Source organism: Mya arenaria, chromosome 2, assembly GCF_026914265.1.
Source record: "Mya arenaria isolate MELC-2E11 chromosome 2, ASM2691426v1".
NCBI classification, from domain to species: domain Eukaryota; kingdom Metazoa; phylum Mollusca; class Bivalvia; order Myida; family Myidae; genus Mya; species Mya arenaria.
The window spans coordinates 11,340,696-11,412,784 of record NC_069123.1 but is presented as its reverse complement, the minus strand read 5'-3'; the positions used below and the strand labels follow the sequence as shown (position 1 = coordinate 11,412,784).

Sequence of the window (72,089 nt, the reverse complement as noted above, 5' to 3'; positions counted from 1 at the left end):
CAATGATGGGCTTTACTTCTACTACCACACTGATAACAACTTCTACAACACCAGTTTTACTACTGTGACAGTGTTCAGTACTACTCCTATAACTACTATAACACTGGCACTACTTCCTCTACTATTGCAGGGTCACCACTTTTACTACTGTGACAGTGATCAGCACTACTCCTATAACTACTATAACACTGGCACTACTTCCTCTACTATTGCAGGGTCACCACTTTTACTACTGTGACAGTGATCAGCACTACTCCTATAACTACTATAACACTGGCACTACTTCCTCTACTATTGCAGGGTCACCACTTTTACTACTGTGACAGTGATCAGTACTACTCCTATAACTACTATAACACTGGCACTACTTCCTCTACTATTGCAGGGTCACCACTTTTACTACTGTGACAGTGATCAGTACTACTCCTATAACTACTATAACACTGGCACCACTTCCTCTACTATTGCAGGGTCACCACTTTTACTACTGTGACAGTGATCAGCACTACCACTTAAAATACAACAATGATTTGCACTTCTACTGCAGCATTGATCTGAGACAGCAATAAGCACTACCCCTTTAAGTAACATGAAATTGGTACTACTACTTCTACTATTGCCGCACTGATCAGCACTTCCTTTCCTGTGAAAGTGTTCAGCCATATCCACCTAAGCTACAACAACAATGATTTGCACTACTACTGCAGCACTGATAACCACTACTATTTCTGAGACAGCAATCAGCACTCATTTTACCTTTTAACTTCTATGAAATAGATTCGCTCTACTTCTACTACTGCGGTGTTTATCACCTGACTTCTCCTAATGAGACAGTATTTTTATTTTCGGTAATTCAGACATAATAAGTAACATTATTTAAGGCAGTAAAGCATTTTATTTGAAAATAATACAAATTTTGAAGATTAACTTCAAATATTCCAATAAGTCATGTTTTGAAGTGACAGATTATACAGAGCCCATGATCATATTTGTGACCCCAAAATAAAACATGGGAAAAACATTAACAAATGGATCAAATTGTTACCCCAGCATATCATTTTAAAGAAAAAGTAACTTAACAACCAGATTCAATATGCTGGCATAGCACATTTTTTAAATCAGAAGTGCTTAAATGAAAATATTTGTTTAGCCTTTTATATTGATATCAAAGGTCACACCCAGCAATGGATAAAATCTGGATAACCACATTTGTTAGGCCGGCATAACATTTCATCAGAAGCAACCAAACAACCAGATTTATGAGTTATGCTGGCAATTACCATCAGAGAGGGGAGTGTAACCAAACAACCAGATTTATGAGTTATGCTGGCATACCATCAGAGAGGGGAGTGTAACCAAACAACCAGATTTATGAGTTATGCTGGCAATTACCATCAGAGAGGGGAGTGTAACCAAACAACCAGATTTATGAGTTATGCTGGCATACCATCAGAGAGAGGAGTGTAACCAAACAACCAGATTTATTAGTTATGCTGGCATACCATCAGAGACGGGAGTGTAAACGAATAACCAGATTTATGAGTTATGCTGGCATACCATCAGAGACGGGAGTGTAACCAAACAACCAGATTTATGAGTTATGCTGGCATACCATCAGAGAGGGGAGTGTAATCAAACAACCAGAATTATGAGTTATGCTGGCATACCATCAGAGACGGGAGTGTAACCAAACAACCAGATTTATGAGTTATGCTGGCATACCATCAGAGAGGGGAGTGTAACCAAACAACCAGATTTATGAGTTATGCTGGCAATTACCATCAGAGAGGGGAGTGTAACCAAACAACCAGATTAATTAGTTATGCTGGCAATTACCATCAGAGAGGGGAGTGTAACCAAACAACCAGATTAATTAGTTATGCTGGCAATTACCATCAGAGAGGGGAGTGTAAACTAATAACTAGATTAGTTATGCTGGCATACCATCAGAGAGGGGAGTGTAACCAAACAACCAGATTTATGAGTTATGCTGGCAATTACCATCAGAGAGGGGAGTGTAACCAAACAACCAGATTAATTAGTTATGCTGGCAATTACCATCAGAGAGGGGAGTGTAAACTAATAACTAGATTAGTTATGCTGGCATACCATCAGAGAGGGGAGTGTAAACTAATCACCAGATAAGTTATGCTGGCATACCATCAGAGAAGGGAGTGTAAACTAATCACCAGATAAGTTATGCTGGCATACCATCAGAGAAGGGAGTGTAAACTAATCACCAGATAAGTTATGCTGGCATACCATCAGAGAAGGGAGTGTAAACTAATCACCAGATAAGTTATGCTGGCATACCATCAGAGAAGGGAGTGTAAACTAATCACCAGATAAGTTATGCTGGCATACCATCAGAAAAGGGAGTGTAAACGAATGACCGAATTAGTTATGATGGCATACCATTAGAGAACAGAGTGTTAACAAATGACCAGATTAGTTATGATGGCATTCCATCAGAGAAGGGAGTGTAAATGAATAATCATACCATCAGAGAAATTGCCCTTCTTGCTCTATGTAAAATCATTCCAGTTCACCACTTTATTATGTTACTAATTCGAAGAATAGATTTCAGCTATGACATTATTCTTGCACAAACTGTAAACAGTTTGTCTGTTTATTTAACACCAGAAAACCATATCAAAATAGTTTTGTTTTTCTGCTATCATAATTTCTTTAACGTCACTATCTATAAAGTCCATGTGCCACAGTAATGGCCGCATCTCTGGTCATCTCTGAATCCATCCATCCAAGAAAGAGGTCCTAAAATATATCATTCAAAATCACATAATTATTTTCATATATGATATAAATCATGTGTAAACTTGAAATACATACAAAAATACAATGTCAAACCATCAAATACCACCTGAATGGGAAGAAACATTTTTTCTAAGAACTATTTAAAGGGATACCACGGCCCGGAAGCATTTCATTGTGGGCCGACACCTTTACGCAAAGTTTTATTTCTTTATAAATTGAAAACCATTACATTTCCTAACTCTCCAAGTGTGTATCTAACAACAAACTACTCTTTTTTCATTTGCTATGAGAAATTGTACCACAACAGCAATTTAAAGACAGTGATACTCATTGGTGGAATAGGTCCTCAGACTCTTGAGCTGCATTTTCTGAGAAATGGAGATCCGACTAAATCTGATGTTTCTCCAGATATGAAAAATATATTTACATGAAATAAATAGTATTTTTACATGAAATAAAAACATTTTATAATCTATGTGTTATTCTTGTTCCTTATCCCTGATTTAGTCCCTTCACTCCAATAAAAGATTTTGGAGCCTAATAATAAAAATCTTTGAATTTTCAATAAAAATCAGGCACTTCCCTATTAGAATAATGATAAAAAAAAATGAAACAGTTATCCAATTTGATTTATTTTTAGCATATATTTTTGATTTATAATCATAAACTTAAAAATTGTGACATAAGAAAAGGAAAAAATCCTAAAACCATATTTACCTGCTCATCTCTAAATCCCTCTGACACATTGAATCTGACCTAATACCCCCAGTGAAGAATGAGATTCACAAGACCTCTCAATAAGAATCATGACTTATCTCATAATAAAGCATTAAAATGACTTTCTATACATAATGGGACAACAATTAGTACCTGGTCTCCAATGCTGTCACAGTGGTATTTTATGCAAAATTCTGGCCGGACTTCTGGAAGTGTTAACTAGCCTGGAAATAAATAGTCAGAAGCTCACTGCACTGTTCAGGTGTCTAATAATATGAACTAAGGCGCTGCCTCTACAGGTTTGAAGTGCTATTGCCGGGCACTTTAAGTTTACTTAATGACTAAGTGAAACATACTAGGAGTAAAAGGGAAAAAAAAAATTGTATATGTTAATAAAACTTTTTAAATAACAAGCAGTTCTGTTGCTGTTAGCAATTTATTTAGTGTATACGCAACAATCCTCAATAATAGTGTATACATTATATATAATGCATTACTTTATATTTTATATGAAGTTTAGAGTAATTCTTCTTAATTAATTAAATAAAGCTACTATGCATTTGAGATCAAGTACACAAACGCATTTGAGGAATATGTTACAAACAGAAAATAAATAAAAACAAGAGCTTTCACAGAGACAGCGCGCTCGACTATTCTGCAGCTTTTCGGTGTATGGACTGAAAAGTTTTGGCGAAACATGCATGGATCACTGTTAGATTAGATTTCAATGCAATACATGATGTGCTGAGATATTTACATAAATTGAATTGGAAAATATTTGAGGTGGTAAGCAAACTTTAACATAAATTGCAAGTTGAAAAAGGGGCATAATTTAATCAGAGTTACCTCCACCTGTGTACAGGTTGGGGGCATGATGGTGAACAAAGTTTCAAAGCCAGATGTCAATGGACTTTAAAAATATTTGAGGAGGTACGCAAACTTACATGTAAATTCTAAGTAAAAAAGGGCCATAATTCTGTCAAAATGTTCGATACAGTGACCTCCTTCTGTGTACAGGTTGGGGGCATGATGGTGAACAAGTTTCAAAACAGTATGTCAATGGACTTTGAAAATATTTGAGGTGGTACGCAAACTTTAACATAAGTGGTAATGCTCAGATGCTGACACTCGGGTGACTAGGATAGCTCTCCTTATTCTTCGAATAGTCAAGCTAAAAATGATCACATATCAATACAAGCAGGGGTAATTATAATTTTAACTAGAATTGAATGGGCAAAAATTTATTTAAATATGATGGTAAAACATGGCAAAACATTTAATCAATTACTAATAATTATGATTGTATATGAACAGTATGTAGCAAAGCAGCTCCGGCAAATTGTCTGCAAAATATCTCAGTGAGAATACAGAATATATTCTTATTTGTTTGTTACAAAAACGTACACTCCATCCCTGCCAAAAAAGTTGCAAAATGTTAATTATGAACAAAAAATTGTTTGTGTCGTTTAGATTTTAAGGGCAAACACAATTCTGCTTTAATTACAGAATTATCAAAATGATGCTTTCAATACACTTTAAAATAATTTGTGTTTCCAATGACAAATCTGACAAACATATTCGTCATATATTAAACATCATGTCCAATGATCAAAATTATTTAAATTTCAATTAATGAATATTGTAAACAGCTTTGCTAAAATCAGGTATAAACCAAAAGACCCGTGACAGTTAAATATGCAGCAACACATGTATTTTTTACAGATCACCAACAGTGACCTATTGGTCTTGCTTTTTGATAAAAAGATTGTTGTTTTTTACATCTGATGGGAAATAAAATTGTATGAATAAATTAATGTTAAAATTTTCTAACTTTTAAAGGCCCAATATGTTATGACCTCTTATGAGGTTTATTCTAAATGATGCATGAATATAGTCAAAACCAATTGCTCATATCATGGGACTTTCAAGACCCAGTATATTAAAGTTTAAACTTATCAAGGTGTAATTACAAACAAATGACTTCTAACCCTCACATAATGTTTAACCCACAGGGTGATCTAAAAGAAATGATAAATTGCAATTACAATCAACATTCAACAGAGCTGAAAATATATTCTAAATTTAGCACCTATATAAAATATACAATGAAAGTAATCAAGTCAGTGATATTGTTGGAACACACCCAAATAAGAACCCAGTGAAAAACTGTCAGCTGAACTCACTAAGCACTATTTCATATATTTGTTATATTTGTTGAGTGTACCTGAGCCAATAGAGCAAGACCAAATTTCAGTTCTAAAACCATTTATATATGAAAACAATTGAAACAATTAAAATGATTATATTATATAATTTATACAGAATGACATCATGGGGCTATTAAACTATTCACTTATGTTAATATGCACAAATTAAGGCTACAGTTATCTACTATTAATTTATATAGATTTATCTGAAAAAAATGCTTGCAATATGTAGTGTCAAATTATGTTGATAAAATTCGGTGTTCTCAAAAGCACAATCAATGTTTTCTGTACTGACAGCTGGATCTTCAATGTTTAACATATACATGTATATCAGTTCAACAACATACAGTGATCTTGGATTCATTGACAGTTAAAACACCATAACTACTATACACCGAACTGATTTCTTCTTGAAAAAATCATGAAAAAAAGAAACCGAACAAACCAGCAAAAACTAAAAGTATCTGGTTTTAAATGCTAAATATGGCACATAAATTAACAGAACAGAGTTTTGCAATTGTCTATATGTTGCTCAATTATTACATATTTGCTGTAAATGTCACATTTTGTATTATTTACACACAAACAAGTTTGACAGGGGTGACTAACATCTGCATTCTCTTGAAATATGGGATTCTGTGCTGCATCCAGTTTCAAATTGTTTGACCACTTCAGGCGGCTGGCACATCAGAATCTGCAAATAACATAAATGCAATGTTTTCAACAGAATAAAAGTACTAACTACTACTGTGAAGGTAAACCAGTTAACAATCATTTGAGGCATACACAATTCTTTATCTAGTCATAAATTTGATATAGTCACATATGGTGATAATTAAAGAATTCCAACTTTAACACAAATTATTTATTTATGAAACAACTTTTCGGCCATTCAGCCTTCATCAGGTTGTATGTATATAATAAACAGGAAATGACGTCAACATCAAATGACGTCAACGTTGATAACGTTGATATAGTCACATAATGATAGTCATAGTGTAATTTGACAGATTCAAAGATCAAGACAAAATAGATGAAATATATTATGTTTGAATATTTTGCAATGAGTATTAAACAACTCCACGGTAATTGACTACAAAGAAGCATTTTGGAGGAGTCAGAAATGCACATGCTTAGAATTTCTTCTTACTTGAAGACATTTTCCATTCTCTGGAGGTGGTATGGAATTCCAGACAGAACTATCCTAGACTAGGTCCTCTCGAGCTTCAGCAACCAGGTGGCTATAAAAAAGAACCAATATATTTGTGCTTTTACAGAATGTTGATATGTATTAAGAAGTATTGAGGGATAAGTCAAAAACCTGAAATTTATAAAAAAGCAAACAAAATACTTTCACAAAATTGACAAACACGCACAGGTTGTTGTTTCATTAGAAAATGATATAATCTCATGGCCGTGACTGGAAATAATTTACAACCAGCATGAAACAATGTTATTTAGGAATGAAACAAACAGAAAAGATAAACTTAAAAGATTCAAACCCGATACTGTTTGGATACATTTTCATAAAGTGATTGTGAAATACTAATAAATTACCACATGATGTCTACTCCAATTTAAGTTCGGCTGGCTGGTCTGTCATCATCCCCATCTCCAACCTGTTGCAAACAATAACAAATTAATAATAAGTTATTAAGGAATTGGATTACTAAAAAATGTCCACTATACCTGGTTGATGTAATTACTAAAAATCATATTTTCATAAGGACATTCACTAAAGGCTTCGAGTTGGGTTGGTGAAGCTGGCATTTTTTGCACCAGTCAATTGTAACTACGCCCACCGCTGCCCCCCAGGTCCGGGGAATAGCAGGGACTTGTGACTTCCGGTCAAGCAAACCCTGGCTAAAATCTCCGCCCTGCGGGGACGAACAAATGGTAAAATCCCTGCCAAATGCCCCCGCACCCCAGGGACTCTTGGTAGGCCCATTCCCAGCTATATTTTGCGCAAAGACAAAACCACCACATTCATCCGGCACTGTGCAGTCAACTATTTGGGAAAGCAAACCTATAAATGACAACTTTATTTTATGGACTATTGTCATTGTAATTTGCTAAAATAGTGTAATGATTCATGTACACTGAACTCCTTCTCATTGTGCTGTACCATATACAGTTTTATTACATTCCATCCAGTATATTTCAAGTTATGCTCCGGACAAGAAAAAAGTAACAAAGGGCAATAACTCTGTAATTGGCTGGAATAGAATTGCGATTCCTACACACTGCACTTCCTCTCATTGTGATCTATCACTGTATGAAGTTTTATTAAATTCCATCCAATAGTTTTCAAGTTATGCTCCGGACAAGAAAAAGTAACAAAGGGCAGTAACTCTGTAATTAGCTGAAATAGAATTGAGGTTTCTGTACACTGCACTTCCTCTCATTATGATCTATCAGTGTATGAAGCTTTATTAAATTCCATCCAATAGTTTTCAAGATATGCTCGGGACAAGAAAAAAGTATTAAAGGCCATAACTCTGTAATTAGCTAAAATAGAGTTATGGTTCCTCTCATTGTGCTTTCCCATTGTATGAAGTTTTAATAAATTCCATATAGTAGTTTGCAAGTTAATGTCTGGAAAAAAATTGACAGCAAAAAAACAAACAAATAAAGGGCAATAACTCAGTAATTAGCAAAAGTAGAGTTATGGTTCTTGAACACTGCACTTCCTCTCATTGTGCTTCACCACTGTATGAAGTTCCAATGAATTCCATCCAGTACTTTTCAAGTTATACTCCAGACAAAAAATAAACAAAGGGCAATTACCATCATATATATATTATCATTTTGCATCATGTATAGTAAGTTCTCTGTTATTGCTTATAGAATTTGCTTTTTCTGTAATGTTTACTTAAAAGAGCAAACATAATTTGCAAATAGACCCACAAACAGACCATTGACCCAGACAAATCATCAGTTTCATTAGTAAATAATAAAATCTCAAAGCCTCGGCCAGAAACGATTGTCAAACAGCATGAGAGAAATTCCTTCAGGAATTGAACAAACAGTATAAATGAGCTAATATAACCAAGCTTACTAATATTATGCTTCAGTTTGGATATGATTTCCCAAATCATAAACACAATCATGAAATACTAACAAATTACCCGATGTTGGCATTCACATATTACCCATATTACCGGTCAGGCATCATTTGGCTGGTTCTGTATCATTTCGTCCTGGGAGCATTTTGTTGTGTGCCGACACCTTTATGCAAAACTTTACTTTTCTTTATATATTAAAAACTTTTACTTTTCCTAACTCTTTAGTGTGTATCTCAGAAATAAATACACTTTTTTCCTTTTGCTATTTAAAACTGTACCCCAACAGCATTTTAAAGACAGTGATACTCATTGGTAGAATAGGCCCTCGGACAGCTACATTTTCTGAGAAATGGAGATCAGACTAAATTTGATGTTTCACCATAGATAATTTATAGATTTACATGAAATAAAGAACATGTAACAGTGCTTGTGTCATACTTGTTCCTAATCCCTGACTTAGTCCCTTCACACCATTTAAAATGTGATTTTAAGAGCTTTATTATAGAAAAACTTGGAATTTTCATTAAAAAAAGTAATGCATTTCTAAATTGGAATCATGAAAAAAAACGCAAAAGTTATGAAAGTTGAACTATTTTTAGCATAAATTGTAAAAATACAATAATTTCCTTTAAAATGGTGATCAAATAAAAACAAATATACCTAATGAAACACTCTTTACTCTCTCATCTGTATCCCCCCCCCCTTCTTACATTCTTAATCTGCTCTTAGTAAAGAATGTAAAGTCCACAAGGCCTCTTATAAACCATGAGAATCCTTTTTACTAATCTGATTTTAAGGCACCCAAAAGGCTTACTACACATTATGGTTCCTTGATTTATATCTAGTCTCCAAAGGTGTCACAGTTGTGATTTCATTGAAAGACTTGAGGTACTTTTTTAAAAAAATGAGGAAAGGAAAGATTAAAGGAATGAAGTCTGGTTGAGAATACCAGCCTGGAAATAAATACTCAAAATCTCACATGCTGCTAGGGAGTCTGATATTAGTCCCGATCCCAGTTCAGCTGGAGATGTAGATTCCACACGGCTGGAAAATTGGCCCAGTGCACCAGAGCTACGCCCTCGGCAGAATCTGCAAGAAGAGGTTGTAAATCTGGGATAACGCATCCATGATCAAATTGTGAAAATTCTTATCTGTCAATGGTAGTGAACACGTTTGTAGCTTAAAGAACATCTTAACCTAAGTATATTGAAGGTGACAAGGCTCAGATTGGGATCTTAACCTGGATTTTGATGCTGAAATTGTGAGTTTCGCTCAAACTAAGTATGAACTTATACTGAAGAGCATAGATATCTTAAAGCCCAAATTTATTGCTTATCTGAAGTTTGTAGGGCTACAATTGAAAGCTTTGCTGTAAACTGCAGGGACCTATCCCATGAGCCTTTTGTCTGTGAGGGGAATGGTGGCTTAGGTGACTGGTAGTACCACTCTGCATTTCTGCCCGATACACAAGACAGTATATCTGAAAATGCTGGTTCTGTGGCGTCAACACCACTGCAACTGGGCAATTCACTAGAAATATCTCTCCAGAAAAAAGAAAAACATTTTACTGGGCAGCCTTTGTCACCCAGTGCATACCCTGAGAATCTTGTTACTTGAAAGTGGCCTCATAAAGATCTCAAATTAACAAAAAGTATCAGAAAGCTGTTAAAAAATTAACAAAGTGTAGACTTGAGATGGGCATATTTTTTAAGGGAGGAAATCTCGCAGAAATTTGTATAAGAATATGCCAAGCTCTAGCTTTATGATTGAGGCCCAGATTCAAAGAGTTACTCAGTAACATGGGAGTGTAAATTTAATCAAACACCAATAAATCAACACAGGAAGTAAGAAATGACTTTAAATACCCCCACATTCATGGCAGAATGTCTGAAGACGGGCCTGTATGCTGACTGAGACGGAAAATGTGAAAGTGCATGAACACACTCACACACCTTTACAGCCCAACAGTCTTCGAGTTATGGCCTCACACTTAATCACTTACACAACCCCCTTAATCAATTAATCAATCAATCCCAAGGATATCTTGGTACAACTTACCATAGCCATCTTGTGGTTTTGTTCACAAAGCCGGCCCACACAATATATTCTTAATTTGCATATTGTGTCCTGAAAAGTTTCAGTTGTCCATGACACTCTCCAATGAACATATGCATGACATAAAGCAAATTAGCAAATATCTATCAGGTCATAAATGGAAATGATGTCATTTTTTACCTGAATTATTGATAAATACAACGTAAATTGCAGTTAAACTGGCTAAAATATAAGAAAAATATGTCCTATTCCCTAATGTCAGGTTTTGAAGATGCAAACAACAGTCCAAAGACCAAGAAATTAAGCATTTAGTCAGGGGCAGACAATCTTAACAAAAATTAAATGTCAAAATCATACATGCATTATTTTCTGGAGACCATTCAGGGGGATTTGTTCAAAAGTCTGAAAATTCAGGGGGATTTTGGTAGTATTCAGGGGGATTTTTTAGCAGATCTACTTTGGCAAAATTTCAAAGTATTTTAAGACGCAAGTACGAAAAAAAACAAATTGCCATAATTTTGGAAGGCTCCCGAGGGGATCATGTCCAGAATTTAAGGGGATTTGGGTCACATACCAAGGGATTTTCATCATCGCCATGTAGCATTACGGGCATGACACACGTGCCAATTCACCTTGTTTACCCCTTTTTCCAGCACTTCATCTCTATTTTTATGAGAAACAGCCATATTGCATAATAAAAGGACACTTTAAAAAATAGAATACTTCACAGAACAATAATTATCTTTCAGAGACAATTTAATGGGCTTACCTTCCTCTAAAATTGGATTCAAAATCTGCTGCCTATGATCATAAATGATGACTTTCAGACTAATACTGAGTAGAGATAATGGAATGAATTACCAATATTTTTCATTTCAATTCCCAAAGTCAGATTTGTTTGCTTCTAATAAAAAGCAAATGCATAATTTATTGTTTAAGTTCATAAACATATCTTCTTTTGGCATTCATCAAAAAATTAAAAAAAGCATCACCACCCTTATAAATAAATAAAAGTCATTTCATCGGAATTGTCTACTTTCAGTTTCTCTTCTGTAGCCTGTGTGTTTCATCTATCGGTGTACTAAGACTTCCTTTGCTTATTGTAAAATCGAAGTTGATATAAATGTATAATTTTTAATACATATATGTTGAGGATTTAATTACCTTTAAAATTATGTGGCCATAAAAGTATTTCTATAGCATATGTCCGACACCTGACCTATTTGTTGACATAGGGGTCGGCCATTGTTGTTGTTGTTGTTATTGTAGATTCCTCCGCTAGTTGATCGGAGCACCCTATCGGAATAGGTAATGTTGGTTGCTGCTGTTGAAGTTTTCGTTAAGGTCTGGTTGTGTGATGTAACTACTGCATCACGAGTATGATAAGATCCGTTACAGTACTAGTCACACTACACTAGCTACGTAAAACTAAAAAACATTGCTTAAAACTGATTAACAGATATGTACACACACGTAGTAACGTTTGACGATATATTTATCGACGCATAAGTCTAGAGCCACTACACAGTAACCATATAAGTCTATCCCTCTTGTGGGCATGGTATGGTATAATACTATGGCTAAGTATACGGTAATAAGCCTGATAATACCAGCTGGCAGTAAATAATAATGTTCAGACTAGCAGTTGAGAAATTGAGTGATGAATATAGCAGTTTTCCTGGCGCGAGACAGTTCAACTACGGGGGCTGGCACTGCTGTTTCTTCAGTATAAAGTTCCTAGCAGAATGCAGGTCATACACTAGCTGTCTGCTAATTCTCTCTACTTGCAATAGAGTTTCACTGTTGGTGCCAATAATGTCTATAATGGTTGGGGCGGAGCAGTCAAGAATACACTGAGTAAGGAGTGTTGGGTTATTTGTAATGGTATCACTAACCTTAATGTTAAGTTCATTTGTCAGGGTATGGGCAAGACGTATAATGTGTTTTTGCCGGGCATGTTGCAGTGATAAGCACTGTGTGAGAAAATGTTCCCTATCTTCAGGGCCAAGGTTGCATAGGGTACAGGTTGGGTTAACCAAGTGTTGATTAAATTTGTGTTTGTTTGCTTGCAAAGTGTACGTGCCAGTGAGTACCCGTACCTTGACCACAGCCTCTTTGACTTGCCGAGGGTTCGTCTCGATCGAGGACCACAATTGGTGTGGGTTTGAAATTGGGTCTTTTTGTATTGAGTAAAATTTCAGTGAAGATTTGCTTTGTTTATCTTCTTCCCATTGTTCTGCCCAGTAGTTGTTGACTGCTAGATTGATTTTCTCCTTCCATTCATCACGGGTGGGAGGTCTGTCTAGAAGATCATAGGCAGAAGGTAAGTTGTATTTGCTCAGTATGCGACGTATATTCATGAACCAGCTGTGACTATCGGCCTGTTTGATGGCTAATTGTCTCCTGGCAATCTCGTACTCGGCTGTATCTGGGTTTCTTAGGATGTTGCCGAATAGTGTCAGGGCGTTGATGTCTATCTGTGTTGAAATAGGTGTCGCACCAATTAATGAATATACGGCAGCGGATGAGCAACGGTCCGGCAGGTATTGGATTTGCCTCAATAGCTTCGCCTCATAGCTTGCTAGTTGATTGAGGTCTTTCTGTGTTAAGTGGATTGTCTCTAAGCCATAGATGATTCTGAGTCTGGCAAAAGTGACGTACATGTGTAGGGATATTGTGGGGTTTATGCCATTTCTTCCATGCAGGCCTGCCCCCATCAGCGAATACATTGCTCTCTTTCCAGTGCCAATTCTGCATGTGATATTCTGTTGTTGTTTATGGTGTCGCAGGATACCAAGGTGGGTGGTACTTTCGGTTTCGTGAATAGTACTGTTACCGATGTCCCAATGTTGTGGTTCCCTTTTTTTGTCGGAGTTGTATATGACAATTTCGCTTTTCGTTGTGTTTATGTTGGCCCTATCTTTGCTATTAAACTTGTGGACCAGCTGGAGTGCTGCTGTGAGGTCTGCCGGATTTGTAGAGAGTAGAGCAATGTCGTCTGCAACTGTTGGGGCGCCTGCATATGTAGTGCCAATTTTTGCGCCTATTCTGTTGTGGTCCAGCGACTCTAATAATCCATTGTTGAAGGTTTTGTACAGGATAGGTGATAATTTTGCGCCTTGTCTAATACCTTGTTGTACAGAGAAGGGATCACTTATGTTACCCTGCCATTTCACTTTTGTAGGAGCATTGGTTTGTAGGTCTCTTATGATCATCCATATATCGAGGGGAAGGTTATTGTGGTATAGTTTTCTGAAAAGCCCATCATGCCAAACAACGTCGAAGGCCTTTTCTGCATCCAGCGTAGCGAGGGCCAAGGGGGTTTTGTTGTCCATAGCCTCGTTTATGCATTCGGTGACAATCAATGCGGCGTTGTTTGGCGATGTGTTTTCGGTGAAGCCTCTTTGCAGTCTATTTATGGTCGGGTTGATGCATTGCTTGATCTCAGGTTCTAAGGTGTTTTCTAATATTTTACTTAATACGGTCGTGACAGTAATGCATTTTGCTTTGTGACGTATGTACAATCAACCGGTGTATATGACATTTTCAGTAAATAACAATACCAAACATGGAGGTAACGTGACCGCGAATATGCACATTGTTAAGAAGCACCTGTCAGTGACGAAGTGCAGGTACCCGTTCACGTGATCGATATTCGGCATGTTTCGGATTACATCGATAGACGGTATACACCGATAGATGAAACATTGAGTATACTAGTGGTACCTAGCTCTGTTATTTTCCGATGAAGGTCATTGTCATGTATGTAAACATATTAGTGAGGAATAACAAAGACCAGCATTGTTATTTTAATCCTTTTCTTTACTGAATAATTTACTGTCACCTTTAAATAAATAATTCTTTTGATGACAATGACACATATGTTTTGAAGAACGCTTTAAAGTTGTTACATCCTCTCTGATTGGATAAAAATTGTAGTTTTAACCAATGAAAATCGACCTTTTATCTGACCAATCTACGCAGTCTTACGCAAATTCTGACAGTTTCAATCAAAACAATGCATGAAATGTGCCCTGCTGATTTATTAAGTGTCACCCAATAGGTGTTGTTAAAACACACCATCAGTTGATAATCCAATTAAGCTTCAGGACAGGAAGGGCATTGTAACTGTCAACAGGCATATATAATTAAACCATGTGATAAATGTGCGTAATTTTAAATACACTTTTTTTTATTCCGGGGGATTTTCATCCCCCTCCGGGAGACCGGGGGATGGGTTGAAATTTCGGGGGATTTTTTCCCCTCCGAGGGATATGGCATGTATGCAATATTTTAAAATTTAAATAAATTTCAAATTACACAAACCTTGATAAAATCCTGTTAGATACTAAGTGCCTATACCCCAAGGAACTTTTGTGTGACATTTCATCACTGTAGACTGCATATAAGCTGAGCTATTCCAAAATCTGTTTTTCGCTTTTAGGTGTCGGATCACAACGAAAATGCCCTTCTTGTTCTATGTAAAATCACTCAAGTCTACCACTTTATTATGATTTTGCAGAATAGATTTGAGCTATGACATTATTTTTCCACAAATAATGAACACCTTGTCTGTTGATTTAACACCAGAAAGCCATGTCAAGATGGTTTTGTTTTTCTGCTATCTTCATTTCTTTACAGTCACTATCTATAAATTCCATGTGCCAGTCATGGCCGCATCTCTGGGGTCATCTCTGAATCCATCCACCCAAGAAAGAGATCCTGCAAGACATCATTAAAAACCACATAATTATCTTCAAATATGATATGAATTATGTGTAAACTTGAAAATACATACAAGGCCACAACAAATTGATCATAATTATGTTCTACGGATTTTGCCAAAAAAAGTAGGAGCGAGCGAGCGAAAAAAAAACACTTTTTTTTTAATTTAAGACAATTCAGAGGCGAGCGCAGAGCGAAAAATTTAAAAAAAAATAAACATTTTATATCTTACCAAATTTATCATACAACTATCATGAATTATGTCAAGAAATGCTTTTTAATTGCAAACGTATGTTCTCAGTTATAAATGAAAAGGTTCTGATGGTAACACATGAACATCTGTCTCAATATTTAACAAATGGCAATAAGATCCAGTGCTTTACTATTAACTTCAATTTAAACGTGGATATATTGTAAAAACAACATTTCTCATAGTAACGTGCAATTATTTGAAGACCAAAAAGAAAACTATTGTATTCATTCCATAACTTACTATCACAAAAAACATTTTAGACTAGTATAAGAGTAATTCATCATTTGAGCATTTCCAAATATTGGGTCAGGTCTAAATTTGAACCTCTTGAAGCACATGATAAAATTGTAGTGACTTTGACATTGCAGAAGATCGGAAATGTAAATAATACAGAGAACATTTCTAAAAAAAGACACTGTGGATTAAATCCTCCGTCTATAATTATTCCATTACCGAAGCGGCTGTGTCTATTCCGAAAACGTACATACAATACATCAGCATTTCCTTGGTATTCAAGTATAAATCCTGACAAATGGACTTCAGTTAAACTGCATGTTTACTAATGACCAACGAACTTAGAAGTCATGAAGTTTTAATAAATTTCTATCAGTGGAATTTTGATATGCTGGCAAAAATGTTGGTAAGAATGTTGGACTTTTGACATTGAAACATGGTGAGGATGGAAATAATGCATTCGTCATTAACAGTCTTTTTCTACCAAATCATGAACTTCGCCTGATTAAAAGTTTTTGTTTTAAGAGTTCACATATTTCGCCATAATTTATACCATTACAAAGGAAAAAGACAGTGTGGTTTAATGTGACCGCCGGTCACCTAATTGGTAATAGAACATTTTGTGATAGACTATTAAAATGGACATCAGTACAGACTTTTTCGGAGTGTCCTTATTTTAGATTTCGTCAGGAATTAGTCTCGGCATAATTATAAATACAGCCATGCCCAGCAAAAAAACTTTCAAAGTCACTACATGTCTATGGTTGTGTGGTATACGTCTACAGAGTAATAGTTGGAGTTTTCAAATACACACTGCCCAGGTTTATAGTTCTCTTTCGATAAAAACATGATTGTTTAAAGGTCTGTTATCAATAACAACTCATTTTAATATGATGGAACGTGGTAAGCATGTTTTTACTAATAGCATAAAATAGAGGGAAAATCCGAATTAATCTGGTCAAGATGTGGGACAAATGACTTTACCCTAAAACATTGAATTATGTTCCGAACAAGGGCAATCAAATATCACTCAGAACTTTGTCTCTTCCTTCATAATGGTTACATCATTTGTAGATCTTTGTAAATACTGCCTTTATTCTAAGATGCGGCAAAGCTTCCTTCGGGCTTTTTGAGTATTTTTACTGTCAAGAAAACTGAAGCAGGATGACATTAACGGAACGGTTTTTTCTGTTTTTTATTTACAGTCCAGAATTTTTCCTCGTCGCATTGTGTTCATGTACGAAATTGTTGCGTGAGGACAACTTGACAACACATTCCAAGTCAACAACGTTATGGAAAGGTGACATGTGCTTGCGTGCGTGTAACAGTTATTAAGCTGCACCGAAGATTTGTCTGTCAGAACCTTTCATTACAGTCAGTCTTGTGCGTTCTGATATAAGGAAAACAAACGTTACTCATATTGATAAATAAGCGTCAATGCCATCATAAAAAACGCGTTAATTGAAATTTGGCTTACGGCATGTTTCCGTTTCACTGAACTAACAACACGATACCAACGATGGTTAATACATATATTCTGATGCATGTTTGGTCTGTCTGTTTGTCTGAGTTAATCTGTATGTGACCCCTCTGTGTTGATCTGTATATAGAGATTAACATAAAAATAGAATATACAAATTAAAGAAATATTAGTTATTTTCAAAAAATGCATGTATATTTGTGAAATAGTTTAATTTATGATGTTATGATGTCCATTCAACATTGTACATTGATTGTCTTGCTCATATGATATATGCACGGAATCAACTGTAAACACTTTCTTTTTGATATTATGCCAAGGAAGCTTGAACTATGTCTCTCGTTAAGTGTCTGTTCGGCGTTGTACTTAGCCTTCAAACTGGATCATCATCATCTTTTGTCTACTGGTCTTGTTGTTGGCCTGTAGTTTTCATTGTTTAAAAATGCTATCAATCCAAACAAAATTATGTCAAACCGCGCTGTAAATCGATGTTTTTCATGTCGTTTATACTGCATATAAAAGTTTCTTAGTTATCAGGCTAAATTACTTGATGAGTGCGGAGTCAAAACGTGTCTCAATGCCATTTCTATTAAGGTACATACACAATATGATACAAAAACGTCTACGTTTGATTGAGACTTTCAGCTGGTAACTGATAGCACATGTTGGTGCCTGAAGTGTCAACATCACTAGCCTGAGAGGCTTTTGAAGTCAATGTCCTAGTGCCATAAAGGCTTAACAAATCAAGTCGATAGAGGAACAGGAACTACTGACACTTACTTTTATGAAAATAAACAGTTTACGATGGCTGCTCGAGTTTTGTCTATCGAACAAGGGTGCTGTGTCTTCTAAATAAGACATTGAGAAGCTTCTTGCAAAGACCGTGACCTCCTAGCTCTGAAGTTAGTTTGTGCGATAACAAATCTCTTAAACTTCTGTGATAAATGTATTAGTATAAATGCGAAGCCTTGTGTTAGGTTTAGTCTGATATTGCTGTTTGCAAAATTATGTAAGGAGACTTTTGGTACTTATATACGCGTTGTTTAAGTGACTTTGTCCTGTGAATGAAGTATGATTAATACATTTCATAGAGAAATAGACTTACTTAAAATAAATTTATCTGAAACCCGGAATTAAACACTGGAAGCTCATTGACACCAAATTTCTTTAAATAAGCGATAAACGAGGTATGTTTCTGTTGCCACCATTAGTGTTGAGAACTTTATATTTTAACCTAAATAGGTTAAGTGCCATATTGTACAGAGAAAAGCAACAGCATTAAAGCGTTCTTTAAGGGGTATTTATCAGCTAAATTTGGCTAATAATGCGCACTTGTTTTCGAGTTCACTGCTTATCGCATATCTCTTCTGGAAAGTTTCCATTAAAATATTTTGTTCGCATTCAGTAACAAAATGCCATAAACCTTTTAATCTCTTTTACTCATGTTCATGGATGACCCCTTGCTCATTTTAACAATGGCATTTGCCATAAAAGGTGCTTAAACATAGATTCAAAGACATCATAAATTTCTATCAGTGGAATTTTGATATACTGGCAAAAATGTTGGTATGAATGTTGGACTTTTGGCATTGAAACATGGTGAGGATGGAAATAATGCAGTCGTCATTAACAATCTTTTTCTACCAAATCATGTACTTTACCTGATTAAAAGTTTTTGTTTTAAGAGTTCACATATTTCGCCATAATTTATACCATTACAAAGGAAAAAAGACAGTGTGGTTTAATGTGACCGCCGGTCACCTAATTGGTAATAGAACATTTTGTGATAGTCTATTAAAATGGACATCAGTACAGACTTTTTCCGAGTGTCCTTATTTTAGATTTCGTCAGGAATTAGTCTCGGCATAATTATAAATACAGCCATGCCCAGCAAAAAAACTTTCAAAGTCACTACATGTCTATGGTTGTGTGGTATACGTCTACAGAGTAATAGTTGGAGTTTTCAAATACACACTGCCCTGGTTTATAGTTCTCTTTCGATAAAAACATGATTGTTTAAAGGTCTGTTATCAATAACAACTCATTTTAATATGATGGAACGTGGTAAGCATGTTTTTACTAGTAGCATAAAATAGAGGGAAAATCCGAATTAATCTGGTCAAGATGTGGGACAAATGACTTTACCCTAAAACATTGAATTATGTTCCGAACAAGGGCAATCAAATATCACTCAGAACTTTTTATCTTCCTTCATAATGGTTACATCATTTGTAGATCTTTGTAAATACTGCCTTTATTCTAAGATGCTGCAAAGCTTCCTTCGGGCTTTTTGAGTATTTTTACTGTCAAGAAAACTGAAGCAGGATGACATTAACGGAACGGTTTTTTTTTATTTACAGTCCAGAATTTTTCCTCGTCGCATTGTGTTCATGTACAAAATTGTTGCGTGAGGACAACTTGACAACACATTCCAAGTCAACAACATTATGGAAAGGTGACATGTGCTTGCGTGTAACAGTTATTAAGCTGCACCGAAGATTTGTCTGTCAGAACCTTTCATTACAGTCAGTCTTATGCGTTCTGATATAAGGAAAACATACGTTACTCATATTGATAAATAAGCGTCAATGCCATCATAAAAAACGCGTTAACTAAAATTTGGCTTACGGCATGTTTCTGTTTCACTGAACTAACAACACGATACCAACGATGGTTAATACATATATTCTAATGCATGTTTGGTCTGTCTGTTTGTCTGTGTTAATCTTTATGTGACTCCTCTGTGTTGATCTGTATATAGAGATTAACATAAAAATAGAATATAGAAATTAAAGAAATATTAGTTATTTTCAAAAAAAAATGCTTGTATATTTATGAAATAGTTTAATTTATGATGTTATGATGTTCATTCAACATTGTACATTGATTGTCTTGCTCATATGATATATGCACTGAATCAACCGTAAACACTTTCTTTTTGATATTATGCCAAGGAAGCTTGAACTATGTCTCTTGTTAAGTGTCTGTTCGGCGTTGTACTTAGCCAACTGGATCATCATCATCTTTTGTCTACTGGTCTTGTTGTTGGCCTGTAGTTTTCATTGTTTAAAAATGCTATCAATCCAAACAAAATTATGTTAAACCGCGCTGTAAATCGATGTTTTTCATGTCGCTTATACTGAACATAAAATTTTTTTACTTATCAGGCTAAATTACTTGATGAGAGCGGAGTCAAAACGTGTCTCAATGCCATTTCTATTAAGGTACATACACAATATGATACAAAAACGTCTACGTTTGATTGAGACTTTCAGCTGGTAACTGATAGCACATGTTGGTGCCTGAAGTGTCAACATCACTAGCCTGAGAGGCTTTTGAAGTCAATGTCCTAGTGCCATAAAGGTTTAACAAATCAAGTCGATAGAGGAACAGGAACTACTGACACTTACTTTTACGAAAATTAAACAGTTTACGATGGCTGCTCGAGTTTTGTCTATCGAACAAGGGTGCTGTGTCTTCTAAATAAGACATTGAGAAGCTTCTTGCAAAGACCGTGACCTCCTAGCTCTGAAGTTAGTTTGTGCGATAACAAATCTCTTAAACTTCTGTGATAAATGTATTAGTATAAATGCGAAGCCTTGTGTTAGGTTTAGTCTGATATTGCTGTTTGCAAAATTATTTAAGGAGACTTTTGGTACTTATATACGCGTTGTTTAAGTGACTTTGTCCTGTGAATGAAGTATGATTAATACATTTCATAGAGAAATAGACTTACTTAAAATAAATTTATCTGAAACCCGGAATTAAACACTGGAAGCTCATTGACACCAAATTTCTTTAAATAAGCGATAAACGAGGTATGTTTCTGTTGCCACCATTAGTGTTGAGAACTTTATATTTTAACCTAAATAGGTTAAGTGCCATATTGTACAGAGAAAAGCAACAGCATTAAAGCGTTCTTTAAGGGGTATTTATCAGCTAAATTTGGCTTCTAATGCGCACTTGTTTTCGAGTTCACTGCTTATCGCATATCTCTTCTGGAAAGTTTCCATTAAAATATTTTGTTCGCATTCAGTAACAAAATGCCATAAACCTTTGAAAGCGCCAACAAGAGTTGCTTTTGTATCAGACATGGAAGTAATATTTTCGAAAAAGATGCAGCATAAGGCGAATATAAGAACAAAACAATAAAACACATTGTTTTCAACTTATGACAATAATATATTCAATTAAATGACACTACCGCTTTTTAAATTTTATGAAGTATTTGTTTCCTCGTTTAAAGACAAATTGATTAATGGCAAAGTGTACATTCAACCCATTAATGAATTCAGGCAAACCACCAGGGAACTGCGTAATAAGAAAAGGTAACGTTTTTTATGGATTTTTAGAGATCTGATAAATTGTGTTGCGCTATCAAGGGAACCGGAATATGCATTGGAATGAAATTCATTGTGTATCTTTTAAATAGATCTAGCAAAATAATTACTAGAACAATCAGCTGTTTGTTGTAGTCAGAAAAAATTGCGAGAGCTCTAAGTACTCGATTTGATTTTATACACATTTTTGTAAACACGTATAGTCCGGCTAAAGCAGATATAGTGTGTAATTTAGTGGTAGTATCACTGCTCTAAGACTCAGCATTTGATTCACACATTGCATAATAAAAGAAGCGTCGCGTTCACTCTACTGGGTTGACACGTAATTATTTTTATCATGCGAATTCCAAATAACGCGAAATGAAATAATTGATATTTATTCTTAAATGTTAGCAGATTAAAAACAGAAATTGTATTGATTTGGTGGGAAATATAAACTCATTACATTTGTGAAAGCAGATGGTTATGTGTGATCACTCGAAAAAGTAATTTTCGAAACCATCGGAATTGAAACATTTCCTCTATATATTCTTCAGATATGAAGATAAAGAAATATATCAATTGAAATTGACTTAACATTTTTCTTGATTACCTTTGGCAGGTTGCATTGACGGTGGCGGGAGCTATTTAATGTATATCCATTTCATATACTAGCAAATGTTTACCAACTCTTGTTTAATAACAGACGGTAAATATGTTTATTTTACGAAATGCGGTTCAGAATGAACACTTTATATTAAATATTTAATCGTTTTTCTGTATATGCCATTATTCCATTACAAAAAAAGTTTTATCTAGTCCAAACATGTACATACTATTTACCAGTATTTACTTCTATTTCCGACAAATGGACTTGCATCGCAATTGAAGCAATACTGTATGTTATAACTTGCCGACCAATACAGCACGACCTTTTCGCAGTTCTTAATTTTGAATGAAAATCGCATTTATCACATTCGTGCTTTTTGGTACTATTACTAGGCGTTAATTTGCACACATTTGTACCTTAACACATCTAACAGTGGACTTCAGATCTGTCGGTAGAAATAAACGTCTCGTTCTTGACATAACAGTGACGATTAAATTAACCCTATTCATTTGTACAATTCAGTTAATTAAACACGTTTGTTGACGAGACGTGATATTTTGTACAAATGAACAATGGAAACAAAATGCTAAACTCGTTCTATTTTTGCATCGCTGTTAAAAGAAACGTTCTTAGGAGAGTACAATTACAAATGATTTACAAGTGTTTCTGATGATTTTGATTTTCTGATGACGTTATCGGTCGTACAAATAAAACAATTGAATGTATTCTAAGACCGTTAATTGATGATCATCCTATGTTTGCTTTCCTTATATGAGTTCTATTAATATAAAGGCTACTGGTTATTGGGGCCATTTTGTATTACGACACATTTTTGTATACATTATTGAATTATCATGTTAAATGTTACCAGTAAAGGTATGGGCTCAAATCCAATGGGCATCAATTTATTGATTCCTGATTCCGTCCAATGGTCCTGTAACGTGCAAGTCCATACGGATACACTCGGTTTGTTCAATGTAAGATATATTTGCAATTCACGTTTAAACTTTTGTTAGGTGTAGCCCGATCATGTTGACGGATGGACATGGCTATGGAACCAGATTAGATAAAAGCATTTCGCCATTAAAAGCGAGTGGTGTATAAACATAGTCTAACATTACGTAATAATTAATTGCCACGGGTTATTTTTTTCAAGGACATAATAGTAATTCAACAGAAAAACAAAGCCTTGGCATGAAGGATGGCAAACATATAGAGATATTTAGTGCGGCTTCGTCGTCTGCGTCATTTTTGGCGTTAATTCTGATGTTAATAGGTCAAAGCAATTCTGCGGTTAATAGGTCAAGAGAAAAATATTGACCCTTTGATCTGGTCAGAAAATATTTATTATATTAAATATTAAACAATTTGATGAAGTCTTCAATTTAGGTTTGCCCATTTGCAATGGTCAGTAGATATCTTCTTTTAGTTTTGGAGGAAGTAGGTCGAAGGTCAAGGTTATTATGAAGTTCAAAATAACAAAAATGCCGCTCCCGACAGGCGAAAAATCTTTTTTCGGGTTCAATGTTTGATGGGTTGTTGTTTTCTATTCTAAATGCCTCATTATACCAGATCGATATATGTTTAGTTTCAATGCTAGTGCGCATTTTTATATTGTAGCACACGAGATTCTAAAACTGGTTATTATTGTGACAAAAGCAATAGTATGAATCATTCCAAACGTTTATTCATACTTAACTTCCCATTCCTTTGTCTGAAAATTAAATCTTAACGGTCATTATTTTGATCATTGTGAATATCTGCGGTCATAAAAGCACGCTTAGTTGCATTGTCTTCTTCAAATGCAGACACTGAATCTTTAAAACTTGGCCATGTGTCCATGCGGAATTAATTTGAAGAAAAATGCTTCGTTATTTGGAATGATGCCTCTCTTGAAGCAAATAAAAAAGCTGATATTGCATACCATTGCCATTTCCATTTTCCACGAACTTTAATAAATTAATTTATAAACAAGCCGTTTAGATAAAACGTGTTACTATTGATATAACTTAGATATTATTTTGTACTTGTCCGTTTATGAAAATATTTATATATCGAGAATGAACAAGTCCTGTGCATTTCATAAACAAATCATTGTTTTGGATTTCCAGCGCTTACATCGCCTAATACTATAAAAGGAAATGTGTTTCATTGAAGTTAGTGGCAATATCTGTATAGAAACAAAGTGTAATGAAAGCTACAGGGCACAAGTCATGTTGCCACAAAATTTGACGAAGATCCTGTTTAGATAAACAATGAAAAGGCCTAGCAGAACTCACAATTTCTCGAAGAGGTACATTTATAACCCTCCTAAGTGTAGCTACTAACAACAAATTAACAAAACATAGTTGAAGTGTTGTACCTAAAATTACTGGAATTAAAAACAAAGTACAAACACAACACTTATATCCCTTAACTCTAATTAACCGAGTTAAATGTGAATACGACCTGAAGCGAATCAAATAAACGGAAACCTAGAACTCAACAGAGTAGGCTCTCTGACACCAAATATCTACACATCAGCGACAAACGACGGCTGTTCTTGTAGGCTCCATTAGTGTTGAGTAATTTATCTTTTAACGTAAACATGTAACGAGTGTTCTTGTGAATAAAAAAACACAGCATTGATGGGTATTTTCTAGAGGGAATTGACCTGCTTTAAGTTCTTTCATTTATTTGTATGTTTTCAAGTGCAGTATGATTCGGTACACTGTTCTCCTAGAAAGTTTCTATTAAAATAGTTGTTATTCTGAGCTCATTTATTACAACGTCCCTTGGTTTGACACCATTAAGCTTCTGCGTTCACATTTGTGAAAATTGAAGTTTAGGTAAATGTGGAATGCAGACGTTGATGCTCATTGTAATATGAGTCAACAACTGCGTCACAGCTAAATAAGAAACACGAGTTTACTTATTCGAACTGTCGTATTTGAGTTAATTCCTGAAATATCTCTTGGTAAACGTCTGGCGTGTTCTTACTCTTCCTCAGTAGTTGTTATTCTGTATATAATATGTCCTTAAATGTCGAGATGTACTGCTAACAAACGAATCGTATTGGTACATGTGTATTGCTTGTGTCCGTGTGCGTGCGTGCGTGCGTGCGTGCGTGCGTGCGTGCGTGCGTGCGTGCGTGCGTGAGGGCGGGGGGGGGGCTAATAGGAAGACATAGTAGGGGCTTGTAGTAAATATGATATGAAGCTCCTCGGAAATCCAATATCACATATTCCTAGGCTGAATTACAACATAAAAATAGTTTAACAGCGTTCAAATAAAAAAAGTTAATAAAGATGCATTTCGACAATGTTCTTGGATGAAAGTTGTACAGCAGTCGACGGGAGAAACATTCATTGTGTTAGAATACCCATAACATTTCAACTTGTCAAGAAAGTGTGACTTCCCTTATGCGTACATCAGTCTTGTCATGTAATGAAAAAATATGTTTTCAATGTCAAAATGATTTTAAACAAGAAACGTAGTTCATTAAGTCGTAATGTGACGAAATTGCAACATAAAATTATGCAATTTATATTTGTATTATATACATAATAATAAGCGTTCTTGAAATAGATATTCGTTTTAGGGTATAGATAATAGATTGCTTTAACCCAAAACACCTTCAAAACTGAGCTTCCGCTAGAGTCATTGTGATACTTATTATAGATATGTTTCACAAGTACGTGTGCTGTGTCTAATTCGAGACATTGAACAGTAAAAAATGAATGGCATTAAAAATGAGGCTGTAAATGTGAGTCTGAAGCAAGTACCGTTAGTTGAAGCCAGTAGAGAGAAATTGTACAACATTGTGAACGCTCTGGTGTATATTTGCAAATAAATGAAGCGGATCAGGTTTCGGATTTGTATTCACATAGTTGAAATACGCGAGTAATTTGGAATATTGAGAGTCCCTGTCCCCAAGCACGTAATTCCGATTCATCAATTGAAATCGAGAATTGAGCACTTGACTGCCAAAAAGAGGCTTTTCGATAAAACATGTTGAATTTTTATTGTAATATGTAATCAGTTTGTGTTGCTTCCTAAATGCTTTACAATGCCATACGTATATAAACAAGTTATGTAAAAATGAATTTCTAATGTCCAATTTAGAAGTGAGATATACTGGGACGAATTCAGAATACGCCGTAAGAGGGGTGCACCTTTTAACATACGCATCCATATCTGAGAACTAAACTATAACTGGGTTAAATTTTGTAGGAGTGTTGAGGGACCTCCCCTGAAATCATTTTAGCATGTATTAGTTCCAAAATGGTGCAATTTGGTTCATTTTTCCTTGTCCGATATTTTTATGAAAAAAAATATTATTGCTAACTTGGTCACTTTTAAAGGAGAATTGTGCCGCGAAAGTACAAATGGCACTCGCCAAATTATGCCAGTGAAAATAAGGTTAAATAATTCGTTTTATTGCGGAAATTTGCAGCAATTTCATTATGTTCATTTAGATTGGTATAAGATTTATCTGAGACAACAACGAACCCATGATCTATATTAAGTTATAGTTTCTATTCTCCAGTTAGGAATATACTTAAGTGTTCGCTCTAGACTTTTGACCGAAAGAAAATCTCTGTGAAAATTAGTATTATCTGTTTAACCAACTAATTTAAATGGTATTAACTACTGATATCACTGGACTATCCAGTATATATAACCATGCATGCTATAGATGTAATTTAGAGTTGTTTTGGTAATCCAGAGTAAAGCAACAGCCTAAACCCATCTTATTGTTGCATAAAACATAGGGGAAAAATGCGGATATCCTTTACGAACCACTCTGTCCCTCTGTATATCCATAACAATGTCCTCTTTAATGATTAGTTATTCATTTGCGACACTAGTTTTGTTATAGCCCTTTCATAGACAAACTACATTTTGTTCATGATTTTTCATTCATTAACATTACATTGAGGACATTAACATCAAACTTCATACACTAACTCATAGTTACAATGTGCTCTTTCATGACAGTTTGTATAACTCCAGCCTATTCATTGTTACAGTAATAACCATTTGCAATCGTTTTAATATTACAAATCGTTGCAAGTGCTTTATAAATAACTTTGAAACTTTTGAAGATATTAATACATTTACAAACAGTATGCTATTTCTAAATTATATAAGTCTAAATTAATCTAGTTCATCTAATTAAATAATAGAGAAGTTTTGTTGTTGTTGTTCTTTGCTTTTTTTATGTGTTCTATATCTTTGGCGTATACCCAATGCCATTAAACCGGGTGTATGATAAAACCTTTTGAGCTTGTTTCCGTAGTTTTCCACATATGTATTGAATTAAGTTGGTTTAAGTCTGATTCAATTTCTGCAATTTTATCCTATAAATCACCAAAAGTACTGTCGGTTCGTTTAAAGTCAAGTCATTTGTTTTATTCACATTAAAGTCATCGGATGCATTTAACGAGATTTCATTCCATAACTTTTTGTTTGCATACAAGTATTCACATACGATTATCCGAATATCTTTAAACAGTTCACATTTCGACATGAAACGTTTAGTTAAGTTGATAAATACCGTAAATATCGTTCAGCGGTAACTATTCAAACACACAATACTTATGTGAAAAACTACAGAAACAAATTCAGTTTAAAGTTTAAACATTAACCCGGTTAAATGGCACTTGGTAACGTCAAACCTTGGTGACTGGGAAAAATCTATTCTCTGATGGAACTGAAATCACTGAATTGATGTTGTTAACATCAAACGTACCCTTTCTGATGCAATTTTGTTCCAGGGAAAACATATGTATACAATGACCACTTTTCCCTTCAAATGCAAAGAGAAGTGAGACAAAACATTGGCTAAGATACAAAGCCACAATTATTAACTCTTGTCAATAAAAACAAGCTGTTTCAGAGAGAGAAAAAACTGGATAACTCATATTCATATGGAAGGTATGACGGACGAGCGAGGGATCATGACAACACAACTTAATCTCTGAATTTGTTTAAGGTAAAATTAAATAGACTCGTTTTCGTTTTACAGGGTCAGACATCGAATGATTGTTGTAAAATGTGAATAAATGATTGTAACAATGCCACAACATCATCATATATTTATATAAAAAAGATGTTGTTAACCAGTATTAACTCCATTTCGAACAACTTGAAGTTAAAAGATAGTTTTGGCAACATATACGTAAAACCGATTACCTTTCAAATGCCAAGTATTTATTGAGTTATATAATTACAAATCCGTCCCGATTATGTTTGACAAAGAATAATTTGCTGATTCTGACTTTTGGCTAGATGTCGCACATCATTAACCATCACATGATGCATGTCATGCTATCATAGAAGCGTTGATGAGATCACGAAAATCCCATTAAGTGACATAAACCTTGTCTGAGAAACGCATTACAAATTTTGGCACTACCGTTCTGGAAAGATTCAGTCGTGGCATTGGTTCTTCATGGGTTTAAAAGCTCCACGAATTTTAATGACAGGCAGTCTGGGTTCGCAAAATTGAGGAGTAAATGTAGTAAAATAAAATAAAAAAAATAGTAAGTAAAAGCTTACGAACAATATTAAATGGAACCACTACCCAAGAAGTTCATCTTTAGTTTATGTATTTATAACTTTTTAAGCAATTCACTGATACTCTAAATGGTATATGCTTGCAATGAAAATATTAAGAATAAATTCTAAACAACAAATACTATAACTATTCAAGGATTAAGTTAAAGTTTCAACCCTTAATTCGCCACATTATCGTGACGGTGACAAACAAGTTTTGCTTTAAAGAAACATGCGAATACATAAACATTGTCAGCCTGATAATAAATCGAAAGGTTTCGGCAGAGCAAGGACGTGCTCCAAACCTTTTTTACTTATTTTAAACATAAAATCGTATGTAAATACAATTGGTGCATGTGATGTATAGTCGTAGTCAAATATATATGACGTCGATGAAATAAATGATTTCAAGGAGGGTGCCGCTGTGTAATTAGCTAGGACTAGCTGCTGACCCAGCACTAACCGAATGATTCCAGATACTGATAACTGGCAATGCTAAACAATTCAAATCTTTCATATGCATACTCAAATAACATTAAGAAAATATATGTATCAAGTTTAATATTGAACACCTTTTTAGGTGATGGACATGGTTATATAGTTTTTATACTACGACAAAGTTGACACTGGGGCTTTCATACTTCCTCGACAATTTTCTGAAAAACAAACAGGCTTATACCAACATTAATATAGGTCACAGTTCTTTCATAATAGCAGCTAGGTAAACCATGGCGATATGCAGCCTAAACCAGATTTTGACTCGTCTTGGTTAATAATAAAGTTCATATGATTGCAGCTTATATAATTCTACATGAGTTTAAAACGAAAAAAACAAACAAATATGACCATAACTTCAATGCAGTTTTAAAAAACGGTAGAAAAATGTTTTGATGCGAGTAAAAACATATTAATTTATTATACTAGAATTTCTAAAACAATATCCATTATATAAATGGGAGTCATTAGGACATGTTTTTGGAGAATCGAAATCTTATCAGACTAGCGAAAACAACGTCAAATCTTCCGACCTGCTATCAGACTTATCCCTTGGTGTTTAGCTTTTCTATAGTTTCATGGTTATGGTTTCGGTCAATACAAGACAAAAATAAAGCCCGTGGCATGATAGGCAATACTGCAGACCGACAATCGACAACTGAGTGTTGTCAAAGGCTTTAAAATGTTGTTGGCATTCAATTAATGCATATGGTCGCCAAGCAGTTGTTCGATTTTGATTGTATTTGGCCAATACGTTATGTTACGTTATGGTGGTATCATTAGTGTATGGGTAGAGACACACAAAGTTACGTTTTATTTACGGTATACAAGTGTTTACATTTGTTTTCTTTTCGTTGTTTACATTTTCATTTAACGTCTTAGCATTAACGTTTCTATAACGCCATACGGCTCTATTTTAGAACACTACATTTTGATGCCATTTTTGACGATTCTGTTTGTGTTAAATGCTCTTGTCGTCGGACTGTAGAACTATAAATCTTGGTATTATCATCGTTAGCCTGAATTACGTCTTAGTAAATACAGCCAATTGTTATAAGACCGGAAAGATAAGAAGTAAGCAAACAGAATGGACAAATTGTCCATGGCATAGTTGTACCGAACGATGGCAAACAAATTTCACACTGACCTATTTGCACCTAGAATGTTATATGTGTTTCAAAGAACGAAAAAGTCAGTTAACGTTTTACATTTGTATATATATTGTTTGGAACCCGGCATTTAGTTGAATAACTATAAAAATATTGGTGGAATGTCTTAGCTCGATTCTTTTACTATACACATACTATTTACTTGCATAGAACTAGATTTATTTGGAATCGTCTTGTCTGTTATGAAAGTATTGTTTAGAAGTGTCTGTTGTTGCAGATCACATGTTTATAACCTTTGGCTGTAGCACAATAAAAATGTAATATTGATATGGTAATCACTGTTATGCCTTATCTAAAAATATATGATCTTGTTTAATACCACCTTGTGGCTTCTGGGCTTGTTCCTATAATGTTTACTGTTTATTATAATAAAATAACTCCAAATCTTTGAATTGCAACTAAACTATGGCACTTCCCTTTAACACCTTTGGATTTCAATTAGAATACTCCTGCTTTTTATCAAAAGCTGTAAATAATCTGCAAATATGATATCATAACAAAACCATTGCAACACTTGAGATTCAATCGTTGGATTGGTAAATGTGCTTTCAATAAGTTTAGTTTCCCCAGTTACGCTATAAATCATCAATGCTCTATGGCTTCGAATAAATCTAGAGATTAGTTTTGAACAAAATAGATGCTTTCTGATGTGTTAATAATCCGCTTGGTAATGAAGTTTTCCTTCTATGAATCACAAAGAGACGATCCAACGGGCTATCGTTAGCCAAACTAGGAGGTTTGTCATGAAAACGTACAGTCACAGTCCTGACAGAAACAGAATTAATTAATGTTTCAGATGTTTCAGATACTACGGTTCAATAAGCTTCAATAAAGGACATGAAGAGTACCTGTGAGTAAAAAGCACTTATAATTTAAGCGTTAAGGTCGCAGTATCCCTTCAAGATTTTAACATTATCGATGTTGTGTTTGTATGTGCACAAACTTCACAGATTTGACCGCGATATTTTATCCATTTGTTACATGACATAATCGTGTATTATTTATGGAATGTAAAATAGGTAATGCCACCTGCCATTAGCCTCCTCCTATCTTTATGTCGAAGATCACTTACACTCTATTTATCCTAGATATGTACTACATAATTTACATCCTATATTTATAGATATTAACAGTTATTTCTGCTATTATTTTTTTCTAAAATAAAGGCTTTTATTTATTGCATATTGCATTGAGAACGTAGTTTGTGTTATATTTTATAACAGTATCTGTTTAAAGACTGGCATTATGGAAAAAAATGATTTGGCTAGTGGTGAGGCAGAGGACGGCTGTGGTTGCATACGATATCGACCATTTGGCAACCACAGTGTTAGCATTGAAAGTCACCTGTGTTCTTTTTGGATTGAGTTTAGGGAGATAGTTAAGTAAGATGCACCCTCAAATATTGTTGCACGGTATAATGTGGCACTCTATGCCACTGCAACTTGCCTCAGCAAGAAAAATAGTCCGAGTCATCCTACAGATTTTCTACATTATTACGCGGTTGTACATTTAATGGTTGTCTTGTTAAACGCAGTGCTGTCGCATTCGCTTCTCACCTAGGCGACACAGGTAAGGTTTCCTCCGGGTACTCCGGTTTCTCCTATAACTCAAGAACAACCTCATGTGTTACATCGTGCAGATTGAAACAGAGTGAATATCATAATGTTGTAATAAATTATTTCATAATCGTTGTAAAATAAGTTTAAACTTAACTACATAGATTGAATGCTGGGTATGATTCATTTCGATCATAGCTACAGCTAACAATTTTATACAATAGTCATTCTTTTGAAAATTATTTTAATTTCTGACCTATGTATAGTTGGACATGAGCTGTTGGTCCAAGCACTTTACTTTAAATCAGTTTTTTTTAAATCTCCGTTATATTACGACGATTAGTAATACAATGAGCTTTATACAGCCACTGTTCCACGCTTCTAGAATATACTTATGATGACTTATGACGAACACCACTGTCCACCAGATTGTTCTAAGAACTTTTTTTTCTACGATATTGAAACAAAACCTCCAATAATGAAAATGGAAATATTGTTTAAATTCATTGAGCATGTAGTTCACAGATTGATGTAATTTACAAATCCAATGTATTTTCTACTTTGTATCCTTTTTGTTTTGTTTTTTCAATAAAACCATTTTCAATAAGAAATTTCTTTTTTTCGTATATTATTTGTACATTGTCCAAAAATAAAAAGCTACAATGCTTACGTAAAGAAGATCACTATAGCAAACATTGCATAACACACATCTGCAACGTATCATGTAACTGTTTTGAATGTGGGTGAGTGAGATTTACTGCACATTTGTATAAGAATAGTCACCGGTCTTGATATCTTACAGACGTAACACAATACATGTACCAACAGCTGCATTGTCTGAAACAGATCAATGTTATAAATCATTTTACCTTGTCCTTATTAAATGTATAGTACCAATGCTGCATTAAAAATCTTACAATCCTTAATAAGAAATATAAAAGACTTGATTTTAGCGCTCGTTTTTTTTTTCTAAGACAGGTTGTTGGCGTGTTTATAGTTTCACTTTTGCTTGAGCTCAATTACTTGATGAATGTTTACATAAAAAACAACGTTGCCCGAGACTATGCACACATCCTTGAAAAAAAAACATGCATCTGGCTTAAAATGCTTTTTCAGTTTTGTTTCAAGATTTTCAGCTGAGGTGAGCGTTGGCATCTTGGTAAAGTGTAATTAAGATTTCAGTGATACTTTTAAAGCTGTAATCTAACAGATTTACCGTTTTATACATGTATAAGACTGCTGAAAAATCCTGCTAAATCAGATCGCAGTTGTTCATATGTACGATTAAAAAGTGATGTTCTAAGGCTAAAAATATTACAAACGCTTTAAGAAAAGGAGTTTCTCGGCATAAAAACATCAATTTCGAACGCAAATATGAAAAAAAGCAATCTGATCCTTTGTCGGCAATTTTATATCACTGGTTCTCAGATATTGACTTAAAAATTGGTTCATTCTAAGACAAATAACATTGAAGTAGTCAGAACGGTCCATCTGTAAGAGTGAAGCTTACAGACAAACATTCAGTGCTACAACCATGCTACATATGTTCATGTAAGAGTATGTTTTGCATTTGAAGATCAGTTCGTTTTAACATATAGCCAGGACAGTTGGACCTCCTAGTTTGCAGTGGTACGGTTATTATTCCATTGTAAAAAGTCATTGTTTCAACCGTCAGATTGACTTGGGTAAGCTATGATGGGTAACAGTCTTTGTATGATTATATCGAACTGTTTTGGAGTTGGCACTGTTGCCCAGGCTGGATTCATTTGTTTGCTGGTGATGTCGTTAAAAAATCAATTCCTGTTCTCCATCGTCTTGAAGTTAATACTGGCTCCGTTTGGGCGTATATTTGTTTTGGATTTGCTTGTATTGAAAAATGTCGAAAAGAGTGTTAATTTTGGCTTATAAATTATATTAAACCTGATTACTTAATTTATAAAATCATTGAGCTAAGCTCAATATTTTTTAATGTTATCGTATTGCTCCCTTCTACTTTAAAGAAAAATTATCTCTATGATAACCACAATGAACCATTTATCAAAATCAATCATTGTCGCTGACCTGTACGAGGTGACGGGGATCCGACATTTTGATGCATGTCAAGTCCGTCTTTGTGGTTTTGTGGTTTCGTGGTGTTGTATCTCGATACGATACCGTAACATTGACAGGATGTTCGCTTAAATGCTTTACTACTTGGATTAGGCCGACTATTCAAAACTTTGTTAAAGTAAAGTTTTAATTGGCATTATTTTCAACTTTCCAATTTGAACTGCACTGCAAGTAATGAGAACACTTGTTATCTGCTGTATTTCTAACAAGATTTAGAGATTTGTTTCAGCTCTACGTGTCTATATTTGAGCGCATCATTTACAATACCACCTTCAAAACATCGATGTAGATAACAAAGCTCTGAACAATTGGCCATATCAAAATTTGTTTAGGTGTCTCATTTGTTCATGTTTTTTTTATATTTTACTTTAACAATTTCAACCAAAAGACATTTATGAGTATTGCTCTCATGTCAAAACAACGTTACCAGAAACCACTTGCGATATTTGAACAATTTGCACACGATGGGAACATAATCTGGAATATCTTGTCTTCAAAATAACCCAACGGTTACTTTTCCTGGCATTTAAACTTGATTAAATGACGCAGTCACTTTGTGACTCTCGAACATAACAAGAATATAATTGAAAACAACAATGAAAAACGATAGCACGGTATAGCATGAAGAGCTCTTCTGAAGAATTGTAACTCAGCGGTACAACGTATGATCTATCATTCTATTAAATTATACACGTTGTCGTTATAGGCAGCAATTGTCTTATGTCTGTATAGAGTAACGTAATGATACAGGGTATAGTCAATCCCGGTACGAGAAATGTGATTTTAGTATTTCAATGGTGGCATTGTTGCTGTAATGATTACATGTTTATGATACAAGACACAATTGAATGAAATGCGCTTGTAAAGTATTCTTTTTGCGACAAAAAAAATATTATGAAATTGATCCAAACCAATATTGTATCTATAAGCTCGTGCCATATCAAAAAGAACAAAAAAATCAGCCGAGTTGTATCATTGGCGTCGTCGTCAGTGGCGACAGCGTCATAGACGTCGAAATGCAAACACCTTAGCGATAGCTCAAAAACAATTTACGATGAAACTTGACACAAAATGTGTAACTTGTGACAACATGCACATGTGTAGCAATATCCATAATTTTTATGCCCAATCGTTAGTTTATCGTGCAAATCTTTAATTTGGCCATAAATCAATGACTCATTTCAAGATGTTGATATGAAAATTTAGCCGACACCCCAAATTTTGAAAATCTTAATCTGATTTGACCCATTCTGGATGCACATTTGACCGTAAGTACACGTTCTAACCTTATTCAACACTCCTCATATTTCATATCTAATGGCCTTATGGCGATGCAATTGTTTTGCGTTTTGCATCCAAAACGATACAGACGATGCGAGTTCCGTCCCGAATAAGCCCTGAATCTCGCATACGGAATTGGGGCTCACACATACATTGCATGTATATTCCTGCCATAAGGAAACTCAAAACACTTTGAAGAACTACTGTTTATTTAGTATTCAGTAAAATATGGATCAAACTGAAATATTAAAACGCAGATATCTTCGTGCAATGTCGTGAAATTAAATAGCGAAGGACCGAAATTAAAGTGGTATCTATCTTGCATCTTATATGAAATATTGCTAACGAATTAAATTATAGTTCTTGTGAATAATGACTGTCACCCAATGATCTTAAGCTGCTATTTAAAATGTCAATTGGCAACACTCGAATATTGAAACTGTTGCGCTTCTGGCATATCTACGGCAGTCCATTGACCATGGCCATGACTCCCGCAATAAATTCTTCGCCAGCTATTTGAATCTGATCTCGAGGGAGTAGGAAGCCAAATTCTCCTTTGTCTCTTAGCGCATACGCAAGCGAGAACAAGATGTGTTCATCCTTGCAGGTCCAATCTATCGCTAATCCATGGGCCATAGCTAAAATACAAAGTAAAAAAAGCTGTTCAAGATAAGTTTGATGTTTTCATGATTTCTCTATATTCTTTTGAGTTGTTTTTTATTTCGTAAAATCCCGCTGGGTAAAATGCAGCACCCCAAAAATGATTTGGAAACCAAAGTAAAATGAGTTTACAAATATTGAAAAAGGCTTTTTTGACAAAGTAGTATTGGTTTTAACTCTAACAAATTTTATCTGCAGAATCAGATATGACCTTACTAGTTGAACTGACGTTACATTGTACTAGGCAAGAGTGGTTAACGCCTACTGAGAGTTTTTTTTTCTGTTTTTGAGGAAACGCAATAGCGTCAGGCGGGAAGGCATTAAGCCATTGTAACAGTTCGTCTGTTTTTACTCCTTACCATACAGAGTAAATGTTTTGTAAGAAACCGTATGTTTGGCTTCATGTTATATTAACATTTGTGTTCAGTGCGCTTTCTGAACCTTCACGGGTCAGTAGCGCGTCTGGGCTTTGAGTGACGGAATATTTACAAATCTGATTCTCAAACATTTCGATTTGTTTTATTGATAACGTTTATATCAACGTGATACATACAACATACAAATTATGGTTTTAAATATGAAAAGTGTATAACTAAATATTATTTGGCATAGTATATAAGGAACAAAATAGTTATGAATCAAGTTCGTGCCATAGCAAATGAGCAAGTTTCTGCCATTTAAGATTCTGACCTACATATAAGCTAGCGTTTCAAATTCTATTAACCATCAATCACTTATTTGTGTATCAGGTACCTTTAGGATAAGAGCTGATATAATATATAATTGCGGTTAAAAGTAAGTCTGCATGCAAAAATATTACCAGTATGTCATTGCAGTACGTACTTAGTAAGTCAGGGATATGTCCAACGGCGTAGGTGTGTCCATCAATACTTTCGATTGCCGATGCACTAATAGTCCCAAGCTCCATCTGAAAAACAAAGTATATTTGTTTCGTTATAAAAGTGACTTTTATGTAAGTGCTCTGATTATGTGGAATACACTTTGTATATGCATGCATTTTTCCTAGATTATGACAGTACTAAATACTCGCTCAAAAAGAATTACTATCCTTATGCGGTTGCTGCTTAATTACCAGTTCGTCGAAGTGAGGAACCTTTGTCATTGTGTATGAATACGGTAAAAGGACCATTTCGCCGTAGCTGTGGATGTCGACAAATGCCGCTACATTGGTCGAGATGACGTAGTCTCTAATCGCCTGTACCTCTGTCTCCGACCACGGTTCTAGTCCAGAAAACGTTTCTGATGAGCAGTCAGGGCCAGCTTTCTCATCTGTTTAAATACAGTATGGTAAGCGTGAATGTAGATGGGAAGAACTATATTTTGCCTAACCTTTTAGTTCAATCACAACATGGAATAAAACATAACATTAAAACATATCTCATACATATGATATATATATATATGAATATATCTGACTTGTTTGTATGGTCATTAGTGTGCTTCCTGACTGTATAAGAACACATTGATTTCATAAGTTTTTATATGAATGGCCTACACAGTAGCTCAAACATGACTGCTTCAGTTACAGTTAACTTGTACATTTATAGCTGTGACTGTATTGTATATACGTACAGCTACAGATATAACATACAGCTGTAGCTATGATATTTGCGTGTACTGTTGGAACAAGCTGTCATATTATAGATGTTATTTATGATGTTTGTTTTATTTTTGGTATTGCTGCAGCTTTAAATTACTTCTACAACTATACATATGAAGTACTTTCAAATACGACAATAGGTACAAAATGCAGCTGTCTCTGCAAATTAACAGATGTACCTACATTGTTTGTCTTAATAGTGATAATACTGTTTAAAACCACTTTTACACCATATTGTATACGCACCATATCCAACCCACATTCTTCCAAAATTATGATCGAAATCCACCCCTTCGGAACAAGTTAGAGTTTTAGTTCCATTATTCACGGTTATACTGTGCGAAGACACCGTTTTCCTCCAAAGGCGATCCTACGAAATAAAATAAAACAGTTACAGTGCCGTGGTATTTATATATGGGTCATTTTAGTTTTCAGGGTCAGTCTCGCATTGCTACAGACAGTTATAGAAGGTTTTATGAAACATATCAACCCAACTTAATTTCAAAACATTGCCGTCAAATATGTTCTGTAGGTCATTTCTGACCAAAGTTTTCCTTTTTGGCGACTTTCTTTGCTTTTAGTGAGACGGTTCATAAAAAAGTGTTCAGGCATAAATACATTTTATCCGTAAGTAGAAAAGATTACACAGGTAAAAAAAATGTATGTACCTAAATGTTTTCCGATGTATAACTAGGCTTTTCATTTCAATAGGCCATTAGTGATAATTATAATAGTTCATGTCAGGTGATCCCACATTTCCTATGCCATTTTGGTATCACTAATATGTAAAATAAATGACCGAAAATAAATATCTGATAAGGTTATGGAAGTTTTTTGTCTTTATTTCAATTTCACGCGAAAGAAGGTTGACCGAGTTTTCATTCTTTCGAGATCAAATTGCATAAAGGGATATTGGTGTTATATTTATAAATTCTTCCTCGACAACTGTTATCCTTTTTTCAATAAATAATAATATTTAGTCGCCAGGCTATTCAGTTTTACATGTTTGTAAATTGCCAGGTAGTATCTGGAATCCACTAGTATAGCAAGATAAAAAAGCTCTTGCTGTGTTACAATTAGTTAGAATGATGAGAAAAAAGCGCGCGCTTAATACCTCAATTACTTACGAGAAATATAAGATAAGGAGCGTGAAACTATCATTGAAGTATTGAAACAGTATGAACAAACTGTCAATGAACTAGATAACTACTGCACCTTTTCCTCTCCTGCAGCATCCGTTGTGCGATAATAGCTGTCAGGGTTGATTACGGGAACTATGTGCCAGCTATACGTGGTCAACGCACTGGCTTCGCTCACGAGCTTGATTAAGTAAACCGACACATATATCAGTGCATGGCTTCATTTACTGTACATTAATAAAGGATCCAATAGGAAAAAAATCAAGGAGTGATATTCAAAATTGTATACATGCTACATCATTCTAATGTGGTTATAAGACAATAACGATTAATCAATAATCAATAATTTAGTTAAAACAAATGGCCAAATTTACATTTTTTAATAGTTTTTATAAAATCCAGAAACCAGTAATGCGATTTGTTCTAACCATTTAAATGAAATATAAACAAAAAGAAATGAGGTTTTATGATAAATACGCACTTACATAGTTTAAAAAAGTCAATGCCGTTGCAGGAGAGATCCATTCTCGACCATGGGAACCAAATATCATGATTATGTTTGGTTTGGTCACACTTGGGTTTCTCTCAACCTGTACAGTAGTTCAATAATCATCTGATAATCGATAACAACAGGAATATTTTCAAACAAAACCAAGCAAAACAATGTAATCAGTAAGTCGATTGCGTGATAGTTCAATGTTTATTTCAGTGTTTCATAAAAATTGCATATTGCATCATTATCTTCTTATTTTAAACGTACTGTTGGTTATATCAAACTTTGCACAAGAAATACACAGTAACATGATTTTAATTTTATTATAAGATGAATAACGATTGACAAATAAACATTAGCATACATAACAATGATTGAAATATTATATAGCATAATAATATTTCACTAGTGAAATTACAATTTGATATGTTTCAATGTTTTGGAATTTAATCCTGCTCTTATTTCCAAATCAATTGGCAGAGCGCATAGTGCAGGTACACAGTTTCAACAATGTCTTTCCCAAAATGATATAACGTTCGCATACCAATCGGCGCGCTTTTAAAATAAACTACAATTAACTGTTTAATTTTATCCTTTTAAGGCATATACTAAAAAATGTTTCGAAAAAATATCGCAATTCCACCTTTTGAACATGAAGAGTAAATGAAGATTTTGTTGTTCACTCGGTAAAGTATATCACTATTTAAACTGAAACAAACAATTATGTTTTATAAAGCACTCCATTTAAACAATAAGCTCGAATATGTTAAACTTTAAATATAAATATCGCACGGACCTTCAAGAGATTCAAATCACGTCCTTGAAATGATTCACCAATTTTTATTTTTGTGACATCTATACCAGACGGGGCATTAGCTGTGAAGTCTGTCATCCATGCTTCAATCTGTTAAACAATAAAGTGAGCAACAGTACAAAGCATCCACTCCAAACTTAAAAAGGTTCTCCGGTTTCCCCAACGTTAACAAGACCATTCTTACGCAACAGAAATTTGTTCCAATAAACTATAATTTTGTTTGTAATACTGCCACTATAGATAAATTGTTAAAATTTTAAAATAAAAGGCTTTTACCAATCAAGGACATAGTGGTAAAACATACCTCTGCTAACGAATGGTAAGTGGAGTAATCAAATGATGCAGATTCGGAACCTTGTTTCATGGCTTTACTTTCAGCTCTTTCCAGGGCTCCGACATCTGATATCATGACGTCAGTTTGCAAATCGATTTTCTACAAAGAGAACATGTTGAAAAGCGTGCAATATACACTGTAAATACAAATTGTTATCAATACACCAGGTATCAAAATTATCATTTTCACTTGATGTATGAGGATATCAAGTTGTTGTTTTTTGCAATGCAACCATGTTATATTATTAATTGATAATATAATTATAATGTAACAATTGAATGTTTGTTAGGGCTGCATCAGCCAGAGATGATATAACAATAGCAATCACAATCTCTGAATAATACTGCCACCTATATCGCTATTCACGTTCTATTGATCGTGTTTTTTTCGTGATTTGAGTTTTCTTTAGACAAGTGTGTTTATATGGTTTGTCTATTTTTACAAAGGAAACTCAACTTGTTATGTAATGAACTGAACGCAAAAATATTGTTTACAATTCCAAATTAAGATTATTCATATACATATAACATATATATAAGGCTGAACATTTAGGAGTACTGAGTACATTGTGATAGTGTGTCATCTTCTTAAGGATGTATCATATAAATCATTGTCGAAAAGTTTATCTTTGGTAAAAACAAATGTTACCCCAGGCGTGCAAAGAATTGTGTGCGAATATATTGAAGGAATTTATGAAGATACATAAAGGGTAGAATTATTTTACACATTAATTTCTTATAGATCGACAGCATCGAAAGCTTATGGGCAGAGATGGAAAGAGATTCACCGCTTTAATACCTTTACACTTTATAATTCTCTTTCTGGAAACATTTTACAAATTAAACTTGAAGGTGATAGTAAAAACTTATCATCTTGTGTATGAAGTCAGATCATGATGCATAAATTCCTGTCAATTAAGGTAACATTTTTTTCTCTTATGTTTTACTTTGGTGTAAATTTCTTAACAATAAATTATTCTTCCTCCAGTAAGGATACAACATCTCGCCTTATATTCTAAAATCAGAACCCAGGCAAAAAGCTTTCCTGACCTGCATTTTGTGAAGAAATTTTACGAGCAGTTTCGGGTTAACCATGACATGAGTTTCTTGGCCAATAGCCCCTTCCTTCCAGACATCTAAACGCATATCCTGTATATTAAAACGAGAATATGTTACTACAGCGGGCCTTGGTTGTAACTTACTTACACTACATGTGTCATATTCAAACTTAAATCTACCCTCGTGTATATAATATGTTATGGCGATTAAATCATATTATTTGTATTAAATGTTTCTCATTAATGTGCTTAATATCAACGAGCAATGATATACTAAGATAATATTCTAACTCAAACATGTCATCATCGAGAGGCAAACATTGGAGGCACAACATTTTCTTGCGCGATGAACAAAGCTCGTCTAGAAATGCACAACTGACTGGAGCTAGCTGGAATGTGTTATCGTTATATAGGTTTTAGCTTTTCGTTACCATAATGTTTACCTTAGTAAGTGACCAAAGCTTATTACAAATTGGCAAACTTCATATGCTGTATTATGTACACCACACTTTTGTGCATTTGATTCGTATAAATCTGTAAACGAAAAACATATAACGAAAAAAGACAACAAGATCATATGAATAACAGACGATTGTTGTATGTAATTATCTGGTTTGACATATTTATTTCGTATGGATGTCCACCTTAAGTAGTTCACGGAGCTTTTCCATTTGCCCTTCCGCTTCGGGTTTGATCTTAAAGACCTGGTACCTGAAAAGGGAAACGGGATATTGTATTATTGTACATTCTCCCGTTCATCTGAAATTGATACCGTTTGGATGATGAATGGTACTTTTACATGCATACCTTTAATGCAGCCAACAAATCAAACAGATAGCTATCAAACAGAATTGTATTAAGTATCACAGCAATCAAATTCGCAATCGGCCAAATTCGACCTATACAATAAGATAAGTAATTGGCGTTTTCGATTTTTGCTCAGAAAGAAATGATATATTTTAGATGTATGTCGTATTTCCATTCTCAAAATATAACTGAGTATTCCATTACGACTTTTTAGAATATTTTTTAACTAATTTTGTCTCCTTATTTTGCAATAACCTTTCGCACTGATTGGGCTATCAAATGTACAGTAACAGAAGTGCATCTAATTTGTATAGTATAAGGTTTATAGAAGATTTTGCTATTGAATGCCTAAAAATTATAATTTTAGATATCAATTAAAATAGACAACACAATCTCAATGAAACAGAACCTCTGTTGAATAGTTGCACATATTGGGCATTTCTCCCCGTTTGAAAAAGCAAACACAGAGTTAGTTTAATGTGTTCACCACTCAAATTCAAAATGGATTTAAAATGCAATTGTAGGACAACACTCTCAAAGCATTTCAATTGTATTTTAGAAGTTTTTTCTCCAAACAAATCAATTGGAGAAAGGAAGCATTTATTTAAATATTTAAATTACCGATAACCATAAACATCGGTACCATTATGTGAGGATAAGGAAGTAACCCGTTATTGCTTTCCTTTATCAGGAAATACGCTTAGTAACGATGTTGCCCCTTTATTACAGAAATTTAGCAAACGGAAAGTTCATTTGGACTTTATTTTTGTCAATGGAATATTTCTGGTCGTTGGACAGGGTAAAGATGCCGACTCATGTTTATTTACATCGGCCACTGGTAAAATACCAGTGGCCGATGCAAATAAACACGAGTTTTATCAACGTTATTTTTTCATCTTTTCCTACTGATAAGAAGTATCCCATTGGTGCATTTTTATCTAAAATGATCCAAAATCAGAAATTCTAAACATAATTATTTTTTTACCCGTCATAGTTCTTTGCAGCTCCCACCGCAGAAAGTCCAAGGAAAATAATAAAATACACGTCCATCATCTCCTGTATCCTAGAGGAATATACAAGGCTATCTCGTTTGATAAACTCACTTTTATAACAGTTTTAAGCAGTTATAATAGGTGCAATATACACACCAGATGTCTTCATATTTCTTATAAGAATTGATTTCATAATGACTTCATGGAAATATAAAAAACGGATTTCGTGGAAGCAAAATGTTTTATATCTTGTTTTAATACCTATAATTATTTGATCATGAAATCTAATAATATCCCAATTGATATACTCGCTATGATCACTTGAGTACTTGTGAAAAGTGCAATATGCCCAACAGATGTCTTCATATTTTGTCTAATAAGAATTGATTTTATAATGACTTCACGGAAATACAAAAAAAAAACAAACGGATTTCTTCGAAACAAAAGGTTTTCTGACTTGTATTTATACCTGATTATAATGATAATGCTTGGTAGAGTGCGCTAAATGTCAATCTGTGAAACTTGTTTAACACTTTCATTTAACATTTATTTCTTATCCTCTATTAATCATTGTCATAATATAGACCCGAAACTTCATGATGGATTACTGGCACAAATTGCAATTGGTTCGAGTTCTTGGATAAAATTCTGTTATTGTTGCTAAAAGTACATAAAATGTATAAGGTCAATAAATCTGGTAAAAATTGACATGTCTACACTGCTAAATATATAAAACGCCCGGGCACAAGCATGTGTACTATGACCTTTAAATGTCAGATGTGAACTTGACCTTTGAGGTATGGACCCGGGTCAAGGTCACTGCACATCGTCTTAAAAAGGACAACATTTGTATAGGAGCAGTTTTGCGGACTACATAATAGAGGATATTTTTAGTATCTTTTCCCTTTTAAACAGCGAACTTTTATCAACTTAATCAACGGTACCTAGAAATGATATCCAAAAGTGTTATATAAACCACGTTCTATTATATTCTATTTTAGAGTAACTTTAACGGTTGATGTTGTCATATTGACGTTGCAGCTATTCATAAACGATATGCCAACGTACATGGACTCTAGTTTGTACTCATATCACACTAGTTTCCATAATGACATCGCAATATGTCTGCATTCAGGTGACTACATTTTGATACTAATTATGACATTTCCAATGGATTAAAATGAACCTCTATTATGTAGTCCGCAAAACTGCTCCTGTAACCAGGATAAAAACAGATGCTCTTCTGACGTAATAAAACGAAGTTTATTAGGCTGCAATTTATTAGGTCGATTTTTATGCTAGTGAAATTTAAAAAAAATACTGCTTCAGTTAACGTCATGAATCTTGAGGATGCAAAGTCATGACACCTTCTTTATATGTTTTATTGCCAAATTATTCTGTCAACTTATGGTGCTTCCCGAAATGTTGAGATAACTTTAGCCTGAATCAATAACACATATCTGTGTAGTCATGGATTACGAAAATCTGTATTAAACGTCTTACAAACAAGTTTAAACCGCTTAAAATACACTGTTATAAAAACACCATTTTATATCATGATTGTGGGTTGCTGTGAACTTGAATTAAAAATTGTACTAATTAACTAATATTTTCAATAAACTGACATAAACTTGGTCTCAATGTGTACAATGCAATGATACTTACTAACTGAAGTACCACATAGTTTACAATTAATTTATTTTTCGCAGTTTTTTTCGTATGTTTCTATAACAAAAGATTAATAGGGATGTCTATCTAGTAGAATTCATTCCTTATGCATGATTGGCTGGTCGACGTTTCACGGAATATTACTAAGTTAGGTATATAGCTTAAATATTCCAACCGTTTACAGTGAGCCTTCGTAGCACAGTGGGTACAACACTGGACTGCTATTTTGGCGACACCCGTTCGAATCCGGTCTCCGCCACAATTTTTTTCACACTTTGGTATTTTTAGCCATGGCGTTTCATTCATTGAAAAACAAAAGTCATGTTTAAAGGTTAAGATTTAGTTTTAATTGTCAAGTGTCTAGCTAAAATGAACCATTAAGTGCAAGATTTTGTTTTGTTTTGTTCGTTATTAAGCATCATTATTTATAGCATAGGTTAAACTTTATCCTACCACTGCTTATGCCTGTACAAATCAAAAGATTGGCAGAGTAAACAAAAAAATCTTCCTGACGCAATGGGTTCAGTGTAGAAATTGGAACACGTTCTTTAGCAATATTGGAGCGTAAATTTCATTCAATAATTCTTTCATCTACTTGAACAGTTCTACAAACTTTATAACGGTTCTTCATTTACCAAAGTCAAGAACTGTAAAAATCCTTTCCTCCTGACCTCCGTCTATAATTATTTCATTACCGAAGCGGTTGTGTCTATTCCGAAAACGTACATACAAATTATCAGCATTTCCTTGCTATTCATGTATAAATCCTGACAAATGGACTTCAGTTAAACTGCATGTTTACTAATGACCAACGAACTTAGAAGTCATGAAGTTTTAATCTCTTTTACTCATGTTCATGAATGGCCCCTTGCTCATTTTAGCAATGGCATTTGCCAAAATAGGCTTTTGACCTTGAAACATGGTGAGGATGGAAATAATGCAGTCGTCATTAACAATCTTTTTCTACCAAATCATGTACTTTACCTGTTTAAAAGTTTTTGTTTTAATATATACCATTACAAAGGAAAAAAGACAGGTGGTTTAATGTGACCGCCGGTCACCTAATTGGTAATAGAACATTTTGTGATAGACTATCAAAATGGACATCAGTACAGACATTTTCCGAGTGTCCTTATTTTAGATTTCGTCAGGAATTAGTCTCAGCATAATTATAAATACAGCCATGCCCAGCAAAAAAACTTTCAAAGTCACTACATGTCTATGGTTGTGTGGTATACGTCTACAGAGTAATAGTTGGAGTTTTCAAATACACACTGCCCTGGTTTATAGTTCTCTTTCGATAAAAACATGATTGTTTAACGGTCTGTTATCAATAACAACTCATTTTAATATGATGGAACGTGGTAAGCATGTTTTACTAATAGCATAAAATAGAGGGAAAATCCGAATTAATCTGGTCAAGATGTGGGTCAAATGACTTTACCCTAAAACATTAAATTATGTTCCGAACAAGGGCAATCAAATATCACTCAGAACTTTGTCTCTTCCTTCATAATGGTTACATCATTTGTAGATCTTTGTAAATACTGCTTTTATTCTAAGATGCTGCAAAGCTTCCTTCGGGCTTTTTGAGTATTTTGACTGTCAAGAAAACTGAAGCAGGATGACATTAACGGAACGTTTTGTTTTTATTTACAGTCCAGAATTTTTCCTCGTCGCATTGTTTCAATGTACGAAATTGTTGCGTGAGGACAACCTGACAACACATTCCAAGTCAACAACGTTATGGAAAGGTGACATGTGCTTGCGTGTAACAGTTATTAAGCTGCACCGAAGATTTGTCTGTCAGAACCTTTCAATACAGTCAGTCTTATGCGTTCTGGTATAAGGAAAACATACGTTACTCATATTGATAAATAAGCGTCAATGCCATCATAAAAACGCGTTAATTGAAATTTGGCTTACGGCATGTTTCTGTTTCACTGAACTGACAACACGATACCAACGATGGTTAATACATATATTCTGATGCATGTTTGGTCTGTCTATTTGTCTGTGTTAATCTTTATGTGGCCCCTCTGTGTTGATCTGTATATAGAGATTAACATAAAAATAGAATATAGAAATTAAAGAAATATTAGTTATTTTAAAAAAAAATGTATATTTATGAAATAGTTTAATGTATGATGTTATGATGTCCATTCAACATTGTACATTGATTGTCTTGCTCATATGATATATGCACTGAATCAACTGTAAACACTTTCTTTTTGATATTATGCCAAGGAAGCTTGAACTATGTCTCTTGTTAAGTGTCTGTTCGGCGTTGTACTTAGCCTTCAAACTGGATCATCATCATCTTTTGTCTACTGGTCTTGTTGTTGGCCTGTAGTTTTCATTGTTTAAAAATGCTATCAATCCAAACAAAATTATGTTAAACCGCGCTGTAAATCGATGTTTTTCATGTCGCTTATACTGAGCATAAAAATTTCGTAGTTATCAGGCTAACTTACTTGATGAGTGCGGAGTTAAAACGTGCCTCAATGCCATTTCTATAAAGCTACATACACAATATGATACAAAAACGTCTACGTTTGATTGAGACTTTCAGCTGGTAACTGATGGCAAATGTTGGTGCCTGAAGTGTCAACATCACTAGCCTGAGAGGCTTTTGAAGTCAATGTCCTAGTGCCAAAAAGGCTTAACAAATCAAGTCGATTACTTTTATGAAAATAAACAGTTTACGATGGCTGCTCGAGTTTTGCCTATCGAACAAGGGTGCTGTGTCTTCTAAATAAGACATTGAGAAGCTTCTTGCAAAGACCGTGACCTCCTAGCTCTGAAGTTAGTTTGTGCGATAACAAATCTCTTAAACTTCTGTGATAAATGTATTAGTATAAATGCGAAGCCTTGTGTTAGGTTTAGTCTGATATTGCTGTTTGCAAAATTATTTAAGGAAACTTTTGGTACTTATATACGCGTTGTTTAAGTGACTTTGTCCTGTGAATGAAGTATGATTAATACATTTCATAGAGAAATAGACTTACTTCAAATAAATTTATCTGAAACCCGGAATTAAACACTGGAAGCTCATTGACACCAAATTTCTTTAAATAAGCGATAAACGAGGTATGTTTCTGTTGCCACCATTAGTGTTGAGAACTTTATATTTTAACCTAAATAGGTTAAGTGCCATATTGTACAGAGAAAAGCAACAGGATTTAAGCGTTCTTTAAGGGGTATTTATCAGCTAAATTTGGCTTCTAATGCGCACTTGTTTTCGAGTTCACTGCTTATCACATATCTCTTCTGGAAAGTTTCCATTAAAATATTTTGTTCGCATTCAGTAACAAAATGCCATAAACACTTACATGTTTTGCGAAGTGCGTGCGAATTAAAGTTTAAAACGAAAACTTCATATATTGATTTGGTGTCGATCACAATTAATGGCTGCCTTTGCCTTAATATTCCAAATTCCTCTTTGACAAATTTGATTAACGTGTAAGATTTCTTCATTAACATTGCCATGTTAGACATGTTTTGTAATAGGTGTTATAGGATTTATACGCTTCAAATCCTTAAATATAGAAATAGAGGAATGGTGCTTTCAGAGAACAAAAATTATCATGCATCGTTAAAATAAAATGTTTAAACTTTCACAAACCTCATCTTCTTTTGACTTATAATCATTAAAAGCGACAAGAAGAGTTGCTTTTGTATCAAACATGCAAGTAATCTTTTCGAAAAAGATGCAGCATAAGGCGAATATAAGAACAAAACAATAAAACACATTGTTGTCAACTTATGACAATAATGTATTCAATTAAATGACACTAAGGCTTTTTAAATTTTATGAAGAATTTGTTTCCTCATTTAAAGACAAATTAATTAATGGCAAAGTGTACATTCAACTCATTAATGGATTCAGGCAAACCACCAGTGAACTACGTTTTATATGGATTTTTAGTGCTGCGATCTGATAAATTGTGTTGCGCTATCAAGGGAACCGGAATATGCATTGGAATGAAATTCATTGCATATATTTTAAATAGATCTAGCAAAATAATTACTAGAACAATCAGCTGTTTGTTGTAGTCAGAATAATTTGCGAGAGCTCTAAGTACTCGGTTTGATTTCATACACATTTTTGTAAACACGTATAGTCCGGCTAAAGCAGATATAGTGGGTAGTTTAGTGGTAGTATCACTGCTCTAAGACTCAGCATTTGATTCACACATTGCATAATAAAAGAAGCGTCGCGTTCACTCTACTGGGCTGACACGTAATTATTTTTATCATGCGGATTCCAAATAACGCGAAATGAACTAATTGATATTTATTTTTATATGTTAGCAGATTAAAACAGAAATTGTATTGATTTGGTGGGAAATATAGACTCATTACATTTGTGAAAGCAGATGGTTATGTGTGATCACTCGAAAAAGTAATTTTCGAAACCATCGGAATTGAAACATTTCCTCTATATATTCTTCAGATATGAAGATAAAGAAATATATCAATTGAAATTGACTTAAAAATTTTCTTGATTACCTTTGGCAGGTTGCATTGACGGTGGCGGGAGCTATTTAATGTATATCCATTTCATATACTAGCAAATGTTTACCAACTCTCGTTTAATAACAGACGGTAAATATGTTTACACTTCAAACACTTTATATTAAATATTTAATCGTTTTTCTGTATATGCCATTATTCCATTACAAAAAAAGTTTTATCTAGTCCAAACATGTACATACTATTTACCAGTATTTACTTCTTTTTCCGACAAATGGACTTGCATCGCAATTGAAGCAATACTGTATGTTATATGTTATAACTTGCCGACGAATACAGCATGACCTTTTTGCAGTTCTTAACTTTGAATGAAAATCGCATTTTTAGTGCTTTTTAGTACTATTAGTAGGCGTTAATTTGCACACATTTGTACCTTAACACATCTAACAGTGGACTTCAGATCTGTCGGTAGAAATAAACGTCTTGTCTCGTTCTTGACATAACAGTGACGATTAAATTAACCCTATTCATTTGTACAATTCAGTTAATTAAACACGTTTGTTGACGAGACGTGATATTTTGTACAAATGAACAATGGAAACAAAATGCTAAACTCGTTCTATTTTTGCATCGCTGTTAAAAGAAACGTTCTTAGGAGAGTACAATTACAAATGATTTACAAGTGTTTCTGATGATTTTGATTTTCTGATGACGTTATCGGTCGTACAAATAAAACAATTGAATGTATTCTAAGACCGTTAATTGATGATCATCCTATGTTTGCTTTCCTTATATGAGTTCTATAAATATAAAGGCTACTGGTTATTGGGGCCATTTTGTATTACGACACATTTTTGTATACATTATTGAATTATCATGTTAAATGTTACCAGTAAAGGTATGGGCTCAAATCCAATGGGCATCAATTTATTGATTCCTGATTCCGTCCAATGGTCCTGTAACGTGCAAGTCCATACGGATACACTCGGTTTGTTCAATGTAAGATATATTTGCAATTCACGTTCAAACTTTTGTTAGGTGTAGCCCGATCATGTTGACGGATGGACATGGCTATGGAACCAGATTAGATAAAAGCATTTCGCCATTAAAAGCGAGTGGTGTATAAACATAGTCTAACATTACGTAATAATTAACTGCCACGTGTTATTTTTTTCAAGGACATAATAGTAAATCAACAGAAAAACAAAGCCTTGGCATGAAGGATGGCAGACATATAGAGATATTTAGTGCGGCTTCGTCGTCTGCATCATTTTGGGCGTTAATTCTGATGTTAATAAGTCAAAGCAATTCTGCGGTTAATAGGTCAAGAGAAAAATATTGACCCTTTGATCTGGTCAGAAAATATTTATTATATTAAATATTAAACAATTTGATGAAGTCTTCAATTTAGGTTTGCCCATTTGCAATGGTCAGTAGATATCTTCTTTTAGTTCTGGAGGAAGTAGGTCAAAGGTCAAGGTTATTATTACGTTCAAAATAACAAAAATGCCGCTCCCGACAGGCGAAAAATCTTTTTTCGGGTTCAATGTTTGATGGGTTGTTGTTTTCTATTCTAAATGCCTCATTATATCAGATCGATGTATGTTTAGTTTCAATGCTAGTGCGCATTTTTATATTGTAGTACACGAGATTCTAAAACTGGTTATTATTGTGACAAAAACAATAGTATGAATCATTTCAAATGTTTATTCATACTTAACTTCCCATTCCTTTGTCTGAAAATTAAATCTTAACGGTCATTATTTAGATCATTGTGAATATCTGCGGTCATAAAAGCACGCTAAGTTGCATTGTCTTCTTCAAATGCAGACACTGAATCTTTAAAACTTGGCCATGTGTCCATGCGGAATTAATTTGAAGAAAAATGCCTCGTTATTTGGAATGATGCCTCTCTTGAAGCAAATAAAAAAGCTGATATTGCATACCATTGCCATTTCCATTTTCCACGAACTTTAATAAATTAATTTATACACAAGCCGTTTAGATAAAACGTGTTATTATTGATATAACTTAGATATTATTTTGTACTTGTCCGTTTATGAAAATATTTATATATCGAGAATGAACAAGTCCTGTGCATTTCATAAACAAATCATTGTTTTGGATTTCCATCGCTTACATCGCCTAATACTATAAAAAGGAAATGTGTTTCATTGAAGTTAGTGGCAATACCTGTATAGAAACAAAGTGTAATGAAAGCTACAGGACACAAGTCATGTTGTCACAAAATTGACGAAGGTCCTGTTTAGATAAACAATGAAAAGGCCTTGCAGAACTCACAATTTCTCGAAGAGATACATTTATAACCCTCCTAAGTGTAGCTACTAACAACAAATTAACAAAACATAGTTGAAGTGTTGTACCTAAAATTACAGGAATTAAAAACAAAGTACAAAGACAACACTTATATCCCTTTACTCTAATTAACCGAGTTAAATGTGAATACGACCTGAAGCGAATCAAATAAACGGAAACCCAGAACTGAACAGAGTAGGCTCTCTGACACCAAATATCTACACATCAGCGACAAACGACGGCTGTTCTTGTAGGCTCCATTAGTGTTGAGTAATTTATCTTTTAACGTAAACATGTAACGAGTGTTCTTGTGAATAAAAAAACACAGCATTGATGGGTATTTTCTAGAGGGAATTGACCTGCTTTAAGTTCTTTCATTTATTTGTATGTTTTCAAGTGCAGTATGATTCGGTACACTGTTCTCCTAGAAAGTTCTATTAAAATAGTTGTTATTTTGAGCTCATTTATTACAACGTCCCTTGGTTTGACACCATTAAGCTTCTGCGTTCACATTTGTGAAAATTGAAGTTTAAGTAAATGTGGAATGCAGACGTTGATGCTCATTGTAATATGAGTCAACAACTGCGTCTCAGCCAAATAAGAAACACGAGTTTACTTATTCGAACTGTCGTATTTGAGTTAATTCCTGAAATATCTCTTGGTAAACGTCTGGCGTGTTCTTACTCTTACTCAGTAGTTGTTATTCTGTATATAATATGTCCTTAAATGTCGAGATGTACTGCTAACAAACGAAACGTATTGGTACATGTGTATTGCTTGTGTCCGTGTGTGTGTGTGCGTGCGTGCGTGCGTGCGTGCTAATACGAAGACATAGTAGGGGCTTGTAGTAAATATGATATGAAGCTCCTCGGAAATCCAATATTTCAGGTCGTAACATATTACATATTCCTAGGCTGAATTACAACATAAAAATAGTTTAACAGCGTTCAAATAAAAAAACTTAATAAAGATGCATTTCGACAATGTTCTTGGATGAAATTTGTACAGCAGTCGATGGGAGAAACATTCATTGTGTTAGAATACCCATAACATTTCAACTTGTCAAGAAAGTGTGACTTCCCTTATGCGTACATCAGTCTTGTCATGTAATGAAAAAATATGATTTCAATGTCAAAATGATTTTTAACAAGAAACGTAGTTCATTAAGTCGTAATATGACGAAATTGCAACATAAAATTATGCAATTTATATTTGTATTATATACATAATAATAATAAGCGTTCTTGAAATAGATATTCCTTTTAGGGTATAGATAATAGATTGCTTTAACCCAAAACACCTCCAAAACTGAGCTTCCGCTAGAGTCATTGTGATACTTATTATAGATATGTTTCACAAGTACGTATGCTGTGTCTAATTCGAGACATTGAACAGTAAAAGATGAATGACATTAAAAATGAGGCTGTAAATGTGAGTCTGAAGCAAGTACTGTTAGTCAGGCCAGTAGAGAGAAATTGTACAACATTGTGAACGCTCTGGTGTATATTTGCAAATAAATGAAGCGGATCAGGTTTCGGATTTGTATTCACATAGTTGAAATACGCGAGTAATTTGGAATATTGAGAGTCCCTGTCCCCAAGCACGTAATTCCGATTCATCAATTGAAATCGAGAATTGAGCACTTGACTGCCAAAAAGAGGCTTTTCGATAAAACATGTTGAATTTTTATTGTAATATGTAATCAGTTTGTGTTGCTTCCTAAATGCTTTACAATGCCATACGTATATAAACAAGTTATGTAAAAATGAATTTCTAATGTCCAATTTAGAAGTGAGATATACTGGGACGAATTCAGAATACGCCGTAAGAGGGGTGCACCTTTTAACATACGCATCCATATCTGAGAACTAAACTATAACAATGCATGCTATAGATGTAATTTAGAGTTGTTTTGGTAATCCAGAGTAAAGCAACAGCCTAAACACATCTTATTGTTGCATAAAACATAGGGGAAAATGCGGATATCCTTTACGAACCACTCTGTCCTTCTGTATATCCATAACAATGTCCTCTTTAATGATTAGTTATTCATTTGCGACACTAGTTTTGTTATAGCCCTTTCATAGACAAACTACATTTTGTTCATGATTTTTCATTCATTAACATTACATTGAGGACATTAACATCAAACTTCATACACTAACTCATAGTTACAATGTGCTCTTTCATGGCAGTTTGTATAACTCCAGCCTATTCATTGTTACAGTAATAACCATTTGCAATCTTTTTAATATTACAAATCGTTCAAGTGCTTTATAAATAACTTTGAAACTTTTGAAGATATTAATACATTTACAAACAGTAATAGTATGCTATTTCTAAATTATATAAGTCTAAATTAATCTAGTTCATCTAATTAAATAATAGAGAAGTTTTGTTGTTGTTCTTCTTTGGTTTTTTTATGTGTTCTATGTCTTTGGCGTATACCCAATGCCATTAAACCGGGTTTATGATAAAACTTTTTGAGCTTGTTTCTGTAGTTTTCCACATATGTATTGAAAACGTATTAAATGAGACCAGAAACAACAATTGATGAACTGGCATTGGAGCCTTATTGAAAGGACAAGAACCGTGGTTTAAGTCTGATTCAATTTCTGCAATTTTATCCTATAAATCACCAAAAGTACTGTCGGTTCGTTTAAAGTCAAGTCATTTGTTTTATTCACATTAAAGTCCTCGGATGCATTTAACGAGATTTCATTCCATAACTTTTTGTTTGCATACAAGTATTCACACAGTTTAATATCCGCTTTATAAATAACCAGCTTTGTCTCCGAATATCTTTAAACAGTTCACATTTCGACATAAAACGTTTAGTTAAGTTGATAAATACCGTAAATATCGTTCAGCTGTAACTATTCAAACACACAATACTTATGTGAAAAACTACAGAAATAAATTCAGTTTAAAGTTTAAACATTAACCCGGTTAAATGGCACTTGGTAACGTCAAACCTTGGTGACTGGGAAAAATCTATTCTCTGATGGAACTGAAATCATTTGAATTGATGTTGTTAACATCAAACGTACCCTTTCTGATGCAATTTTGTGCCAGGGAAAACATATGTATACCATGAACACTTTTCCCTTCAAATGCAAAGAGAAGTGAGACAAAACATTGTCTAAGATACAAAGCCACAATTATTAACACTTGTCAATAAAAACAAGCTGTTTCAGAGAGAGAAAAAACTGGATAACTCATATTCATATGGAAGGTATGACGGACGAGCGAGGGATCATGACAACACAACTTAATCTCTGAATTTGTTTAAGGTAAAATTAAATAGACTCGTTTTCGTTTTACAGGGTCAGACATCGAATGATAGTTGTAAAATGTGAATAAATGATTGTAACAATGCCACAACATCATCATATATTTATATAAAAAAGATGTTGTTAACCAGTATTAACTCCATTTCGAACAACCTGAAGTTAAAAGATAGTTTTGGCAACATATACGTAAAACCGATTACCTTTCAAATGCCAAGTATTTATTGAGTTATATAATTACAAATCCGTCCCGATTATGTTTGACAAAGAATAATTTGCTGATTCTGACTTTTGGCTAGATGTCTCACATTATTAACCATCACATGATGCATGTCATGCTATCATAGAAGCGTTGATGAGATCACGAATATCCCATTAGGTAACATAAACCTTGTCTGAGAAACGCATTACAAATTTTGGCACTACCGTTCTGGAAAGATTCAGTCGTGGCATTGGTTCTTCATGGGTTTAAAAGCTCCACGAATTTTAATGACAGGCAGTCTGGGTTCGCAAAATTGAGGAGTAAATGTAGTAAAATAAAATAAAAAAATAGTAAGTAAAAGCTTACGAACAATATTAAATGGAACCACTACCCAAGAAGTTCATCTTTAGTTTATGTATTTATAACTTTTTAAGCAATTCATTGATACTCTAAATGGTATATGCTTGCAATGAAAATATTAAGAATAAATTCTAAACAACAAATACTATAACTATTCAAGGATTTAGTTAAAGTTTCAACCCTTAATTCGCCACATTATCGTGACGGTGACAAACAAGTTTTGCTTTAAAGAAACATGCGAATACATAAACATTGTCAGCCTGATAATAAATCGAAAGGTTTCGGCATAGCAAGGACGTGCTCCAAACCTTTTTTACTTATTTTAAACATAAAATCGTATGTAAATACAATTGGTGCATGTGATGTATAGTCGTAGTCAAATATATATGACGTCGATGAAATAAATGATTTCAAGGAGGGTGCCGCTGTGTAATTAGCTAGGACTAGCTGCTGACCGAATGATTCCAGATACTGATAACTGGCAATGCTAAACAATTCAAACCTTTCATATGCATACTCAAATAACATTAAGAAAATATATGTATCAAGTTTAATATTGAACACCTTTTTAGGTAATGGACATGGTTATATAGTTTTTATACTACGACAAAGTTGACACTGGGGCTTTCATATTTCCTCGACAATTTTCTGAAAAACAAACAGGCTAATACCAACATTAATATAGGTCACAGTTCTTTCATAATAGCAGCTAGGTAAACCATGGCGATATGCAGCCTAAACCAGATTTTGACTCGTCTTGGTTAATAATAAAGTTCATATGATTGCAGCTTATATAATTCTACATGAGTTTAAAACGAAAAAAAACAAACAAATATGACCATAACTTCAATGCAGTTTTAAAAAACGGTAGAAAAATGTTTTGATGCGAGTAAAAACATATACTAGAATTTCTAAAACAATATCCATTATATAAATGGGAGTCATTAGGACATGTTTTTGGAGAATCGAAATCTTATCAGACTAGCGAAAACAACGTCAAATCTTCCGACCTGCTATCAGACTTATCCCTTGGTGTTTAGCTTCTCTATAGTTTCATGGTTATGGTTTCGGTCAATACAAGACAAAAATAAAGCCCGTGGCATGATAGGCAATACTGCAGACCGACAATCGACAACTGAGTGTTGTCAAAGGCTTTAAAATGCTGTTGCCATTCAATTAATGCATATGGTCGCCAAGCAGTTGTTCGATATTGATTGTATTTGGCCAATACGTTATGTTACGTTATGGTGGTATCATTAGTGTATGGGTAGAGACACACAAAGTTACGTTTTATTTACGGTATTCAAGTGTTTACATTTGTTTTCTTTTCGTTGTTTACATTTTCATTTAACGTCTTAGCATTAACGTTTCTATAACGCCATACGGCTCTATTTTAGAACACTACATTTTGATGCCATTTTTGACGATTCTGTTTGTGTTAAATGCTCTTGTCGTCGGACTGTAGAACTATAGGTCTTGGTATTGTCATCGTTAGCCTGAATTACGTCTTAGTAAATACAGCCAATTGTTATAAGACCGGAAAGATAAGAAGTAAGCAAACAGAATGGACAAATTGTCCATGGCATAGTTGTACCGAACGATGGCAAACAAATTTCACACTGACCTATTTGCACCTAGAATGTTATATGTGTTTCAAAGAACGAAAAAGTCAGTTAACGTTTTACATTTGTATATATATTGTTTGGAACCCGGCATTTAGTTGAATAACTATAAACATATTGGTGGAATGTCTTAGCTCGATTCTTTTACTATACACATACTATTTACTTGTATAGAACTAGATTTATTTGGAATCGTCAATTGTCTGTTATGAAAGTATGGTTTAGAAGTGTCTGTTGTTGCAGATCACATGTTTATAACCTTTGGCTGTAGCACAATAAAAATGTAATATTGATATGGTAATCACTGTTATGCCTTATCTAAAAATATATGATCTTGTTTAATACCACCTTGTGGCTTCTGGGCTTGTTCCTACAATGTTTACTGTTTATTATAATAAAATAACTCCAAATCTTTGAATTGCAACTAAACTATGGCACTTCCCTTTAACACCTTTGGATTTCAATTAGAATACTCCTGTTTTTTATCAAAAGCTGTAAATAATATGCAAATATGATATCATAACAAAACCATTGCAACACTTGAGATTCAATCGTTGGATTGGTAAATGTGCTTTCAATAAGTTTAGTTTCCCCCGTTACGCTATAAATCATCAATGCTCTATGGCTTCGAATAAATCTAGAGATTAGTTTTGAACAAAATAGATGCTTTCTGATGTGTTAATAATCCGCTTGGTAATGAAGTTTTCCTTCTATGAATCACAAAGAGACGATCCAACGGGCTATCGTTAGCCAAACTAGGAGGTTCGTCATGAAAACGTACAGTCACAGTCCTGACAGAAACAGAATTAATTAATGTTTTAGATGTTTCAGATACTACGGTTCAATAAGCTTCAATAAAGGACATGAAGAGTACCTGTGAGTAAAAAGCACTTATAATTTAAGCGTTAAGATCGCAGTATCCCTTCAAGATTTTAAACATTATCGATGTTGTGTTTGTATGTGCACAAACTTCACAGATTTGACCGCGATATTTTATCCATTTGTTACATGACATAATCGTGTATTATTTATGGAATGTAAAAAAGGTAATGCCACCTGCCATTAGCCTCCTCCTATCTTTATGTCGAAGATCACTTACACTCTATTTATCCTAGATATGTACTACATAATTTACATCCTATATTTATAGATATTAACAGTTATTTCTGCTATTATTTTTTTTCTAAAATAAAGGCTTTTATTTATTGCATATTGCATTGAGAACGTAGTTTGTGTTATATTTTATAACAGTATCTGTTTAAAGACTGGCATTATGGAAAAAAATGATTTGGCTAGATGTGAGGAAGAGGACGGCTGTGGTTGCATACGATATCGACCATTTGGCAACCACAGTGTTAGCATTGAAAGTCACCTGTGTTCTTTTTGGATTTAGTTTAGGTCGATAGTTAAGTAAGATGCACCCTCAAATATTGTTGCACGGTATAATGTGGCACTCTATGCCACTGCAACTTGCCTCAGCAAGAAAAATAGTCCGAGTCATCCTACAGATTTTCTACATTATTACGCGGTTGTACATTTAATGGTTGGCTTGTTAAACGCAGTGCTGTCGCATTCGCTTCTTACCTAGGCGACACAGGTAAGGTTTCCTCCGGGTACTCCGGTTTCTCCTATAACTCAAGAACAACCTCATGTGTTACATCGTGCAGATTGAAACAGAGTGAATATCATAATGTTGTAATAAATTATTTCATAATCGTTGTAAAATAAGTTTAAACTTGACTAGATTGATTGAATGCTGGGTATGATTCATTTCGATCATAGCTACAGCTAACAATTTTATACAATAGTCATTCTTATGAAAATTATTTTAATTTCTGACCTATGTATAGTTGGACATGAGCTGTTGGTCCAAGCACTTTACTTTAAATCAGTTTTTTTAAATCTCCGTTATATTACGACGATTAGTAATACAATGAGCTTTATACAGCCACTGTTCCACGCTTCTAGAATATACTTATGATGACTTATGACGAACACCACTGTCCACCAGATTATTCTAAGAACTTCTTTTTCTACGATATTGAAACAAAAACCTCCAATAATGAAAATGGAAATATTGTTTAAATTCATTGAGCATGTAGTTCACAGATTGATGTAATTTACAAATCCAATGTATTTTCTACTTTGTATCCTTTTTCAATAAGAAATTTCTTTTTTTCGTATTTTATTTGTACATTGCCCAAAAATAAAAAGCTACAATGCTTACGTAAAGAAGATCACTATAGCAAACATTGCATAACACACATCTGCAACGTATCATGTAACTGTTTTGAATGTGGGTGAGTGAGATTTACTGCACATTTGTATAAGAATAGTCACCGGTCTTGATATCTTACAGACGTAACACAATACATGTACCAACAGCTGCATTGTCTGAAACAGATCAATGTAATAGATCATTTTACCTTGTCCTTATTAAATGTATAGTACCAATGCTGCATTAAAAATCTTACAATCCTTAATAAGAAATATAAAAGACTTGATTTTAGCGCTCGTTTTTTTTTCTAAGACAGGTTGTTGGCGTGTTTATAATTTCACTTTTACTTCAGCTCAATTACTTGATGAATGTTTACATAAAAAACAACGTTGCCCGAGACTATGCACACATCCTTGAAAAAAAAACATGCATCTGGCTTAAAATGCTTTTTCAGTTTTGTTTCAAGATTTTCAGCTGAGGTGAGCGTTGGCATCTTGGTAAAGTGTAATTAAGATTTCAGTGATACTTTTAAAGCTGTAATCTAACAGATTTACCGTTTTATACATGTATAAGACTGCTGAAAAATCCTGCTAAATCAGATCGCAGTTGTTCATATGTACGATTAAAAAGTGATGTCCTAAGGCTAAAAATATTACAAACGCTTTAAGAAAAGGAGTTTCTCGGCATAAAAACATCAATTTCGAACGCAAATATGAAAAAAGCAATCTGATCCTTTGTCGGCAGTTTTATATCACTGGTTCTCAGACATTGACTTAAAAATTGGTTCATTCTAAGACAAATAACATTGAAGTAGTCAGAACGGTCCATCTGTAAGAGTGAAGCTTAAAGACAAACATTCAGTGCTACAACCATGCTACATATGTTCATGTAAGAGTATGTTTTGCATTTGAAGATCAGTTCGTTTTAACATATAGCCAGGACAGTTGGACCTCCTAGTTTGCAGTGGTACGGTTATTATTCCATTGTAAAAAGTCATTGTTTCAACCTTCAGATTGACTTGGGTAAGCTATGATGGGTAACAGTCTTTGTATGATTATATCGAACTGTTTTGGAGTTGGCACTGTTGCCCAGGCTGGATTCATTTGTTTGCTGGTGATGTCGTTAAAAAATCAATTCCTGTTCTCCATCGTCTTGAAGTCAATACTGGCTCCGTTTGGGCGTATATTTGTTTTGGATTTGCTTGTATTGAAAAATGTCGAAAAGAGTGTTAGTTTTGGCTTATAAATTATATTAAACCTGGATAACTTAATTTATAAAATCATTGAGCTAAGCTCAATATTTTTTAATGTTATCGTATTGCTCCCTTCTACTTTAAAGAAAAATTATCTCTATGATAACCACAATGAACCATTTATCAAAATCAATCATTGTCGCTGACCGTACGAGGTGACGGGGATCCGACATTTTGATGCATGTCAAGTCCGTCTTTGTGGTTTTGTGGTTTCGTGGTGTTGTATCTCGATACGATACCGTAACATTGACAGGATGTTGGCTTAAATGCTTTACTACTTGGATTAGGCCGACTATTCAAAACTTTGTTAAAGTAAAGTTTTAATTGGCATTATTTTCAACTTTCCAATTTGAACTGCACTGCAAGTATAATGAGAACACTTGTTATCTGCTGTATTTCTAACAAGATTTTAGAGATTTGTTTCAGCTCTACGTGTCTATATTTGAGCGCATCATTTACAATACCACCTTCAAAACATCGATGTAGATAACAAAGCTCTGAACAATTGGCCATATCAGAAATTTGTTTAGGTGTCTCATTTGTTCATGTTTTTTTATATGTTTACTTTAACAATTTCAACCAAAAGACATTTATGAGTATTGCTCTCATGTCAAAACAACGTTACCAGAAAACCACTTGCGATATTTGAACAATTTGCACACGATGGGAACATAATCTGGAATATCTTGTCTTCAAGATAACCCAACGGTTACTTTTCCTGGCATTTAAACTTGATTAAATGACGCAGTCACTTTGTGACTCTCGAACATAACAAGAATATAATTGAAAACAACAATGAAAAACGATAGCACGGTATAGCATGAAGAGCTCTTCTGAAGAATTGTAACTCAGCGGTACAACGTATGATCTATCATTCTATTAAATTATACACGTTGTCGTTATAGGCACCAATTGTCTTATGTCTGTATAGAGTAACGTAATGATCCAGGGTATAGTCAATCCCGGTACGAGAAATGTGATTTTAGTATTTCAATGGTGGCATTGTTGCTGTAATGATTACATGTTTATGATACAGGACACAATTGAATGAAATGCGCTTGTAAAGTATTCTTTTTGCGACAAAAAATATTATGAAATTGATCCAAACCAATATTGTATCTATAAGCTCGTGCCATATCAAAAAGAACCAAAAAATCAGCCGAGTTGTATCATTGGCGTCGTCGTCAGTGGCGACAGCGTCATAGACGTCGAAATGCAAACACCTTAGCGATAGCTCAAAAACAATTTACGATAAAACTTGACACAAAATGTGTAACTTGTGACAACATGCACATGTGTAGCAATATCCATAACTTTTATGGCCTATCGTTAGTTTATCGTGCAAATTTTTAATTTGGCCATAAATCAATGACTCATTTCAAGATGTTGATATGAAAATTTAGCCGACACCCCAAATTTTGAAAATCTTAATCTGATTTGACCCATTCTGGATGCACATTTGACCGTAAGTACACGTTCTAACCTTATTCAACACTCCTCATATTTCATATCTAATGACCTTATGGCGATGCAATTGTTTTGCGTTCTGCATACAAAACGATACAGACGATGCGAGTTCCGTCCCGAATAAGCCCTGAATCTCGCATATGGAATTGGGGCTCACACATACATTGCATGTATATTCCTGCCATAAGGAAACTCAAAACACTTTGAAGAACTACTGTTTATTTAGTATTCAGTAAAATATGGATCAAACTGAAATATTAAAACGCAGATATCTTCGTGCAATGTCGTGAAATTAAATAGTGAAGGACCGAAAGTGGTATCTATCTTGCATCTTATATGAAATATTGCTAACGAATTAAATTATAACTCTTGTGAATAATGACAGTCACCCAATGATCTTAAGCTGCTATTTAAAATGTCAATTGGCAACACTCGAATATTGAAACAGTTGCGGTTCTGGCATATCTACGGCAGTCCATTGACCATGGCCATGACTCCCGCAATAAATTCTTCGCCAGCTATTTGAATCTGATCTCGAGGGAGTAGGAAGCCAAATTCTCCTTTGTCTCTTAGCGCATACGCAAACGAGAACAATATGTGTTCATCCTTGCAGGTCCAATCTATCGCTAATCCATGGGCCTTAGCTAAAATACAAAGTAAGAAAAGCTGTTCAAGATAAGTTTGATGTTTTCATGATTTCTCTATATTCTTTTCAGTTGTTTGTTATTTCGTACAATCCCGCTGGGGACAATGCAGCACCCAAATAATGATTTGGGAACCAAAGTATAGATGAGTTTACAAATATTGAAAAAGGCTTTTTTGACAAAGTAGTATTGGTTTTAACTCGAATATATTTTATCTGCAGAATCAGATATGACCTTACTAGTTTAACTGACGTTACATTGTACTAGGCAAGAGTGGTTAACGCCTACTGAGAGTTTTTTTCTGTTTTTGAGGAAACGCAATAGCGTCTGGCGGGAAAGCATTAAGCCAACGTAACAGTTCGTCTGTTTTTACTCCTTACCATACAGAGTAAATGTTTTGTAAGAAACCGTATGTTTGGCTCTGTGTTCTATTAACATTTGCGTTCAGTGCGCTTCCGGAACCTTCACGGGCCAGTAGAACGTCTGGGCTTTGAGTAACGGAATATTTACAAATCTGATAATCAAACATTCCGATTTATTTTAATGATAACGTTTATATTAATGTGATACGTACAACATACAAGTTATGGTTTTAAATACGAAAAATGTATAACTAAATATTATTTGGCGTAGTATATAAGGTACAAAATAGTTATGAATCAAGTACGTGCCATAGCAAATGAGCTAGTTTCTGCCATTTAAGATTCTGACCTACATATAAGCTAGCTTTTCAAATTCTATTAACCATCAATCACTTATTTGTGTATCAGGTACCTTTAGGATAAGAGCTGATATTATATATAATTGCGGTTAAAAGAAAGTCTACATGCACAAATAGTACCAGTATGTCATTGCAGTACGTACCTAATAAGTCAGGGATTTGACCAACGGCGTAAGTGTTTCCATCAATGCTTTCGATTGCCGATGCACTAATGGTCCCAAGCTCCATCTGAAAAACAAATTATATTTGTTTCGTTATAAAAGTGACTTTTATGTAGGTGATCTGATCGAATACACTTTGTATATGCATGCATTTTTCCTAGATTATGACAGTACTGAATACTCGCTTAAAACGAATTACTATCCTAATGCGGTTGCTGCTTAATTACCAGTTCGTCGAAGTGAGGCACCCTTGTCGTTGTGTATGCATACGGTAAAAGGACCATTTCACCGTAGCTGTGGATGTCGACAAATGCCGCTACATTGGTCGAGATGACGTAGTCTCTAATCGCCTGTACCTCCGTCTCCGACCACGGTTCTAGCCCAGAAAACGTTTGTGATGAGCAGTCAGGGCCAGCTTTCTCATCTGTTTAAATACAATATGGTAAGCGTGAATGTAGATTGGTAAAACTATATTTTGCCTCACCTTTTTGTTCAATCACAACATGGAATTAAACAATTCACATCCATACTCATATGGCCTTAAAACATTTCTCATACATACGATATATGTATATATAAATATATATGAATATATCTGACTTGTTTGTATGGCCAGTAGTACACTGCCTGAAGCAAAGAGACATGTACGAGCAATATTTTAACACAATGGGAACAAGAACAAGTCAAAAGAAAAGAATGAGCTTGCTTAAAGGTACACAGATCAAAACCTAACGTACATTAACAGGATGCATACGAAATTCATCATCCAAATATCTTTATCAATAAATGGTCGAGCCATACATGCTCCAGGGCTGTATTAGAACCCATTGATTTCATAAGTTTGTATATGTATGGCCTACATAGTAGCTCAAACGTGACTGCTTCAGTTACAGTGAACTTGTACATTTATAACTGTGACTGTCTTTTATATACGTACAGCTGTAGATATAACAATTCTAAAACTATACATATGATGTGCTTTCAAATATAACAATAGGTACAAAATACAGCTGTCTCTGCAAATTAACAGCTGTACCTACATTGTTTGTCTTAATATTGTTGATAATACTGTTTAGAGCCACTTTTTACACCATATTGTATACGCACCATATCCAACCCACATTCTCTCAAAATTACGATCGAAATCCACTCCTTCGGAACAAGTCAGAGTTTTAGTTCCATTATTCACGGTTATACTGTGCGAGGACACGGTTTTCCTCCAAAGGCGGTCCTACGAAATGAAATATAACATTTACAGTGCCATGGTATTTATATATGGGTCATTTTAGTCTCGCTTTGCTACAGATAGTTATAGAAGGTCTTATGAAACATATCAACCCAACTTTAATTCAAAACAAAGCAGTCAAATGTGTTCTGTAGGTCATTTCTGACTAAAGTTCTCCTATTTGTCGACTTTCTTTGCTATTAGTGAGACGGTTCATAAAAAGTGTTCAGGCATAAATACATTTTTATCCGTTAATAGAAAAGAATACAAAGGTCAAAAAAATGTATGCACCTCAATGTTTTCCGATGTATAACTAGGCTTTTCATTTTAATAGACCATTAGTGATAATTATAATAGTTCATGTCAGGTGACCCTACATCCCCTATGCCATTTTGGTATCACTAATATGTAAAATAAATGACCGAAAATATATATCTGATAAAGTTATGGAAGTTTTTTGTCTTTATTATTATTATTTCACACGGAAGAAGGTTGACCGAGTTTTCAATATTTCGAGATGAAATTGCATAAAGGGATATTGGTATTATATTTATAAATTCTTCCTCGACAAATGTTATCCTTTTTTAATAAAACCAGAATAATATTTAGTCACCGGGCTTTTTAGTTTTACATATTTGTAAATTGCCAGGTAGTATCTGAAATCCACTAGTATAGCAAGATAAAAAAGCTCTTGCTGTGTTACAATTAGTTAGAACGATAAGAAAAAGGCGCAGGCTTAATACCTCAATTACTTACGAAAAGTACTAAATCAGGAGAGTGAAACTATCGATGAAATATTGAAACAGCATGAACAAACTGTCAATGAATTAGATTACTACAACACCTTTTCCTCTCCTGCAGCATCCGTTGTGCGATAATAGCTGTCAGGGTTGCTTACGGGAACTATGTGCCAGCAATACGTGTTCAACGCACTGGCTTCGCTCACGAGCTTCATTAAGTAAACCGACACATATATCAGTGCATGGCTTCATTTACTGTACATTAATTAAGGATCCAATAGGGAAAAAATCAAGGAGTGATATTCAAAATTGCATACATGCTACATCATCCTAATGTGGTTATAAGATACTAACGATTAATCAATAATCAATAATTTAGTTAAAACAAATAGCCAAATTTACATATTTTAACAGTTTTTATAAAATCCAAAAACCAGTAATGCGATTTGTTCTAACCATTTAAATGAAATATGAACAAAAAGAAATGAAGTTTTATGATAAATACGCACTTACATAGTTTAAAAAATTCAATGCCGTTGCAGGAGAGATCCATTCTCGACCATGGGAACCAAATATCATGATAATGTTTGGTTTGGTCGCACTTGGGTTTCTCTCAACCTGTACAGTAGTTCAATAACCACCTGATAATCGATAACAACAGGAATATTTTCAAACAAAACCAACCAAAACAATATAATCAGTTAGTCGATTGCGTGATAGTTCAATGTTTATTTCAGTGTTCATAAAAATTGCATATTGCATCATTATCTACTTACTTTAAACGTACTGTTCGTTATATCAAACTTTGCACAAGAGATACACTGTAACGTGATTTTAATTCTATTATAAGATGAATAACGATTGATAAATAAACATTAGTATACATAACAATGATTGAAAAATATATAGCATAATAATAATTCACTAGTGAAATTACAATTTGATATTTTTCAATGTTTTGGAATTCAATCCTGCTCTTACTTCCAATTCAAATGGCAGAGCGCATAGTGCAGATACACAGTTTCAACAATGTCATTCCAAAAATGATATAACGTTCGCATACCAATCGGCGCGCTTTTAAAATAAACTGCAATTAACTGTTAAATTATATCCTTTTAAGGCATATACTATAAAATGTTTCGAAGAAATATCGCATTTCCACCTTTTGAACATGAAGAGTAAATAAAGATGTTGGTGTTCACTCGGTAAAGTATATAACTATGTAAACTGAAACAAACAATTAGGTTTTATAAAGCACTCCAATTAAACAATAAGCTCGAATATGTCAAACTTAAAACAATAAACATCACACGGACCTTCAAAAGACTCAGGTCCCGTCCTTGAAATGATTCACCAATTTTTATTTTTGTGACATCTATACCAGACGGGGCATTAGCTGCGAAGTCTGTCATCCATGCTTCAATCTGTTAAACAATAAAGTGAGCAACAGTACAAAGCATCCACTCCAAACTTAAATAGGTTCTCCGGTTTCCCCAACGTTAACAAGACCACTCTTACGCAACAGAAACTTGTTCCAATAAACTATAATTTTGTTTGTAATACTGCCACTATAGATAAATCGTTAAAAATATAAAAGGCTTTTGCCAATTAAGGACATAATGACAAAACATACCTCTGCTAACGAATGGTAAGTGGAGTAATCAAATGATGCAGATTCGGAACCTTGTTCCATGGCTTTACGTTCAGCTCTTTCCAGGGCTCCGACATCTGATATCATGATGTCAGCTTGCAAATCGTTTTTCTACAAATAAAACATGTTGAAAAGCGATATTTGATAATATAATTATAATGTAACAATTGAATGTTTGTTAGGGCAGCATCAGCCAGAGATGATATAATAATAGCAATCACAATCTATGAATAATACTGCCACCTATATCGCTATTCACGTTCTATTGATCGTGTTTTTTCGTGATTTGAGTGTTTATATGGTTTGCCTATTTTCACAAAGGATATACTGAAACTCAACTTATTATGTAATGAACTGATGGCGAAAAGATTGTTTTCAATTTCAAATTAAGAGTATTCACATACATATAACATGTATATAAGGCTGAATATTTAGGAGTACTGAGAAACATTGTGATAGTGTGTTATCGTATTAAGGATATATCATATAAATCATTGTCGAAAAGTTCATCTTTGGTAAAAACAAATGTTACCCCAGGCGTGCAAAGAGTTGTGTGCGAATATATTGAAGCAATTTATGAAGATACATAAAGGGTAGAATTATTTTACCCATTTATTTCTAATAGATTGACAGCGTCGAAAGCTAATGAGCAGAGATGGAAAGAGATTCACCGCTTTAATACCTTTACACTTTCTTAATCTCTTTCTGGAAACTTTTTACAAATTAAACATGAAGGTGATAGTAAAAACCTTTGCATCTTGTGTATGAAGTCAGATCATGATGCATAAATTCCTGTCAATTAAGGTAACATTTTTTTCTCTTATGTATTACTTTGGTATATATTTCTTAACAATAAATTATTCTCCCTCCAGTAAGGATACAAAATATCGCCTTATATTCTAAAATCAGAACCCAGACAAAAAGCTTTCCTGACCTGCATTTTGTGAAGAAATTTTTCGAGCAGTTCCGGGTTAACCATGACATGAGTTTCTTGGCCAATACCCCCTTCCTTCCAGACATCTAAACGCATATCCTGTATATCAAAACGAGAATATGTTACTACAGCAGGCTTTGGTTGTAACTTACTTACACTACATTTGTCATATTCAAACTTAAATCTACCCTCGTGTATATAATATGTTATGGCGATTAAATGATATTATTTGTATTAAATGTTTCTCATTAATGTGCTTAATATCAACGAGCAATGATACACTAAGATAATAATCTAACTCAAACATGTCATCATCGATAGGTAAACATTGGAGCCACAACATTTTCTTGCGCGATGAACAAAGCTCGTCTAGAAAGGCACAACTGACTAGAGCTAGCTGGAATGTGTTATCGTTATATAGGTATTATCGTTTCGTTGCCATAATTTTTACCTTAGTAAGTGACCAAAGCTTATTACAAATTGGCAAACTTCATATACTGTATTATGTACACCACCCTTTTGTGCATTTGATTCGTATAAATCTCTTAAAGAAAAACGTATGATGAAAAAAGACAACAAGATCATATGAATAACAGACGATTAATGTATGTAATTATCTGGTTTGACATATTTATTTCGTATGGATGTCCACCTTAAGTAGTTCACAGAGCTTTTCCACTTGCCCTTCAGCTTCGGGTTTGATCTTAAAGACCAGGTACCTGAAAAGGGAAACGGGATATTGTATTATTGTACATTCTCGCGTTCACCTGAAATTGATACCGTTTGGATGATGAATGATACTTGTACATGCATACCTTTAATGCAGCCAACAAATCAAACAGATAGCTATCAAACAGAATTGTATTAAGTATCACAGCAATCAAATTCGCAATCGGCCAAATTCGACCTATACAATAAGATAAGTAATTGGCGTTTTCGATTTTTTGCTCAGATAGAAATGATATATTTTAGATGTATGTCGTATTTCCATTCTCAAAATATAACTGCGTATTCCATAACGACTTTTTAGAATATTTTTTAACTAATTTTGTCTCCTTATTTTGCAATAACCTTTCGCACTGATTTAGCTATAAAATGTACAGTAAAAGAAGTGCATCTAATTTGTATAGTATAAGGTTTATAGAAGATTTTGCTATTGAATGCCTATAAATTAAAATTTTAGATATCAATTAAAATAGACAACACAATCTCAATGAAACAGAACCTCTATTGAATAGTTTCACATATTGGGCATTTCTCCCCGTTTAAAAAAGCAGACACAGAATTAGTTAAATGTGTTCACCACTCAAATTCAAAATGGATTTAAAATGCAATTGTAGGACAACACTCTCAAAGCAATTTAAAAGATGTTATGCAGCATTTCAATTGTACTTTAGAAGTTTTTTCTCCAAACAAATCAATTGGAGAAAGGAAGCATTTATTTAAATATTTAAATTACCGATAACCATAAACATCGGTACCATTATGTGAGGATAAGCAAGTAATCCGTTATTGCTTTTCTTTATCAGGAAATACGCTTAGTAACGATGTTGCCCCTTTATTACAGAAATTTTGCGAACGGAAATTTCATTTGGACTTTATTTTTGTCAATGGAATATTTCTGGTCGGTGGACAGGGTAAAGATGCCGACTCGTGTTTATTTGCATCGGCCACTGGTAAAATACCAATGGCCGATGCAAATAAACACGAGTTTATCAACGTTATTTTTTTCATCTTTTCCCACTGATAAGAAGTATCCAATGGATGCATTTTTATCTAAATCGAAACTTTAACAAATAATCCAAAATCAGAAATTCTAAACATAATTATTTTTCTTACCCGTCATAGTTCTTTGCAGCTCCCACCGCAGAAAGTCCAAGGAAAATAATAAAATACACGTCCATCATCTGCTGTATCCTAGAGGAATATACAAGGCTATCTCGTTTGATAACTCACTTTTATAACAGTTTTAAGCAGTTATGATAGGTGCAATATACACACCAGATGTCTTCATATTTCTTATAAGAATTGATTTCATAATGACTTCATGGAAATATTAAAAACGGATTTCGTGGAAGCAAAATGTTTTATATCTTGTTTTAATACCTATAATTATTTTATCATAAAATCCAATAATATTCCAATTGATATACTCGCTATTTTCACTTAAATACTTGTGAAAAGTGCAATATGCCCAACAGATGTCTTCATATTTTGTCTAATAAGAAGTGATTTCATAATGACTTCACGGAAATACTAAACAAAAACGGATTTCTTAGAAACAAAAGGTTTTCTGACTTGTATTTATACCTGATTATTTGATCATAAAGTAAAAACTATTGCGTTTGATATACTCACTATTATAGCAGTACTGTGTACTTGTGTGATAGGTGCAATATGCACACCAAATGTGCTCGTATAGTGTCTGATAAGAATGATTTCATAATGAATTCATGGAAATACGAAAAACGGATTTCGTTGAAACAAATTCTTTGATGACTTGTTTTGATATCTATAAGTATTTGATTCTTTTATGAAGTAATTATGTTTTCAATCAATGCTATAAACTAATGATACAATTGTCGACGGAGTAACCGCAGCTATTTTAACAAAATACAAGATTTTAAGTGACATCATTTATTTGCTCTAAAAAATCTAGAAAAAAAATCCCGAAAGTATGAAATAGATTTAATTGTCAGAGCGATTATTTCAAACATAAATCAAATAGGAAAAATGGTTCCCATTTTACTGTTTGTAAACGGAATTATGCATTTTTACATTAGTTTCGCTCGATCGCTCCAATTCTGTTCGGCTCAAACATATTGGGATTGCCTAATGATATTCTAATGCGTCCCACTAATTTAAAAAGTAAATAGATTAGGGCTAGGTTGACAAAATAACATTTTTTTAGACGTTTACATATATTTAAGCCGAATTGATAATATCAAAGTTAAATTACACGACTATCTTGTTTGATAAACTAACCATTCTGCTGATCTTGTGTTTTTTCAGACGTTTACATAAAGTCAAGCCGAAATTAATATATCATAGTTAAAATAGAAGACTATCCTGTTTGATAAACTAACCATTCTACCATTATTGTGTCGTTGCAAAAAGTGCAATATGGCAATATCATTAGCGGTTTTAGGCAAATCAGACGTCATCTGTTTTTCTGATTAGAATTTATTAAAATAGTGATGAAATCTGTGAAATACGTCAACCGGATTTCGTGGAAGCAAAAGGTTTTATTACTCATTTTAATGCCTGAAATATTTGATCATTTCATGAAGTAATTATTTTTTTAATCAAGGCCAAGCATATGTTATGTTAGATGGAGTAACCTCACCTATATTAACAAAAATGGACATATTAAGCGACAAAGGTCTTTCTTATTTGTTATAAAAAAAGAAGACAAAACACTTTTTCAATCCATGATGCAACTGACAAATCCCAAGAGATTTAAACACATATAATTATCAGAGTGACCATTGTAAAAAGTGAATTATGAAGGAAAACATGGTCCACACGCTATTGTTTGTAAACTCAATGGAAACTTTGAATTTGTATTTATTTTTCGCTTATTCGCTCTATTCTGTTCAACTAAAATCACAAGAATCAGGAAATAAATTGTTTTG

At 34.0% G+C, this 72,089-nt stretch overlaps 2 protein-coding genes and 1 long non-coding RNA gene across 5 annotated transcripts; all 3 read right to left on the bottom strand.

Annotated features, from left to right (window-relative positions):
* Positions 1-2,272: 2,272 nt before the first annotated feature.
* On the bottom strand, positions 2,273-12,066 carry LOC128202911 (uncharacterized). Of its 3 annotated transcripts, none has more exons than XR_008255821.1 (6): positions 9,744-12,060; positions 7,257-7,318; positions 6,850-6,940; positions 6,309-6,393; positions 3,646-3,716; positions 2,273-2,775 (listed from the first exon to the last, which is right to left on the bottom strand). It is a non-coding gene; the product is annotated as an uncharacterized LOC128202911 (long non-coding RNA). The 3 variants fall into 3 exon arrangements; XR_008255819.1 differs by lacking the exons at positions 2,273-2,775; positions 3,646-3,716 and having other exon boundaries at positions 4,037-6,393; positions 9,744-9,853; positions 10,823-10,891; positions 11,984-12,066; XR_008255818.1 differs by lacking the exons at positions 2,273-2,775; positions 3,646-3,716 and having other exon boundaries at positions 4,037-6,393.
* A 23,715-nt stretch (positions 12,067-35,781) lies between these two features.
* Positions 35,782-43,644, bottom strand: LOC128243792 (carboxypeptidase B-like). The gene is made up of 11 exons (XM_052961744.1): positions 43,501-43,644; positions 42,353-42,419; positions 41,701-41,799; positions 40,622-40,750; positions 40,300-40,407; positions 39,496-39,600; positions 39,087-39,191; positions 38,118-38,241; positions 37,344-37,540; positions 37,094-37,178; positions 35,782-36,228 (listed from the first exon to the last, which is right to left on the bottom strand). Exons 1-11 carry the CDS (start codon positions 43,566-43,568, stop codon positions 36,050-36,052), a joined length of 1,266 nt encoding a protein of 421 aa, XP_052817704.1. The 5' UTR covers positions 43,569-43,644; the 3' UTR covers positions 35,782-36,049.
* An 18,936-nt stretch (positions 43,645-62,580) lies between these two features.
* On the bottom strand, positions 62,581-70,384 carry LOC128243801 (carboxypeptidase B-like). Its single transcript, XM_052961754.1, has 11 exons — positions 70,294-70,384; positions 69,107-69,173; positions 68,455-68,553; positions 67,503-67,631; positions 67,186-67,293; positions 66,383-66,487; positions 65,974-66,078; positions 65,012-65,135; positions 64,132-64,328; positions 63,887-63,971; positions 62,581-63,022 (listed from the first exon to the last, which is right to left on the bottom strand). Exons 1-11 carry the CDS (start codon positions 70,359-70,361, stop codon positions 62,844-62,846), a joined length of 1,266 nt encoding a protein of 421 aa, XP_052817714.1. The 5' UTR covers positions 70,362-70,384; the 3' UTR covers positions 62,581-62,843.
* Positions 70,385-72,089: the final 1,705 nt, after the last annotated feature.

Bases quoted from the DNA above. Each gene is read 5' to 3' on its own strand.
- LOC128243792 (XM_052961744.1), bottom strand. From the start codon at position 43,568: ATGATGGACGTGTATTTTATTATTTTCCTTGGACTTTCTGCGGTGGGA. The intron at 41,800-42,352 runs GTGGACATCCAT...TTTAATATACAG, and splicing joins AGCTCCGTGAACTACTTAAG to GATATGCGTTTAGATGTCTG. The intron at 40,751-41,700 runs GTCAGGAAAGCT...TTCTCTTTGTAG, and splicing joins AATTTCTTCACAAAATGCAG to AAAATCGATTTGCAAACTGA.
- LOC128243801 (XM_052961754.1), bottom strand. From the start codon at position 70,361: ATGATGGACGTGTATTTTATTATTTTCCTTGGACTTTCTGCGGTGGGA. The intron at 66,079-66,382 runs GTAAGTGCGTAT...TACTTAATGAAG, and splicing joins CATTGAATTTTTTAAACTAT to CTCGTGAGCGAAGCCAGTGC. The intron at 65,136-65,973 runs GTGTTGTAGTAA...TTCATTTCGTAG, and splicing joins ATGCTGCAGGAGAGGAAAAG to GACCGCCTTTGGAGGAAAAC.